At 38.6% G+C, this 72,089-nt stretch overlaps 1 protein-coding gene across 1 annotated transcript; it reads left to right on the top strand.

Annotated features, from left to right (window-relative positions):
* Positions 1-25,979: 25,979 nt before the first annotated feature.
* On the top strand, positions 25,980-45,191 carry LOC122056221 (GTPase activating protein 1-like). The gene is made up of 3 exons (XM_042618056.1): positions 25,980-26,354; positions 27,219-27,314; positions 44,740-45,191. Exons 1-3 carry the CDS (start codon positions 26,244-26,246, stop codon positions 45,028-45,030), a joined length of 498 nt encoding a protein of 165 aa, XP_042473990.1. The 5' UTR covers positions 25,980-26,243; the 3' UTR covers positions 45,031-45,191.
* Positions 45,192-72,089: the final 26,898 nt, after the last annotated feature.

Raw genomic sequence — 72,089 nt, 5'->3', positions numbered from 1 at the left:
GGAGTGTAACAACGCTATCAACTCAAAGTGATGAGTCCGGTCATCCTCTCGAGAGTTGGATAAGTCACGTCGAAGGTCGGATTTCTCCTATCGCATGTCTCGTCTCAAGTCAAAGACCTCCTATCATATATCCCGTCGCAAGTTAGAGACCTCCTGCCGCATACCCAGGTGAAAATCGGAGACCTCCTGGCGGAGACTCATCATAAATAACTCTAGTCAGGCAACTCGGTAACATAGAGTGCGAGGAGCGGGATGTGGTGCTCGAGCTGGAGGTGGTGCTGGGACAGGAGCAGCCTCGTCGAATAGTGTAACCATGAACTCATCCCGCCCTGCCTCCTTCCCTAGGCATCTAGCTCTACATTTGGGCCAGGTTGGTGCTGTGCCCCCCTCCGCCAAGACATGACGCCCTCATCATCGGTATGAATACCTCCTAAAGAAAAGTTCATAGATCCTACAATGTCAACTCAGTCAGGACTCTGACATCACCTCTGGTGACGTCAATATGAAAAGAGGCAATATATGTCGTCAAAATGTGGCAGTAGGGCATATGAACCCGTCCGTTGGTAGTGACTCTGGCTGAGTAGAGAATGACATGAAAAATGTGTAAACTGATATCTATATCTAACCTATGGCAAAAGGCATAAAGAAGAAAAGAGTGAAATGGACGCATCATCACGACGTCGCGAGTGGTCAACGAAAAAATGCAAGAGACTAAGACCCTATAGAGAACATAGTCCTGGACTTGAAGGGAGACGGACCTAAATAGGGTAACAGTTGATACTCGCTCACCCCCAAAGAAATACGAATAAATCATATCTAGTGTAATATGTGAGTAAGGATCACCAAATGGTGGATCCCTAAGGGGATAACACTGAAAGGTGCAAGCAGATGGTCGTAAACTTAAAAAGGTCCAGATGGTGACAATTGATACTCGCTCGCCCCCAAAGAAATACGAATAAATCATATCTAGTGTAATATACGAGTAAGGATCACCAAATGGTGGATCCCTAGGGGGATAACACTGAAAGGTGCAAGCAGATGGTCGTAAACTTAAAAAGGTCCGGATGGTGGTAGGGGATAGCATGATATCCATACCAGCTATCCTAGTAGTGTGTGTAAGGTCTGATGGATTGAAAGCGCTAGAGGGGGGGTGAATAGCGCTCGTGGCTATTTTAAAGATTTAAAACACAGAATAGAAACGCAGCGAAAAGTAAAATCAAACACACAGAGACGCAGGTGTTTTACTTCGTTCGGAGCCTATGGCGACTCCTACTCGAAGGCCCGCGGTCCTTGACCGCTTTCGGTGGGCAACAACTATATATCGGAAAGATTACAATTTGAATTACAATTAATGCAATAAGTAAACTAATACCGACAATAAAAGATCGAAGAGTCTGAGCTTCGGGTTGTCGACGTCGAGTAGTAGCACTTCAAGGTCGTCTCGTTGGTAGCACTTCACAAAAGAAAGCTTAGAATGTGTTGTTGTCTTTGGCTGCACCCTCGACCTTCTTTTTATATGACATTCCGGGCGCCTGGATCCCTTCCGGGCGCCTGGAGTGTGACGTGGCCAACCAACCAGGATGCTCCATTTGGCGAAGTCGCGGCAGGGATAAAGTTTGGTCCCGGGCACCCGGACCTGTTCCGGGCGCCCGGACCTCCGAGTGCCCGGATCCATCCCGGGCGCCCGGACCTCCTTTTTCTAGGAACCGCTTCTCCTGTAAAACAAGGTTAGTCCGAGCAATTGCATACCCTGCAAGACAATGTTAGAATCTGATAATTCATAAGTGAGAAAGAGTTGACAGTCTTCGGACTGTCCGAGTCTGACTTCGGATTTCTAATCGGAAACCCTAGGTCGACCCGACGCCTACTGTTCCCTCTACGGGGAACGCGTCCTCACCTACTCCCCTCAGGAGAGATTACCTGATGTCAGTCCGGTCTTCCAGACCGACTGGACTTTTCGCCTAGGGTTACCACCCCCTAGGACCTAGGGTTACCGCCCCCTAGGGTTTTTCTCTACCTAGGGTTACCACCCCCTAGGACCTAAGGTTACCGCCCCTTAGGGTTTTCCTCCACCCAGGGTTACCACCCCCTAGGACCTAAGGTTACCACCCCTTAGGGTTTTTCACCTGCCTAACCGCAGCTAGGACTTTCCTGAAACACTCATTCAAACATGTTAGATCACACACTAACTTAACTTTGAATCCTTTGCCATTATCAAAACTAAGGTTCGATCGTCGGATGCTTCCCGCACCAACAATCTCCCCCTTTTTGATAATGGCAACCGAAATTCAATGTTAAGTAAAAAATATGCAGTTATGTATAAGCACAAGAAACAAGATAAGCGTGATAGCAAGATAAACATCGCTCCCCCTTAATACAAGCTACCTTTTAAAATATTTTCTTTTAATTTCTCTACTCTTTCTTTGAATTGAATTTCTCTATTCTCCCCCTTTGCCATATATCAAAAATGAGCTAGTTTTGAAAAACTTAATTTTTCAAGACAGAATTCAGTAGAAAATATTTTAACTTAGGCAAGGAGCAAGTGAAAGGTAACACCTTAGAAAAATTTTCAAATAAAATTTTAACTTCAGAAATTTTTAGACAAAATTTTCAACTTCAAAAGTTTTCAAATAAAAATTTCAAACAAAATTTTCAGCTTGAGAAATTTTCTGGAGAAAAATATTCAGGTTTTTAAAGAAAATTTCCAAGGAAGATTTTCAACTTAAAAAAAAATTTCAAAAAAAAAAAATTTTAACTTGACGAATTTTTGAAAAGGTTTCAGCTTAAATAACTTTCTAACAAGAGAAAAAAAAATTTCAGAATAGAGGACACTTGAAAATTTGGAGAAAGTTTTGAAAAAGTTGCTTTGAAATGAATTTCAAGAATATTTAAGGCAAAGGAGAAGCGATAGCCTTTTTTTTTTTTTTTTTTTAATAGCTTACTATTTTTTTTTTTTGTAAGGTATCAGAGCCCTAAAGTCCAAGCATGAGTAAAGATTTGTTTTGTTCAGGTATCAGATCCCTTAAGTACAGACATGCTTAAACCTATTATTTCCTTCACCAACTGTCTAACCGTTTAGCTACTTGCTGATTGCCTAGAGGGCAACAGTGTTCACTTGGTTAGTCAAGTCAAGTCAATTGATTCAGTTAGATTTGACTAAGGCTGGAAGACTTGATTTGATTACTTTTAGTCACGTATTTAACGCCCAGACTCATATTGATGCACAGAAATAAGCATTCTCGAGTCCAGGCTAAACCCTATGCATCTCATACCGTTCTATATTTTACAAACACAATAAAGGTAAACCTAGGTGCTTGTGAGATGCTCTGGCTGAGTCCTGGGGGAACATGATTTCTAGGGGGAAATCCTAGGCTAAATCCAACTTTTGAAAGTCTAGTAAAGTGGGGATTTTGAAAAATCAATTTTGCCTAGAAGTTATAAAAATGAAACGAAACATTAAAAGGACTGAATTGAGAGTATCTATTAGATTAAGGTATAGTCAATCAAGTCAGAAGTAAAATAGTCTATTAGATTAAAAAGTCGACATAGATAAAAGAGTCATAATAGAGCTGCCACATGCTGTACTAGAGTTATAATAGAGCTACCACATGCTGTACTAGAGTCATAATAGAGCTACAGTCGGAGCTACTGAGATGATGAGGGAGGTGGTCCGGAACCCAACGACCGGAGTAGTGTCAGGAGCTCAGTGTGACGAGCCCGATCGTCCTCTCGTAGATCTCAGCGTAGGTCTGAGAGCTCCTGCCGTACGTCTCGTCGTAGGTCGGAGACCTCCTGTCGGACCTCTTGTCGAAGATCGGAGACCTCTCGCCGCATGGCCTGATGAAACTCGGAGCTCTTGTTCTGGAGACTCGACATAGCCCTCTCTAATCCGGAAACTCGATCAGCTAGAGTGCGGGGTGCTGGGTGTGGTGCTCGAGGTGGTGGTGGGGCAGGAGCAGCCTCCTCAGGAAATAGTGCCAACATGAACTCATCTTGCTCTGCCTCCCCCGCCTGCTGGTGTTGTGCCCCCCTACGCCAGGACATGGTACCCTCATCGTCTATATGGATATTTGCTAGGGAAAAGTTCCTAGCTCCTATGATGTCAAACTCGGTCATGTGGCGGATGTCACCTCCGGTGACATCAATGTGCAATGAGGACATGTAAGCTGTCAGAATGTGACAGTAAGGCATATGTACTCGTCTGCTGGTCACGTATCCAGATGCGTAAATAATAGTGGAAAAGATGTGTAGGCTGATGTCTATGTCTAACCTATGACACAGGGCATAGAGAAGAAAGGAGTGAAATGGACGCATTACGGCAATGTCGTGAGTGGTCAGCGGTAGAATACAAAGCACTAGAACCCTATAAAGGGCGTAGTCCTGAATTCTAAGGTTAACTGACCTAAACTGGGTCTCAGTGGGATCACGCTGGTCCTCAAAGAAATACCAATAGATCGTATCGAGGGTAATATGTGAGTAGGGATCTCCAAAAGGTAGCTCCATAGGAGGATAGCATAAAAAGGTGCAGGGAGACTCTCGTAACCCTAGAAACTCACGAATGGTAGTGGGAGATAATGTGATATCTGTGCCAGCTGCCCTAGTGGTATAGGAGAAGTCGTCTACTTTTACTAGGTTATGGTAAAATTCGGCACATAAACTTATGTTGATTGGGCTGGTGCACTCAACAAGGTTTCGTAACCTATAGTGGTTTATAGCCTCGGAGACCGGAATACAAGAGCGTAGAAAGAACGATCTATCAATACATTTGGTTCTAATGGCCATGTAATTTGTTGACATAAACTTAATCCTAAGTTCGTCGGTGGGAAACCTAGGGTCAATGCTAGGTGTAGAGGGCCCAGCACCAGATTTAGAACGCTTCCTAAATTTCAAACTAATATTACTCTAAGAAATAAACAAACATTATAAGAAATAAAGTTTAGGAGGGGATAGAAATTTTACCGAGGAGCCATTGTAAGAAATTTTAGAATTGACGACCTCGGTTGAGTCACGACTCCGTATCAACCGCGAAAAATTTTAATTTTGAAAGTCTTCGCAGGGAAGCTAAAAAGCTTTAAGGAAGACTTGAAGGTGCAAGGGTAGGGGGCGCCTCCTGCCCCCTATATATAAGGGAGTCCGGGCGCCCGTACCTGTTCCGGGCGCCCGGGGTCGTATGAGGCGGGGCGCCCGGGTTCTCTGCGAGCGCCCTGAGTCCAAATACCGGGGGCGCCCGCCCCCGGTTTTTGACCCTTGTTTGTTCGTCCCTCTTTTTTTTTTTAATGTTTTAATTAACTTAAAAATGTTTAAGTTAATTTGATTTTAAACATGTTTAATTGAGAATTATTTTATATTAATTCAATTTTGAAATTGTTTAAGTTAATTTGATTTGAAGATGTTTAAGTTAAGTAATTTGGAGGAATATTTAAATTTTAATTTGCTTAGTCATCTCACCCGATGTTTGTTTTCAATCAAGGGATCCTATTATTTTGTGAGATGAATTAGTTCAATTTATAGGGTTATGTTTAGCTTTATGTTAGATTCGGGTTTAGCTTTGGGTTCAACAAGTAAGCGTTCTTTGGATAAACTTCTGGGCTATGGTGAGTCACAAGGAGCTCATTAAAGTAACCATGCCTTCGAGGTTTCCCAAATAGTCCTACCCATTGAGCTTAATACTAAACCTTGGTCTAACTAGTTAGGATCCATTTAAGGGTAGCTTCGGTTAGTTCCACTTGGCCAAATGCACCAGGTCGAAGCCATATCTTCCTAGACATGCGATGCCCAAGTTTTCCCAACGTACTATCATCCAAAAACTTCACCAGTACTGTGCTTCAAGTTAAAATTTAACCCTTTTTAATCTATCCTTATTTACCCATTCAGGTAATCTACTCTTGTTTACCCATTTCGGGTAGATTAAATTCGGTTATCCTGTTGGGTAAATAGATTTCGGAGTTGCCAGCTATTCTGAACCCTCCTTTATTAATAATTAATTTCGAATTTTTGAATTTAAATTTTAAGTTTTAATTACGAATTTTGAATTTTAAGTTTTAATTACGAATTTTGAATTTAAATTTTAAATTTTAATTACGAATTTGAATTTTAAATTTTAATTACGAATTTTTAATTTGAATTTTAAATTTTAATTACGAATTTTTTATTTGAATTTTAAATTTTAATTAAGAATTTTGAATTTGAATTACGAATTTTTAATTTGAATTTTAAATTTTAATTACGAATTTTTAATTTGAATTTTAAATTTTAATTATGAATTTTTGAATTTTAAATTTTAATTACGAATTTTGAATTTGAATTTTAAATTTTAATTACGAATTTTTAATTTAAATTTTAAATTTTAATTACGAATTTTTAATTTGAATTACAAATTTTTAATTTGAACTTTAAATTTTAATTACGAATTTTGAATTTGAATTTTAAATTTTAATTACCAATTTTGAATTTGAATATTAATTACAAATTTTGAATTTGAATTTTAAATATTAATTTTAATTGTTTTTCTGCTAGCTCCCCCTGGATCATAGCCTCGATAAGGTTTATCGAGGTAATGTATTTGATCCTTAGGAATCCAGTAATGTCCAAGTCCTACCTGATTGATCAGATTGGACTTGGCAACCCAAGCTTGGACTGATTTACTATTTGGTTTGTTTATTAAGGATAGGTAAGATTTATATTTCTTTTTATATCCTAGTCCAGTTCTATTGTAGATTGCCCTTTGAGTTCCAAGAATCAAGTCAAGATTCTTGGATCCCAAGGAAAATCGCTCTAGGGTTGTTTTCAAATCCTTGACTTGACTTTTCAGATTGGAATTCTTTTCCTCAAGTTTTTGAACTTGAGTTAAGGTTCCAGTCTGAACTTGATCAGTTAAGGATTCGTTGTTAGGCGTTTCGTTAAGGAGTGTTACCTCCTTTAGAAGCGCTTTGATTCGAATCTTGGACTTAGCTACTTTATGCATTAAATAATTAATTAAACTGTATAAACGACTTTTACTTACAGAGGAGTTCGGCCCTTCGGAAACGGATGCGGATCCGTGGCTTCTCTCGGACTCGGCTTCCGATTCGTCCTCACTTCCGGATCCGTTGGTGTAGTCCCTGGCTGTCAAGGCGAGAAAGTTCGTCTGTTCCAGTTCTTCGTCGTCGGATTCCTCGGAAGAAGACTCGTCCCATGTTGCCTTCAATGTCTTCTTTCTTTTGGGTTTCTTTGAATCCTTTTGATTCGGGCAATTTGCCTTGATGTGACCCTTTTGATTGCACCCATAGCAGGTCACTTCGAATTTAACCTTCGAGCTTGGCTAGGCTTCTTTAGACTGGATGGCTTTTCTGAGATCTTTTTTGTTGAAGCTCTTCTTTTTGCAGAGCTTCTTTACTAAGTTGACTATTTCGGTTGTAAGTTCATCGTCGTCTTCTGAGTCTGGTTCTTCTTCTGACTCAGGTTCGGTTCTTCGCTTGATCTTTGACTCACGCGATCTCCCTGTTCCTGCAACCAAAGTCAATCCTTTCTCGGTCGGGCGTGCATTAGTCTGTTCGTGAAGTTCGAATTCTGCAAAGAGTTCATCTAATTTAATGGTAGATAAGTCCTTGGAGACCTTGTAGACATCTACCATGGATGCCCACAAGGTGTTCCTTGGAAAGGCGTTTAGAGAATACCTTATGATATCCCGGTTGTCTACCTTCTGTCCAATTGCATGAAGACCATTGAGCAGATCTTGAATCCGGGCATGGAGTTGGGCAGCTGTTTCACCTTCCTGCAATTTGATGTTAAATAATTTATTAAAAATTAAGTCTCTTTTACTTACTTTGGTGTCGGATGTCCCTTCGTGAAGTTCAATTAGCTTCTCCCATAGTTCTTTGGCACTGTTGAAGAGGCCGACGCGGTTGAGTTCTTCTTTTGATAGGCCACACTGGAGGTGCAGGTTGCCTTGGCATTAGCTTCCACTTTCTTGATCAAAGTTGCATCCCAGTCCTCGTACGGTAGTGGTTTGCCGGCACTGTCAGATGGCAGTTTGAATCCGGTTTTGACAATCATCCAGACTTCAAAGTGAGTTTGGAGATATGCCTCCATCCGACCCTTCCAGTACCCGAAGTCGTCTCCGGTAAATAGCGGAGGGCGGGCTGTACTGTAGCCTTCTTGAAGGGCCATTTCAGATTAACCTAAAAAAAACAACCAACAAAATGTCCCAGGACTTGGTCCTGACTTAGTAGTGTGGTAGAAAAAAAATGGATCACGAACTCGGGTGGTGTTGCACCAATTCCGAGAAAAACCGATTCGAGGGAAAAAGAATTAGAATATAGCTATGAGGCTAAATTCTAATCGACTCCGAAAATAAAAAAATACCACAAAAAAATATTTTGAATGGTGGTTGCACCGATTCAAAAATGACCCCGCTCTGATACCAATTGATGGATCGAAATCGCTAGAGGGGGGGTGAATAGCGCTCGTGGCTATTTTAACGATTTAAAACACAGAATAGAAACGCAGCGGAAAGTAAAATCAAACACACAGAGACGCAGGTGTTTTACTTCGTTCGGAGCCTATGGCGACTCCTACTCGAAGGCCCGCGGTCCTTGACCGCTTTCGGTGGGCAACAACTATATATCGGAAAGATTACAATTTGAATTACAATTAATGCAATAAGTAAACTAATACCGACAACAAAAGATCAAAGAGTCTGAGCTTCGGGTTGTCGACGTCGAGTAGTAGCACTTCAAGGTCGTCTCGTTGGCAGCACTTCACAAAAGAAAGCTTAGAATGTGTTGTTGTCTTTGGCTGCACCCTCGACCCTCTTTTTATATGACATTCCGGGCGCCTGGATCCCTTCCGGGCGCCTGGAATGTGACGTGGCCAACCAACCAGGATGCTCCACGTGGCGAAGTCGCGGCAGGGATAAAACTTGGTCCCGGGCGCCCGGACCTGTTCCGGGCGCCCGGACCTCCTTTTTCCAGGAACCGCTTCTCCTGCAAAAACAAGGTTAGTCCGAGCAATTGTATACCCTGCAAGACAATGTTAGAATCTGATAATTCATAAGTGAGAAAGAGTTGACAGTCTTCGGACTGTCCGAGTCTGACTTCGGATTTCCAACCGGAAACCCTAGGTCGACCCGACGCCTACTGTTCCCTCTACGGGGAACGCGTCCTCACCTACTCCCCTCAGGAGAGATTACCTGATGCCAGTCCGGTCCTCCAGACCGACTGGACTTTTCGCCTAGGGTTACCACTCCCTAGGACCTAGGGTTACCGCCCCCTAGGGTTTTTCTCTACCTAGGGTTACCACCCCTAGGACCTAAGGTTACCGCCCCTTAGGGTTTTCCTCCACCCAGGGTTACTGTTAGTTAGAGCCCTAGAGCCAATCATTTGATGATTGTATGGACTCATGTATATCATATTCTTGTATATTAATAAAGGCATTTGTTTGGTTATTATACTTATTTATATTAGTGCCAAATAGACTAAGTATAATAGCGTCCTTGAGTAGAAGGTTCATACCTATATCAATCGATTAGTTGAATCGATAGTGAGATGATATAGGGAACACTACTCTAAATCATTCCTAGTCGAGTATTAGCATTCAGGGACAATGTTAATACAATAAGACTAGCATGTAGGTCAGCTCGATGACTTGATCTCACAAGTCATGGATATAGAGATATCAAGCTGACACATGGGTATGCATTAGAGAATGTATATTGAATGACCCGCCATGAGAAAGTATCATGGATCGTTATATGAGTGTCATATACTTTCTCATGTGGCTATTAGTATGACTATTAGTCCTTAGACCTGAAGTCACTATGGATCCCTACATAAGGAGTTATGTACTTTAGTTTCGTCAAACGTCACCCGTAACTGGGTGGACTATAAAGGCGATTACTGGGTATGTAACGAATTATGCAGAGGGATGTGAGTGATGTAGATGGGATCTATCCCTCCCATATGACGGGAGCGACATCGCTATTCTTGATAGAGTGAGACCACTAAGCGCATGGCCATGCCCAAATGAGTCAACATTAGATGTTGAGCTCATTTGATCGAGTGAGTCTAACTTGGAGTTCAAGATTTAGATTGATTAGAGGATGACACGGTCTATGCCTCATATTGATCAATCTAGATGTCTAGGATAGAAGGACAATGTCACATTTTGTGAGGAGTCACAATTAGTAGTCACAAGGTGATGTTGGATCTCGACATTCTTGTAACTTGGGTAGTAATGATGTGTTGCTAGATACCGCTCATTACTTATGCTCCTAAATGGATTTAGGGCATTGCCAACGTTACAAGAACCTATAGGGTCACACACTTAGGACAAATAGATGGAGATTAGGTTCATATGATGAACCAAGAGGGTTAGATTTATTTGATAAATCAAATTGGATTAAGAGTAATCCTAATTGGGCTAACTTGAGTTCGACTCAAGTTGATTCATGTATTTAATAAGTCTAATTTAGATTATGACTTATTAAATCAATTTAATTTAATGAATTAGATTCATTATATTAAGTTGGCTCGAATCAAATGGTTGGATTAGATCAACCATGGTAGAGATTGAGTCAAGTTTGACTTGACTAGAGAAGGAAGACCAAAGGTCAATTTTGACTTGACCTTTTGCCACCTCATTGGTGAGTTGGCATTAGGTGGACCAATGATGATATTCCACATCATCATGGATGCCACCTCATGGAAGTTACAAAGTCATTTTCTTATTAACTTCACATTAATTGCATTTAATGGGGAGTTACACTAGAGAAGAAAAGTGGCCGGCCACTTTGTGAATGAGGGTGATTTGATTTTCATTCAATTCATTCACTTGTGTGCATCTTCTTCCTTCTCCCTCTCAAGCTCTCCCTCTCCCTCTCCCTCTCCTCCCTTGGCCGAACCACATAGGTGCTAGCACACCTTGGTTTTTGGTCATCTCCATCTAGTGTGTCCGTGTGGATACTTCTAGAGGACCGGCGCTTGACGGTCTTGAGATCCGGCATCATTTGGACGAGCAGGAACGCGAAGGGCATCGCATCAAAGGTATAAATGGTTTATCCTTATGTAGATCTACTGTAGATTAAAGTTTTCAAACTCGTACTCGTATTTTCGTTCGGTTTTACCTTGCACGAGATCCGTGGCTTGGGCGATTCGGGGTTTCCGCGACGCGAAAAACCCAACAGTGGTATCAGAGCCACGTGCAAGGCTTGTACGAGTTTGTTTTTATTTTTATGAAAAATAAAACCTTCTGTAATTTTCTGTAAAATTATGATTTTATAGTTTTTATGGGTAATTTTTCCGTAAAAGCGAAGCACAAGTGTCTCGGCACTTGTAGGCTTCGGCTACCGGAAAGATTTTCCCAAAACGGCTTCGTTTTGCCCCAAATCCGTTTGGGACAGCGGGCTCGGGTGCCATTAGATCGCAAAGGAGCAACTCACGATGGTTAGATCGTGGGTAGGGGTACTGCCCCTAACCCCGCAAGGGGATTTGCTCCGCGATTGCACCCGAAATCGCTAAAAACGAACCCGCCGGGAAGATTTTTCCGAAACGGCAATATCTCGGCCCAAATCGTTTTGGGACAGCGGGTTTAGGCGCTGTTGGATCGCAAAGGAACCCTCGCGATGGTTAGATCGCGGGTAGGGGCGATGCCCCTGGGCCCCGCAAGGGGATCCGTTCCGCGATTGCGCCCTAAACGGGACCGCCGGGAAATTTTATTCGTAAAAATTGTAAAAATTAATTTTAAAATTATAGAAAATATGAAAAATATATAATTTTGAATTATATATTAATTTGTGATAGTCATGGCCCAAAGCCCAATATGATTGGTTGTGTTGTAATTCATAATACGGCATGCGTGTCGTGATGTGTTTTCGCGTGTTGTATTTATTTTATTATTCGCGACCTGCGCGTCGTGCCTCGTCTTTTAATCTTGTTGTAAATTAGATTTAGACTCGAATGTAACTCGAGTTTCAAATTTTAATGTACAAATTGGAGCGGTGGAGGGTCCACACGAGACGGAGTTCCGAGGCGGGCACGAGCAACACAAGGTGGTCAAAGGGAGGAGCTTAGAGAAGCTGTTGACCCTAGGTTGACCATTCGATCTTCTCATTGGCTTGAGAAGATCGTAGTAGGGCCATGACTAAATCACAAATAGATTAATTAATTAATTATTATGTATCTGATGCATGTTTAATAGTTAATTAATTAATTAGTGCCTTAACGATTAGATTAGATCTAAGTCGTGCACATGATGCACCCTTGCGATTAGATTAGATCTAAGTCGTGCACAAGATGCATCCTTCTCGATTAGATTAGATCTAGATCGAACCAACTCTAAATGCCTAACCGTGTCGTGATACCTATCACTACCTCGATCACATGTATTGTTGAATCTGCCAAAGCAGAGCAATACATATTATCTTGGTAGGATACGGAGGGACAATCTTGGTCCCGCCTATCAACGCATGGGTGAATACGAACTCAATTAGATTGAGTATTCCTAGTTACTCGGTTGGATCGAGTCAACTATAGGCATTATTCCAACGGTTGGAAAAGATAGGTCAAAATCACATCTATATTATCTCTCGGGCCAAAGCTAACTCGAGTTTTAATATAAATGCTGATATTGATTCTATAAACAAGAGTTGCATAGAAATGTAATTGGTAATCGTTACCTACCGATCATACTAAGCCTTGGGCGTATTAGCCAAAGCTAACTCAAGGGTTAGTATGATGTGGATCTTGTCCCACAAGAATTATAGAATTCAGTGGGAGCATCATTTAATTAAAAGGCCTAATTAAATGATTTTTAAAGAATATGATATTTATTTCTGCAAATTTTTTTGTTGTAGATAACCATGACGTCAAACACGAATTCCTTCTCCCTGCGATCTGTCCTTGAGAAGGACAAGCTCAACGGAGCGAATTTCCTGGACTGGTACAGGAGCTTGAGAATAGTTCTCACCCAGGAGCGTAAGCTGGAGCAGCCCATTCCGGAGGCTCCTCCTGCCAATGCCCCGCGAGCCGACAAAGATGCTTACAAGAAGCATCAAGACGACGCATTAGATGTGTCCTGTCTAATGCTCACGACCATGAACTCAGAGCTTCAGAAGCAACATGAGTTGATGGGCGCTTTTGATATGGTTGAGCATCTTCGCCAACTATATCAGGGACAAGCGAGGCATGAGAGATTTGAGATCTCGAAGGCACTGTTTCAGTGCAAGATGTCAGACGGGTCTCCTGTAGGTCCTTATGTACTCAAGATGATTGGGTACATAGAGAACCTACAAAGACTGGGGTTCCCACTTGGCCAAGAGCTGGCCACTGACTTGATCTTGCAGTCCTTGCCGGATAGCTATAGTCAATTCGTTCTCAACTATAACATGAACGAGATTGACAAGCCACTGCCCGAGCTACTTAGTATGTTACGAACTGCTGAGATTATCCTTAAGAAGGTTAAGCCCATTCTGATGGTCCAGAAGCACAAGGGCAAGGGCAAGCTCAAAGGCAAAGGAAAGTCCCAAGCCAAGGGCAAAGGCAAGGCACTGAAGCCTAAAGGAGGGGTCGCCAAGGATGCTACCTGCTTCCACTGCGGTCAGACCGGGCACTGGAAGAGGAACTGCAAGGTATACTTGGAAGATCTTAAGAAGAAGCGAAGTGAGACTTCCACTTCAGGTATATATGTCATAGAAGTCAATCTATCTATTTCTACATCATGGGTATTAGATACTGGATGTGCTTCTCACATTTGTACTGATGTGCAGGCGCTGAGAAATAGCAGAGCATTGGCAAAGGGCGAGGTGGACCTACGAGTAGGCAATGGAGCACGGGTTGCTGCTGTTGCTGTAGGAACTTATCAGCTATCTCTGCCCTCTGGGCTTGTACTAGATTTAGATGATTGTTGTTATGTGCCTTCTCTTACTAAGAACATAGTTTCAGTTTCTTGTTTAGATAAGAAAGGATACTCTTTTATAATAAAAGACAAATGTTGTTCTGTTTATTTGAAAGATATGTTCTATTGTAGTGCACCACTAATAAACGGACTCTATATTCTAGATCTTGAGAGCCCTATCTATAACATTAGTACCAAGAGGTTCAAGTCAAATGACATGAACCAAACATACCTCTGGCACTGTCGCTTAGGTCATATAAATGACAAGCGCTTATCCCAGCTCCATAAGGATGGTTTGCTGGACTCATTTGATTTAGAATCATATGAGATATGCGAGTCATGCCTACGAGGCAAGATGACCAAGACCCCTTTAGTGGGCATAGCGAGAGAGCAGCGATTTGTTAGGACTCATACATAGTGATGTATGTGGCCCTTTCAATGTTGTCGCTAGAGGCGGTTATAGGTACTTCATCACATTTCCTGATGACAAGATTACTTATGTGTACTTGATGACACATCTGAATCCTTTGAAAAGTTCAAAGAATTCAAGAATGAAGTACGAACCGACTTGGCAAGAGTATTAAGGTACTTGATCAGATCGAGGTGGTGAATACTTAAGCCATGAGTTTCGTGACTACTTAGTCGAGTGTGGGATTTTATCTCAACTCACTCCTCCGAACACCACGGTGGAATGGTGTATCCGAAAGGAGGAATCGTACCTTATTAGATATGGTGCGATCTATGATGAGTCACACAGATCTTCCGACATATCTATGGGGATATGCTCTAGACACGGCAGCTTTCATACTCAACCGAGTTCCATCAAAGGCCGTGATAAAGACACCATATAGGATATGGACTGGGAGAGATGCCCAGGTGTCTTTCATGAGGATTTGGGGTTGTGAGGCTTACGTTCGACGTCAAGTCTCAGACAAGTTAGGACCCAAATCCGACAAGTGCTATTTCATAGGATATCCCAAGGAAACTAAGGGATATTACTTCTACATTCCCAGTCAGCACAAGGTAGTTGTGGCAAAGACTGGGGTCTTTCTAGAAAGGGATTTTGTTTCTAGAAAGACTAGTGGGAGCACGTTCGATCTTGAAGAAGTTCAAGATGCGAACAATAGCACTGATGCCTCGATGGAAATTGAACTGAAACCACAAGGTGTTGTGGATGATGTTGTTCCACAAGGAGTTGAGGAACAACAACCAGTTCAAGTAGACATACCTCTTCGCAGGTCTGATAGGGTACGTCGTCAGCCTGAGAGATACTCATTTCTCTTGTCTGACCATGATGACATTGTGCTCATAGAAGATGAGCCTACCACCTATCAAGAAGCTATGATGAGACCAGATTCTGAGAAATGGCTAGAAGCCATGAGATCCGAGATAGAATCCATATACACCAACCAAGTATGGACTTTGGTTGATCCACCTGAAGGGGTAAAACCCATTGGGAGCAAGTGGGTCTTTAAGAGAAAGACTGACATGGATGGACTTATCTATAAGGGTCGCTTGGTAGCTAAAGGTTTCAAGCAGATTCATGGTATTGACTATGATGAAACCTTTTCTCCAGTGGCGATGTTTAAGTCCATTCGGATCATGCTTGCTATTGCAGCCTACCATGACTATGAGATATGGCGATGGATGTCAAAACCGCGTTTCGAATGGAAACCTACTCGAGGATGTGTACATGACACAACCGAGGGTTTTGTAGATCCACAACTAGTAGAGTATGCAAGTGCATAGGTCCATTTATGGACTAAAGCAAGCTTCTCGGAGCTGGAATCTTCGATTCGATGATGCGATCAAACAGTTTGGTTTCATCAAGAACGAAGATAAGCCTTGTGTCTACAAGAAGGTTGTAGGGGACATAGTTGTCTTCCTCATACTGTATGTGGATGACATACTACTCATTGGGAAGGACATCCCTATGCTTCAGTCTGTCAAGACATGGCTAGGGAGTTGCTTCTCAATGAAGGACTTAGGTGAGGCATCTCACATTCTTGGGATACAGATCTATAGAGATAGATCTAAGAGATTGCTTGGCCTAAGTCAGAGTACATATATTGACAAGGTACTCCTTCGGTTTGCCATGTAGAACTCCAAGAAGGGATTTCTGCCGATGTCACATGGCGTGAGTCTTTCGAAGACTCAAGGTCCCTCTTCTAGAGAGGAGAGAGATCGCATGGATCAGATCCCTTATGCCTCAGCCATAGGATCGATCATGTACGCCATGCTATGTACTCGACCTGATGTCTCGTATGCTTTGAGCATGACGAGCAGATACCAGTCAGATCCAGGTGAAAGTCACTGGATAGCGGTCAAGAATATTCTTAAGTACTTACGAAGGACTAAAGAATATTTCTTGATATATGGAGGCAATGATGAGCTAACTGTAAAGGGTTACAGTGATGCCAGCTTTCAGACCGATCAGGATGATTACCGATCGCAGTCAGGGTTCGTATTTTACATTAATGGTGGTGCTGTCAGCTGGAAGAGTTCGAAGCAGGATACAGTAGCTGATTCTACAACAGAAGCCGAGTATATTGCTGCATCAGAGGCAGCAAAGGAGGCAGTTTGGATCCGCAAGTTCATCACTGAACTTGGTGTGGTTCCTAGCATCACTGACCCAGTTGAGCTCTATTATGACAACAATGGAGCTATAGCACAGGCGAAGGAACCTCGCTCACACCAGCGGACCAAGCACATACTACGGCGCTTCCATCTCATTCGAGAGATTATCGATAGAGGAGATGTGAAGATTTGCAGAGTACCTACAGAGGCTAACATCGCAGATCCCTTGACCAAGGCTTTGGCACAGAGGAAGCATGATGGTCACACTAGGTCTTTAGGCCTTAGAGCCTATACTGATTGGCACTAGTGCTAGTGGGAGATTGTTAGTTAGAGCCCTAGAGTCAATCATTTGATGATTGTATGGACTCATGTATATCATATTCTTGTATATTAATAAAGGCATTTGTTTGGTTATTATACTTATTTATATTAGTGCCAAATAGACTAAGTATAATAGCGTCCTTGAGTAGAAGGTTCATACCTATATCAATCGATTAGTTGAATCGATAGTGAGATGATATAGGGAACACTACTCTAAATCATTCCTAGTCGAGTATTAGCATTCAGGGACAATGTTAATACAATAAGACTAGCATGTAGGTCAGCTCGATGACTTGATCTCACAAGTCATGGATATAGAGATATCAAGCTGACACATGAGTATGCATTAGAGAATGTATATTGAATGACCCGCCATGAGAAAGTATCATGGATCGTTATATGAGTGTCATATACTTTCTCATGTGGCTATTAGTATGACTATTAGTCCTTAGACCTGAAGTCACCATGGATCCCTACATAAGGAGTTATGTACTTTAGTTTCGTCAAACGTCACCTAATCGGGTGGACTATAAAGGCGATTACTGGGTATGTAACGAATTATGCAGAGGGATGTGAGTGATGTAGATGGGATCTATCCCTCCCATATGACGGGAGCGACATCGCTATTCTTGATAGAGTGAGACCACTAAGCGCATGGCCATGCCCAAATGAGTCAACATTAGATGTTGAGCTCATTTGATCGAGTGAGTCTAACTTGGAGTTCAAGATTTAGATTGATTAGAGGATGACACGGTCTATGCCTCATATTGATCAATCTAGATGTCTAGGATAGAAGGACAATGTCACATTTTGTGAGGAGTCACAATTAGTAGTCACAAGGTGATGTTGGATCTCGACATTCTTGTAACTTGGGTAGTAATGATGTGTTGCTAGATACCGCTCATTACTTATGCTCCTAAATGGGTTTAGGGCATTGCCAACGTTACAAGAACCTATAGGGTCACACACTTAGGACAAATAGATGGAGATTAGGTTCATATGATGAACCAAGAGGATTAGATTTATTTGATAAATCAAATTGGATTAAGAGTAATCCTAATTGGGCTAACTTGAGTTCGACTCAAGTTGATTCATGTATTTAATAAGTCTAATTTAGATTATGACTTATTAAATCAATTTAATTTAATGAATTAGATTCATTATATTAAGTTGGCTCGAATCAAATGGTTGGATTAGATCAACCATGGTAGAGATTGAGTCAAGTTTGACTTGACTAGAGAAGGAAGACCAAAGGTCAATTTTGACTTGACCTTTTGCCACCTCATTGGTGAGTTGGCATTAGGTGGACCAATGATGATATTCCACATCATCATGGATGCCACCTCATGGAAGTTACAAAGTCATTTTCTTATTAACTTCACATTAATTGCATTTAATGGGGAGTTACACTAGAGAAGAAAAGTGGCCGGCCACTTTGTGAATGAGGGTGATTTGATTTTCATTCAATTCATTCACTTGTGTGCATCTTCTTCCTTCTCCCTCTCAAGCTCTCCCTCTCCCTCTCCCTCTCCTCCCTTGGCCGAACCACATAGGTGCTAGCACACCTTGGTTTTTGGTCATCTCCATCTAGTGTGTCCGTGTGGATACTTCTAGAGGACCGGCGCTTGACGGTCTTGAGATCCGGCATCATTTGGACGAGCAGGAACGCGAAGGGCATCGCATCAAAGGTATAAATGGTTTATCCTTATGTAGATCTACTGTAGATTAAAGTTTTCAAACTCGTACTCGTATTTTCGTTCGGTTTTACCTTGCACGAGATCCGTGGCTTGGGCGATTCGGGGTTTCCGCGACACGAAAAGTGGTTTTCGCGGCCCGAAAAACCCAACAGTTACCGCCCCCTAGGACCTAAGGTTACCACCCCTTAGGGTTTTTCACCTGCCTAACCGCAGCTAGGACTTTCCTGAAACACTCATTCAAACATGTTAGATCACACACTAACTTAACTTTGAATCTTTTGCCATTATCAAAACTAAGGTTCGATCATCGGATGCTTCCCGCACCAACAAGATCTTCTATTCTAACTAGGTTATTGTACAGTTCAGCACATAAATCTATGTTAGATGAACTAGTACAGTAAACTAGACGCTGCAAACTGTAGTAGTCAATGATCTCTATAGCTGGAATGCATGAACGCGCAAAAAACTATTTATCTAAACATCTAGTCCATATAGGCATGTAAATAGTAGAGTCAAACCTAATCTTAAGTTCCTCAGTAGGAAACCTAGGGTCAGTACTAGCAGTAGAGGGCATAGCACCAGGAGTAGAACATTTCCTACTTTACCAAAGAATACTAGACTAAGCATAGAATAGTACACAATAAAAAAATTAGAAGGAAAGAAAATTTACCGACACATTGTGATAATAAATATTAGGAATGAAGACCTCGGTTGTTCCATAACAACGTAATAACTAGAGGAGAAAGGAAAATTTTAAAATTTTCTCCCTTTTGTGTTAAAGCCCAGTGAGAGCTTATACAAAGGTGGAAGAGAGGAAGTGCAAGGCTTAAGGTTGCTCTGCCGCCTCTTTTATAGGGCGGTCTGGGCACCTAGAACAAGGTGGTTGTGCGGGGCGCTCGAAAGTGCTTCCGAGCGCCTGAAATACAATACCAGGGGCACTGGCCCCTGGTTTTAGGCATTTTTTTAATATTAATTTTAATTTAAGTTAATTTAATTTAGAAGTTAAATTTTAAGTTAATTTTTTTAAAGTTAATTAAAATAATTAAATAATTAAATTAATTTTTAAAATAATTTTAAAGTTAAAATAAAATTTAAAATAATTTTAAAGTTGAAATAAATTTTAAAACAATTTTTAAAGATAAAATAAATTTTAATGTAATTTTTTAAGTAAACAAATTTGAAAATATTTTTTTAAGTTAAAATAAATTTTAAAGTATTTTTTCTAAGTTAAAATAAATTTTAAAATATTTTTTCTAAGTTAAAATAAATTTTAAAGTAATTTTTAAGTTAAAATAAATTTTAAAGTAATTTTTCTAAGTTAAAATAAATTTTAAAGTAATTTTTCTAAGTTAAAATAAATTTTAAAATAATTTTTTAAATTAAAATAAAGTTTAAAGTACTTTTTCTAAGTTAAAATAAATTTTAAAGTAATTTTTCTAAGTTAAAATAAATTTTAAAATAATTTTTTAAGTTAAAATAAATTTTAAAGTAATTTTTTAAGTTGAAATAAATTTTAAAGTAATTTTCCTAAGTTAAAATAAATTTTAAAATATTTTTTTAATTAAAATAATTTCTTTAAGTTAAAATAAATTTTAATGTAATATTTCTAAGTTAAAATAAATTTTAAAATTAAAATAAATTTTCAAGTAATTTTTAAAGTCAAAATAAATTTTAAAATAATTTTTTAAAGTAAAAAAAAATTTTAAAGTAATTTTTCTAAGTTAAAATGAATTTTAAAATAATTTTTAAAGTTAAAATAAATTTTAAAATAATTTTTTAAAGTTAAAATAAATTTTAATGTAATTTTTCTTAGTTAAAATAAATTTTCAAAATAGATTTTCTAAGTGAAAATAAATTTTACCATAATTTTTTAAGTTAAAATAAATTTTAAAGTAAAATTTCTAAGTTAAAATAAATTTTAAAGTAATTATTATAAGTTAAAATAAATTTTAAAATAATTTTTTAAATGAAAATAATTTTTAAAGTTAAAATAATTTTTAAAGTAATTTTTCTAAATTAAAATACATTTTTAATATATTTTTTTAATAAAATTTTAAGTTAAAATAATTTTAAAGAAAATTTGAAGTTAAAATAATTTTTAAAGTTAATTTTAAAATTAAACTTTGAATATAATATAATATAATATAATTTGATTTAATTTAATTTAAAGTTCTTAGTCATCTCACTCGTTTTATGTTTTCAATCAGTGAGACCTATAATTTTTTTAGATAAAGTTAAGTTTAATTTTTTAGGATTTGGTTTAACTTTGTGTTAGATTCAGGTTTAGCTTTGAGCTCAACAAACAGACATTCTTTGGATAAATTTCTGGGCTATGGTGAATCACCAGGATATTATTAGAGTAACCATGCTTTCGAGGTTTTCCAAATAGTCCTATCCACTGAACTTAATACAAAACCTTGGTCTAACTAGTTAGGATCCGTAAGGGGTAGCTTCAGTTAGTTCCACTTAGTCAAATGCACCAGGTCGAAATCATATCTTCCTAGACATGCATAGACTGAGATTCCCTAACCTACTATCATCCAAAACTTCACCAGTACCGTAGGTCAGGTTAAACTTAGTCCCTTTTTAAGTTAATCCTAATTACCCTGTCGAGTAGGTTATTTTTGGAGGTGCCAACTAACTTGGAGTCTCCCCCTGAATTATTGATCTAGATTTAGGTTTTAGTTTTGGGTTTATGTCATTACTTTTATAATTATAATATACTTGATTATAATCTTGATTTAAGTTGGTTTTATGGTTATTTTTATTATTTGATTTTAGTTTAGTTGATTTAGGTTTATATTTTAGCTTTTGATTTAAGTTATTTGATTTTACATAATATATTTTATTTTTAGGTATATAATATTGATTGATTCCTACTTGCATAGTTAGACACACTTTCGGAACCTAAACTTTGGTTTGCTTTTTATTTTGCATTATTAGTGATATAAATGATTTATTTGAGTTTGATTTGTATCCAAGTCCAGATTTATTATATACAACTTGATTATTTAAGATAAGATTTAAATTTTTAGATCTAGTTGTAAAGTTTTCTAATAGCCTTTTTAGTCTATTAATTTCATCTTTTAGTGTTGAATTTTCTTCTTCAAGTGTTAAAACTTGATTTGGATTAGATTTTTCAATTTGTTCCTTGAGATGTTGGTTTACCTCAAGGAGCAATTTATTTTGATTTTCTTGTTCGGTTAATTTTCTATTTAAACAAGAAATAACTTTAAAAAACTTTCTGCTTAAATAAAAATTTATCTCATCGGAACCTTAGGAAATGAGTATGGACTTATGGCTCAATTCGGGTTCGAGCTCGTCTTCCGATTCGTCCTCCAATTCTGATTCACGGTCCATTAGCGCGAGGTAGCTTCGATTTTTCTGCTCTTCGACTTTAAATTCCTCTGAAGATGAATTGCCCCATGTTGCTTTGAGTGTCTTCTTTTTGGTTGTCTTTAACTTGTCGTTCTTTAATTTTGGACACTCGTTCTTATAGTGGACCTTCTTATTGCACCTAAAGCAGGTCACATTTATTGATTCGTCGGTGGAGTTGATATTCTACAGGTCTTTTCTGCTGAAGTTCTTCTTAGGTATATAGTATTGATTGATTCCTACTTGCATAGTTAGACACACTTTCGGAACCTAAACTTTGGTTTGCTTTTTATTTTGCATTATTAGTGATATAAATGATTTATTTGAGTTTGATTTGTATCCAAGTCCAGATTTATTATATACAACTTGATTATTTAAGATAAGATTTAAATTTTTAGATCTAGTTGTAAAGTTTTCTAATAGCCTTTTTAGTCTATTAATTTCATCTTTTAGTGTTGAATTTTCTTCTTCAAGTGTTAAAACTTGATTTGGATTAGATTTTTCAATTTGTTCCTTGAGGTGTTGGGTTACCTCAAGGAGTAATTTATTTTGATTTTCTTGTTCGGTTAATTTTCTATTTAAACAAGAAATAACTTTAAAAAACTTTCTTCTTAAATAAAAATTTACCTCATCGGAACCTTAGGAAATGAGTATGGACTTATGGCTCAATTCGGGTTCGGGCCCGTCTTCCGATTCGTCCTCCGATTCTGATTCACGGCCCATCAGCGCGAGGTAGCTTCGATTTTTCTGCTCTTCGACTTTCGATTCCTCTGAAGATGAATTGCCCCATGTTGCTTTGAGTGCCTTCTTTTTGGTTGTCTTTAACTTGTCGTTCTTCAATTTTGGGCACTTGTTCTTATAGTGGACCTTCTTGTTGCACCTAAAGCAGGTCACATTTCTTGATTCGTTGGTGGAGTTGATCTTCTACAGGTCTTTTCTGCTGAAGTTCTTCTTTCTCCTAGTGAACATCTTTCTTACCAAGTTTACCAGATACTCTTCATCTTTTGAATCTTGGTTAGACTCATCTTCAGGTTCAAGCTTGGTTTTTTTCTTTTCCTTGGATGAACCTACAAAAAGAGCAACACCTTTCTCGGTTCTGGCGTTAGTTTGCTCGTGTAACTCAAGTTCACAAAACAACTTATCTAACTTTAACTTTGAAAGATTCTTCAAATTTTGTAAGCATCCACGATAGATGCCCACAATGCATTTTAAGGAAACGCGTTTAGGGCCTACCTTATTAGATCGCGATTCTCCATTTGGTGGCCGATGGTATAAAGTCCGTTGAGGATGTCTTTGATCCTCGCGTGGAGTTGACTCGCGGATTCTCCTTCCTACATCTTAATATTAAATAACTTATTTAAGAAATGGTCTCATTTGGTTACCTTAGAGTCGCTCGTTCCTTCGTGCAGTTTGATGATCTTGCCCCACAATTCTTTTGCATTTTGGTGTGGGTTCACTCGGTTCAATTCTTCATTCGTTAGCCCGCATTGTAATGTGTTGAGGGATTTGAAGTATGTCTGGGCTTTCTTTTTCATGTCTAGATTCCACTGTTCCGAGTTCAATGGATTTCTTGAGTTGTCGACAGGTTCCTTGTAGCCTCTGGTGATGCTAAACCACTGGTCAAAATTGGTCTTCAGATAGACCTCCATTCGCTTCTTCCAGTAGGGGAAGTCGTTGTAGGGGATCGGTGGCCGGCTAGAAGGGGGGTTGGATAGCTAGGTCACCCCTAAGTTCGGTTTCTTATCTATAAAAGATTAGTGCATAGCAGAAATACAAAAACTAAAACAAAGAATGCAAACTAAACCCTTCTATTTTGTTAATTTTTGAAAATCATTACCACTGTGTTTCTGATTTTTGAAATTCAGCAACATCGAAAATTAGCAACATCATTTTTCACTGTATTACTGATTTTCAGCAACACTATGTTGCTAATTTTTGGAAATTAGTAATATTATGAAGTATAAAATCCAAATTACTTTTTATGATGTTGTTAATTTTTAAAAATCAACAACGTAGTATAAAGTGGTTCAAATTTTTTTTTGGATGAGCCGTAAATGAGAGATAGGTTCAAAATTTTTTCAAATAAACAATAAAAAGGAAGAAAGAGGTTTGTAATTTTCTTGGATGATTTTTTTTATTGCATGAATACATGCAAAAGAGAGAAAAGAGGAGAGAGATTACATGTAATTTTTGTCAGGTGAAGAGTAAAAAGGAGATTATGTTATTTAGACAGTTCTAAAACCACATATGTGATTAGGGAAAATGCATATTTACCAATATTGTTTGATAAATCACCTTTTAATATATATATCTTTGATCTCCTAAAAAATGCTACTCGGTAATGTTGGCTTGATTATGTGACCGAGCTTGATTTGAGTATATTGTAGTCACATCCGACTTAAGTTCAATAAGTCAAATCTAAGACTTAGCTCGGATCAAACTACTAGTAAATTCGGATGTGATAAGACGGTTGTAGTTACAACGACAGTGGATTTTTGGGAATTCTAACCACCCTTTATTACTGTGACACAATTAGCGTTGTTAAACTGGTCAAATTCATGATGAGGTGGATTGACTCATCAAAAATCATTCATATGGTGAGGCAGGATGAGCTAACTCGGCTCATCATCCTAGCGGATTGAGAAATCCCCAATTCAATCCAAGGCGAGTTAGGAAATTCCCATCCCAACTCCTAACAGATTGTGGATTAAGTAGTCAGCCATTCATAAGGTGTGTGGTATAATAAAACTGTATTTTATTATAAAAATATTATACCACACACCTTATGTCGCATACCTCATGTGTATCTAATGTAGTTTTATTGTTTGATTCTTTTTAGACTTCATATTATACCTTAACCTCTAAACCTTAAAGCCAAAACACTAAATGACTAAATCCCAAATTTAAAAAATAAAAACAATGTTGCGCATCACGCAGTCGCACACAGGCACGCACTGCACGATGCACAACGTAACATTCTTCATGTGTGTGGCGTCCGGATCACTTCTGGGTGCTCCGCATACACTCAAGAATCCACGCGGGATGCCTAGTGTGGGTGCCTAGTAGATCGAAGCCATATATAATTTGGATTGTGGATTAGGTGGATTAAGTCTCTAAGCTCATTGAATTTTCCAATTTAGTTTTAAAACTTAGAAGTTTTTTTCAACCCGCGGACCAACACAAGTCTATGATAGACTTATCCAATTCTTTTTAAAATGGGATGATAAAATCTCAATCAAATTCACTTAAATTATTTGACAGAATAAATCAATTCGACGAGTCCAATTTAATTTGACAACTCTAAACGAATATCTAGAGGTACATTCAACATTAATGTTTTCACTTCGTTATCTCCCCTTTCAAACTCTTTTTTAGAAATTAACTTGGACATTAGTGGATTTTCCCTTTCAATCCTTTCAATCGTTGTTATTGAAGACATTCATCGGAATCCTTGGGTTGCTCAGTCCACCGACAAGTACTAAGGCTCCGTTTGGTATGCATGATAGGATATGATTATATTTTCAAAAAGTTTTTAATCAAGCGTTTGGTAGAATTGATTAGGAGTAAGATTATGGGTGCTTAGGTGTAGGATTCATAATCCCTTGGCCTCAAGAGAGATTATTTATCCTACCTTTAATCCTATATTAATCAACCCAATCTTATCCTACCATGCATACCAAACGGAGCCTAAGGCCAATACCAGTAGGGATCCTCTGGTCCGCAATTTGCGGACCAGAGGATGGTCCACTGTATGAGAACTATTGATTTGAATAATTGCGGATCAGAGGATGGTCCACTGTATGAGAACTATTGATTTGAATAATTACGGACCAGAGGATGGTCTACTGTATGAGAACTATTGATTTAAATGGAGTCCACCTTTAAATTGATAGGGTCCATTCAAATTAAGAATCTACAATAATAAATCATCCCCTGATCCGTAAATTACGGATCAAAGGATCCGTCCTCGGCCAATACACGTAAGATCCCAATTTGAAAGGAAGCAATCCGATAGAACCCGACGCACATCCAATGTACCGATAATAATTTTAATTAATTAAACTTTATTTATTCTAATAATAATTTAAGTCGACGGAATTATAAGCTCTGACTTTTTGCCACTTAAATACAAGTCATTGTTCTTTGATATTCGATTGTATTCATCCTAAACGTGCACACCCTATCAGAATTCAGAACAATCACCGGTGAAATTGAGTCAACGCCGGGAGACCATTTCTCAAGCATCAAACTTTTCACAGCTACGGTTAAGGTAAATTAGGTTGTTTAGGTCGATCGGCTGTGCGATGATTGCGTAGACACAACGCCGTGGTTTGGTGGGTATTTGGCTCCGTCAATTTCTTGGCTTTCTATTTTCAATCCAAGGAAGAAGGGGCGGGGGAAGAAATGGAGCATGTGTTGGGGATTCTTCGGATTCGTGTCATTCGAGGGGTGAACCTCGCCTATCGCGACACCAGGGGCAGCGATCCCTACGTCGTCATTCGCATGGGCACGCAGGTAGTCTCCTCTTCTTGCGACGCCCTTGTTGGTTTTCTTCTTCTTAAAAATCGTAATTTGGGGAAGAAATAGAGAGGCCGTTTGATCATGTGGCGGATGAGAAATAGAGATGTGTTGCATGTCTGTGAACTCCTTATGTTTCCTTTTTGGACAATGACACGATAATTTATCTTATGATGGTATTTTCTGAATTGTATATCGAATGGAACCTTGTCCATAACTTATTACGATCTTAAACATATGATTAACCTGTTAAGGGTCCTTTTACCCTTTCTTAGTGATGTTGGACGAGGATAATTTCAATAGGTTAAGAATCTTTTCAGAGCACAATACCTTTCGTTTCAATATTGTAGTTCTTCAGGTTTCATTACAAGTTTTTACATGCATTTAAGAACTATAGTTCCAAGTTAATATATTACAATGGTATGCCAATATTTTCCTCTGTCTAAATGATTTACAATTAATTTGTTTAGGATGAAAAATTCGGTGGCAACTTTCTTGTTTGTGGTCGTGAGGCTACTGATTTGCTGAAATGATATGATAGATGGTACTTCTAAGTGGATAGTTAGATGAAAGGTATCTGGTGCTGGATAGTCATATCATGCCTTAAGTTTAACAAGTTGATTTCGTTGTACATCTTCTAGCGCATAGTAATCTTCTGGTGATATTGAAAACACCTATTCAATGGTTTGATTATGGTGCCTAACTAGAGTCTGCAGATATAGATTTCATCAATTATCAGCATTCATGTTCTGGATTGTGACACCTTTCGAGACCGCTCCATTTTAATATTACATTGATGGCAGAGTTTGCTATTTTGTTTTGTTTTATCCTTTTATCCTTTGTATTTCTCTGACGAGGTAGAAAGTGAAGACTGGTGTTAAAAGAAGGAATGTCAATCCCGAGTGGAATGAAGAGCTAAGCCTTTCTATTATGGATCCTACTCAACCGTTAAAACTTGTAAGTCTCTTCCTCCTTAATCAAATGCTACAAATAATCCTATCATAACTAGATTTAACTTGTTACCTTTTGTAAACTAGGAAAAGTAGAAAACCTACTCTTTTTTTGGTAGATCTGACAAGCTTGACCTGCATACGTCAAGTAATAGATTCTTATACAATGGCCAATTGACTTAGCTGGATAGTTGGAATATGTTTATCATCAATGATTTCAAATCTTAGATAAGTAATGTCCATCACTATTCTGTACATTGAATATCCATGAACAAGTTAAATTCTATTGATGCCCATTAGGATATCTCTATTCTGTGAATTGAATATCCTTGAACAAGTTAAATTCTACTGATACCCAAGAAGGCTAAATAGGACTTCTTGTCCCCAAGAAAGAGTAGAGTGACTAATGTTTAAGATTCTTGCGATTCATTATATTTACTAGCATTTTTTGTATTATTATCTCCTGGTAAGTTTTCTTGTACTTTGTCATACTTGTTTACAATTTTTTTCTTTTAATCATCTCTCCGATCAATTTTCATTATTACATCATTGTAGTGCCTGATGAGGTTAAGTTTCCCACACTGCATTTCTTTGACTGACATACCAGATGCATGTATTAGATGGCATATATCCGCGAATGACTATAAAGATTACTTTCTTTACCATTAAGTCGTAGAAGTTAATCACATCCTGAAATGCTTCAGAAGGAAGATAGCTTTGTTCTTAATATCCTCAGGAACCCATTCTCAGTATTCCTCAGGTTTCTAGCTGATTTATTGAATGTATCTACTACCTTTAAATCAACATAGTTATTATCACTTATTAAAGGGCTCCATTTAGATAGACGCGGAAGGTGGAGGCTTGGCTTTAAATGCAGGCATTAGGCCTTTCTCGCCTCTTGGGTTGGGTCGAACATGATCAGGAGTTATGACCCTTGAAGAGGATTGAAGTTAAGGTGTGCAAGTTTAAGCAACCAATTCTGCAGAGGGGTTTGAGAGAGCTTCTCAAAGCAGTTAACTTACTATACTTACGCTGGGCGACATCTGAGTAGGACCAATTTTTCTTCCTCCTATTTGTATCAGAATCTAAGGGCCAAACTAGGACACTTACACACCTTAGTTACCGTAGATTCACTGGGGGCATAAAAAGGATAAGGAAAAGGTAAGGCTGAAGTGTGATTCTGAGATTTATGGATCATTCTGCCAAGGAAAGTAGGGAACCGAATGTTCTCGTAGGCAATTGAGTAAAGGGTTTGTTGAGAATACAATCAAAGTTAAACATTAGAAAGACATGAAAACTATCATAAGTTTAAAAGGATGAAGATATTTTCATTGGTATTGAGGCCTTTTGGATAAAATTCAAAAACAAAATTATGAGGACTTAGGCCCAAGGTGGATAATATTATACCATTAGGGAGATATGTGAATTATTTTGGTTCCAACAAATGGTATCAGAATCATGGTCCAGACTGGATGCCATATGGGGTAGCCTTGAACGAAGTTAAGGGGAGGCGTAGAGCAGGTCAAGAGTGATCGGATGCTTACGGGGAGGCCTGAAACAGGTCAAGAGTGACCTGATACTGGTGGGGAGTGTTGAAGCAATCTAGGTGTCATAGGTTTTGATATTTGGGCAAAGGTTTAAGTTAGATTTATTGTTGTATGATATACATTGTGAGTGTGCAGGATACAGGTATAATAAAGAAAGTCCAAGTGTAATCTTGGCAGAGGAGAAAAGTCCAAGGATGAGTTTTGGCAGTGTAAGTCCAAGTTTGTAGTCTTGGCAACGTAAGTCCAAGTGTGACTTGGCAATGAATGAAGTCCCGGAGGTGAGGAGCCTCTTGGCAAATGATGACCCGACAATAAGGACAAGGCCGAAAGAAGCTCCAGAAGGCAAGATGTGAAGGATGGGGAGACATCCGAGGGACACGAGGCTGATGAAGGAAGCTAGAAGGCTAGGTCTAGGTTGGTCGGGCGAGGACGAGTGCTGAGTGATTGTACTCGGGGCAAAATCCTATGGTTTTAGGATTTACTGTAGCAACACTGTACCAGTCGACTGGTTACTGTAGCAATCGACTGGTACACTGTGCCAGTCGACTGGTAGTCGACCGTTGGGTAACGGTTGGCTTCACTTAAAGGACCAGTCGACTGGTGCATACACCACTCGACTGGTAGCGGGAAAACAGTTTAGTGTTTTCCTCTCGAGCTCTATTTAATAGAGCTCGGGGTGCTTGGGCATGATTAACGAAATAGAGGTGGTTAACCCCTATTAGTAGTCTTCCAAAGCCTCTATGCTCTTCTTGTAATCTAATAGTGTTTGGATCAAGGTTATGGTGAGGTTTCTCCACCGAGAAGGAGGTTTGAGGTAGCCTGAGGTTTCCGAGGAGTCATCCACCGATGGATTTGGATCGTCCACCTTACGGACAGCCGTGGAGTAGGAGTAAGTAAACTCCAAACTACATTACATAAACGTGTTAGAGGTTTGATTGTCTTGGTTATTACCTCTAGATTTAGCATTCTATTTGTTAAATTTGTTTTTGTATTTCCGATGTGCACTAACATTATAGGAAGCGAACGATTTGGGTAGGACGCTATTCACCCCCCCTCTAGCGAACGTCAAGGTCCCAACAGGGAGGACCGAAGAAGGTTAAGAGTGACTGAATGTGGATACTTGTTGGAGGCTTGGGAGTAGCCGGATGCTTGTGAGGAGGCCCGAAGTAGGTGAAAATTGACCTGATGCTTGTGAGAGACTCAGAGAAAGTCAAGAGTGATCAGATGCTTGCGGGGAGGTTTTGAGCAGGTAAAGAGTTACCGAAAGTGGATACTTGCAGGTCAAGAGTGACCAGATGCTTGCGGGGCCATTAACAGGTCAAGAGTAATTGGATGCTTGTGGGTAGGTTTGGAGTAGGTCAAAAGTGATCGGATACTTGTGGGGAGGCCCGAAGCAGGTGAAAATTGACCTGATGATTGTGAGAGACTCGGAGCAAGTCAAGAGTGATTGAATGCTTGCAGGGAGACTTAGAGTAGGTAAAGAGTGACCAAAAGTGGATACTTGCAGGTCAAGAGTGACCGGATGCTTGCGGGACCATTAACAGGTCAAGAGTAATTGGATGTTTGTGAGTAGGCTTGGAGTAGGTCAAGAGCGATCGGATACTTACGGGGAAGCTCATAGCATGTCAAGATGATTGGATGCTTACAGGTAGGCCTGCAGTGAATAATAATATACCATTGTGGAGATATGTGAATTCCTTTAGTCCCAACAGAGTTTTCTTCCACTTTTTACAAAATCCCCTAAGCATTTAAATTTTGATGGCAACAAATGCTCCTGCGGATGTTTCTATGTGCCCACTTCCATCAACCTTTATAAATAACCACATATTAGTAAAGGATGGTCATAGTAAAATCCATATAGAGTCAATATTTTCAAATAGCAGTTGGAATTATTTTCCTCATGTTATGACAAATACAACCTGCCAAGCACCATTCAAGAAATACCCTTTTCAATATTAGTTGCACTTTTTATATATATATATAACGAAGAACCTGACTGCTTGCTTCTATTGTTTGTGTTTGGAAGAGGGATGGATGTTTTCTTCTTCACCGATTATTATTGTTAGGACAAGTACGAGCTAGAGAGGGTGGATAGCTTGTTTCTCTTCTTTTAACTTGATTTACAGCGGAAACTTGAAGCGAAGACTCCATAATGCTAACTCCTTCGATTTTACTAGATGTCTACCTCCTTGAGGTGACTAATCCAAGGGTCAATTTCTCAAACTCACAGCTCCACTATGAATGACTCATTCTCAGAAACTTTCTGGATGTAGAGAAGCCTCGCACAAGCTCAAGCACTAGAATACAACAAGAAATGCAAAACACAAAAGTAAATACAATCGAAAACGATTTTACAATGAATAACCTTGCTTGCTTGATCTCTTGTTGCTAGGAAATGTCTCTTGGTAGCTGGAAATGCAATAGCACTTTTCTCCCTAACTCACAAGAACTAGCGTTAGCTTTATGTGCTTCATACCATCGCAAAAACCCCTTTTCTAGGGCTGACTTACTCTTCTTAATCAATTGGCCTTACCTACAATCGATTGCCACGATAGATCAATTTCTCAAAACCGGTAGAAGGACTCTTTTTTGCATGTCTAATCGATTGGTGAGTCATACCAATCGATTACCGACTTCTAATCGATTTAGTCCGAAGCTTTTGTTCGTGAGAAAAAAAACTACCTAATTGATTGCCATATCAATTCTCGCACATTCTCTCGTGAAAAAGGCCCCAATCGACATAATTGATTGGTGAATCCTTAATCAATTGCCTCAATCAATTCAGAACCTTTCTTTCGTGAGAGACACATTGCCCAATTGATTACCTTAATCGATTGACATTGACGGAATCAATTACCCAATTGATTCTAGCACCTTCTATGCTCTCACGAAAATGCTCTTGATCGATTATCCTAATTGATTTCTTTGGGCCAATCGATTGCCCTAATCAATTGCCCAACCTTAACATTCGAAATTCGAGTTTAGGGTTCCTTTGCTCAACATCTGGTCATCTGTGACCTATTGAGACTTCTCATTGGCTAACATGCAATCAACCTTGACCTGACAGGATTTCTTCACTAAGTGTCCGGTCCTCCTTGACCTACTTGGATTTTCCTCTAGTTAGGACTAGTCACTCGGTAGACTAGTCACTCTTGCCTAACTTCTAGCTAGGACTTCTCTTATATAAACTCTAGTTAGGACTAGTCACTCGGTATACTTCTTACCCTTGCCTAACCTCCCGTAAGGACTTCCCATTGACTAACTTCCAAAGACTTTGCACTTATCTAATCTCAATTAGGACTAGTCACTCGGTAGACTTCTCATCTTAATGTAATCTCTAGTTAGAACTTCTTGTTGCATAATCTATACTTAGGACTTTATGTTGTCTAACCTCGAGTTAAAGTTTTTTCTTGCTTGATCTTAGTTAGGACTTTCCCTTACCTAACCTCAGTTAGGACTTTCCATTGCCTAACCTTTAGTTAGGGTTTTCCCTTGCTTAATCTCGGTTAAGACTTTCCCTTACCTAATCTTAGTTTGGATTTTTTGTTGGCTAACCTCCAGTTAGGGCTTTCCTAGTCAAGTATTCAGTCCTCCCTTAACCCACTTGACTTCTCTCTCATATATTGTCAAATATTGAAACTCAAGCTCAGACCAATTCGAATTTAGTCAAATTGGTCAACCTTCACTCGAGGATGATTACACCAACAATTTCTCTCATTTTGATATTTGACAATTTGATTAAGTTAGACTAATCCATATTAGCCCAACTTCCTTTTTCATCTCATGTCAAAGCATAAATAAGAGTTTTCTAACTTAAATCCTACATTTTCTTCATTTGATACACTTCAAAAATCTTCTCCCAAGATGCATTACTCTTATCACAATAAAGATTCCAACCTTCCATTGTTTTTAATGCTCAACCTTGAGCATTCAATCATCAACTATCAAAATTTCTCCTTCCATACTCAAATCATGTCTTTAAGGTGGTCCTCGTTAAGCCATGCTCCATCTTCTATCATTGCACTAATAATGATTTGGAGTTCCAAAACCTTTAGAAAATCATAAAATTAAAGTTATGAGGTTAAAAAATTCAACCTTGAATTTAAATCTCCTCCTTAACTCCAAATTAGTCTCCTTTAACCATTACTTTCTCATTTTCATTAGAAAATTACCTTTAAATATTTATCAAAGTATTTCATAGGATTAGAAATAGTTAAATTGACTAAACGTGGCTTAATGGACTGAAATCAGATCATTTCAGCCAAACACAGCCTATCAATTGATTGACTTCAATTACCAATTAATTCTAGTCAGTGTTCATTGATTGACATAAGCTGCCAATCAATTACTGCACATACCAATCGATTGGCTACTGTTACCAATTAATTGGGAATTTTGATTTCCGAATTTAAATTCGGATCAAATTTTAGAAATTCATAAATAATTATATGATATTCAAAAAATCCCGAAATATCACATAGACATTACTTATGTCATATACAATCAGAGAAAAATAGTTTTCTATGAAAATATATCTAATTTTCAAAGAATGATACAAAATTGAAAACTATTAAAAACTTAAATGTTGCATTCTAACTTTGTATCTAACTAATCATACAAATAGACTTCACCAAGCTTTTCCAAAATCATTTTGAAATGATTTTCAAAAATAATTTTCAATCATGATCTATGGGCTAAATGCACATTATTTGCACATTAGCTTTCCCCATGATTGGACTTCACATAATCTATGTATTTTGATGAAATCAAAACTCAAATAGATATACTAAATCAACATTTTGAGATTTATTTATCCTCCTAACATCTTACTTGTAACTAATATATCTCAATATACATATAAGTCAACTCTATGGTTCCTATGAGATGTAACAAGTTGTTTTTTGTAAACTAAGAGATCATCCTACCTAAGATGTTAATTTATGTCATTGTTCTTAATTTCAAGAAATTAGGAATTTATGCATATAAATGAATATGAAATATATAAAATGAGCATTTTTTAAAAGAAAAATTATTATAGTTTAATGATGCATGTGTGACATGACATGTAACATTTTTCATAACAATATGAATATAAAATATGATGTCATGGTATGTGATAGGACATATAAAATATGACAATTTTGGCACAAAGAACATACCTAGATTTGCTACCTATGTTTCAATAACTAATCACTATGCAAAAAGAGACCTAAGTTACCCTCATCTCCTTAGAAAATCTCAACTTGACATTTATTTGAATTTCATCCTATTTGTGTCAATTTGATAAAAGCTTAATACTTTAAAATTTTTAATTAACACTCTTTTACTGATCAAGAGTAAAAATCAACTTCTCATTTTCAAGATGTGATAATACCTTAAAAATTTCCTAAAGTGTCAACTTCACTATGATTGGTTTAACTATCATTCTAATTAGAGTTAACACATTCTAAACTCATTTAGTGTGTAGAGAACATACTTTTAGGAACTCAAAACCTATTGGTGCTCCTTGGATGTTCTAGGTACTCACTAGGAATAACTTCTTTAGAAACTTTCCTAGGCTTCTTAGAAGCCTTATTCACACTAGTCTCGTTAAAGTAACTCTAGGGATAGCCTCTCTTATAACCTTTGATTTGACTTCTAGACCTTGGGCTAGTTCTATAGCTATATGAAACTCTATGATATGATGACACATTCTCCATGGCTCTAGATTTGTATCTCAAACCTTTCTTACCCTTAGATGGTTCTTGCCTATCTAAGCCTAGGTTTTTCTTCTCAGACCCCTTGACTTCATTTGCCATTTTTTCAAGGGTCCTTTCCAATTTCTCAAGTATTGATCTCAAAACTTGATTTTCTATCCTTAAATTCTCAAATTTAGATTTTCTATAATTATCTTTATTTCTAGGCATATATTTAATTTTTTTAGAATTGTTGCCTAAATATTTTCTACCTTCTTATCCTTGGATAATGTAGTTCTAGCATGATATGACTTGTAATTTTCTTTAAAGGTATCATACCTTCTATTTTCAGGATAACAAGTGATAAAATAATAAAATTTATTTCTAGCATGTTTGTTTTCATGGTATAAAGAAATACCATTAACTAATAGTACCTTGGATGGGGTCTTGGAATCTCCTCTTGATTTGAGCGTCCTCCTTTGTTCTTAATCAGAATTTCCTCCTTGGACATTGATTTTGATAATGATTCTTTTGATTGTAAGAGAAGCACACAATGTGCTCTTTGCCTTTACATATTGCAGGGCCGACATCTATTGACTTCTCCTTCATCTTGGGTGCTACTTTATATTGGTGCAGCAGGATCGACAAGAGGGGAGTGGTGACTTGTCTGCAAAAGAAAAACTACCCTCCTCGTACTTTCAACTCAAAAATTAGTAACAATAAAATAAAAAATAACAGAAAAGAAGGAAAATGAACTCATCAATTGACTTGGTTACAACCAGGAAGGTTGTTAATCCAAGGCGGTTGAACAGCGCACTAAAAGTCTCCTTCTCTGAAGGCGGAGAAGCCTTTTACACACTTAGAGAGCTCAAGAGCTGCTAGGAATTGATTACAGAGTTGAATGATTAATTCCTAGGTCCAAGGGCCTTTATATAGCTCCTGAAAACTCTATCTCGAGTCTTGAGGGCACCTCCAAAGGGGTTGAGGGCGCCTCCAGCTAAGACATGGATAAAACTTTATCCAGATTCGAAACAGTCAGATTGATCACGTTGAAGGCGCCTCCAAGGGCATTGAGGGCGCCTCCCAGGTTGTTAAGGGTGCCCTCAATGCCATTGAGGGCGCCTTCATCAGCTTAATGTTGGAGGCACCTCCAACGACTGTTGAGGGCGCCTTCGGCTATTTTTCTAGCTTCTTTCTTCTTCTTTTCAGCTTCCGAAGTTCCAATTACTTGGGTGATTGCAGTCAATCGAAATAGGGCTCACCCAAATCCAATTTTCAACCTTCTCCTCGAGCATGTTTCCGTCCCGGCTTCTCGTCCCTCGAACGTCGTGCACGTTCTTCTCGTCCACCGGAGTACTCTTCCGCAGCTCTTTCGTCTTTCGGACGCACCGAGCCCATCGGCTCCCTTCCCGTGCCGTCCTTCTCGCTAGTTGCGTCTTCCACTCGACTTCCTGCGCTCCTAAGGTCCTGCACATTTAGACACAGGGATCAAAACCAAACAGGATCTAACCTAACTTGGTTGATCACATCAAAATAATCACGGGGTCCAACAATCTCCTCCTTTTTGATGTGCATCAACCCAAGTTCAAGTTAGGGAAAAAACAGACAAAAAGTAATTTAAAGAAATTACTAAACTAACATTTTAAGCATAAAGTTTGCAATTACTAAGTATAGAATGAATTTATCTATCAAAATTCAGAATAAAAAAAATTTTTTAACTCCCCCTGAACTTGTACTAACTCTCCCCCTTTGATCACATCAAAAAATAGGGGGCAAATTTCCAAGTTAATGAAGTAAATAAATTGTCTAAGTTAAAATAAACTTTTAACACTATTTTTAAGTTAAAAAAATTCAAATAATTGACAAGAATTTTAAAAACATTAACCGATATTTTATGCTTTATCAGATTATCAATTAAATATTTAATTCGATAATCGGCTTCCAGGCTGTGGCGAGGCACTAGGCCTTTTTGGTTATTGGATCATCAACCACTTCTAGACAAAGCCTTTTAAGAAATTTCAATATTTAATTTCTTCTGAAAGCCTTGATTAACAGAAGTTTTACTCTAGATATGATTTTGGAACCCAATAGAGGTTCCTTCCTACTGAGTTAGTTAAAAACTTAGGGGGTATATATCATTTAAGTATTTTTCTAAGTTGACCTTGGTGATGTTTGATATATCAATTTGATTTACTATAAATTCTAACTTTTGATTTTTGAAATTTATTTAAGCTATCATTTTTCAATTTTTCAATTTCCAATTTTAACTTTTCATTTTTCGAGTTCAAATTATCTAACAGTATTTTTAAATCAGCAATTTCTTTTTCTAATTTGACTAAGTCTTTAGTAAGTACTTTGATAAAGCGAAAAGACTGTTTAGAGGTTAGCGCACGTACCTAACTTACCTCTATTTCTGATGATCCCCCTTCATCGTAGTTTTCTTCTTCTGACGATCCTCCTCCTTCATTTATGCCCATCTCTGAATTGGTTTCTTCTTCTGATTGATGGTTGGCCATTAGCGTTAGTCCCGAGAAGGCTTCGACTTCCGATTCGGAGGATGACGATTCATCCCATGTAGCCTTCAGACTCTTGCGTTTAGAGGACGTCGGTCTTCGAGACTTCTCCTTATTCCTTTTCTTTAATTTTGGGCAGTCATCCTTGATGTGACCTTCCTCGTTGCAGTTGTAACATCGGACCGTCCTTTTGTCGCGTTGATGTTTTCTCGTCTGCGGTCTAAATTTATTAGTTTTGATAAACTTATTTAACTTTTTTACCAATAGCGCCGCTTCAGTTTCATCGATTGACACTTCGAAGTCGGGATCATCCATCTCAGCTTGTAGGGCAACATTGAGGTTTGACTTCTATATTTGTTTCGGTTCTGCAATTCGAGACTCGTGAATTTCGAAAGTAGAAAATAAGTTTTCTAGCGTACTTACCTCAAAGTTCTTAGAGATGTAGTAAGCATCTACTAAGGACGTCCACTCTAGAGTTCTTGGGAAAGCGTTAAGCGCATACCGGATAGAATCTCGGTTCGTTACTGATTCTTCGAGATTGGTCAGTTGAGTTATCAACTCCTTAATTCTCTCTTGGAGTTGCGCCACCTTTTCGCCATTGTTCATCCAGAGATTTGTCAGCTGAGTCCGGAGGATGTCGCGTCTTGCTAACTTCGCTTCTGAGGTGCCTTCGTGGAGTTCCAGGAATTTTTCCCAGAGGTCTTTGGCGGAGTCGTAGCTTCCGATCCGACTTACCTCTTGGGGCGGCAGGACGCTGAGCAGATGGAATTCTGCCTTTCCGTTAGCCACGAAATCAGCTTGCTCCTTCTTCGTCCACTGGAATTCTTCCTTATCTTTTGGGACTGAAAAACCATATTTCATAGTTAATAAAATGTCAAAATCCATTTTGAATAATACCTCCATTCGGCGCTTCGATGTCGCGAAGTCTCCGTCGAATTTCGGGGGATGAATACTTGTTTCGGCCATCGTCTTGATCTTTGTTGCTTCAGACGGCGGTCAGTCCTTCTGAGGCGGTCTGACTCTGATATCACTTGTTGGTACAGCGGGACCGACAAGAGGGGAGGGGTGAATTGCTTGCAAAAGAAGAACTACCCTCCTCGTACTTTTAACTCAAAAATTAGTAATAATAAAATAAAAAAGAACAGAAAAGAAGGAAAAGGAATTCAGCAATTGACTTGGTTACAACCAAGAAGGTTGTTAATCCAAGATAGTTGAACGGCGCACTAAAAGTCTCCTTCTCTGAAGGCGGAGAAGTCTTTTACACACTTAAAGAGCTCAAGAGTTGCTAGGAATTTATTACAGAGTTGAATGATTAATTCCTAGGTCCAGGGGTCTTTATATAGTTCCTGGAAACTCTATCTCGAGTCTTGAGGGCGCCTCCAAAGGGGTTGAGGGCGCCTCCAGCCAAGGCATGGATAAAACTTTATCCAGATTCGAAACAGTCACGTTGATCACGTTGAAGGCGCCTCCAAGAGCATTGAGGGCGCCTTCAAGGTTGTTGAGGGCGCCCTCAATGTCATTGAGGGCACCCTCAATGTCATTGAGGGCGCCTTCATCAGCTTGATGTTGGAGGCGCCTCCAACGACTGTTGAGGGTGCCTCCAGCTATTTTTCCAGTTTCTTTCTTTTTCTTTTCAGCTTTCGAAGTTCCGATTACTTGGGTGATTGCGGCCAACCGAAATAGGGCTCATCCGAATCCAATTTCCATCCTTCTCCTCGAGCAGGTTTCCGTCCCGGCTTCTCGTCCCTTGAATGTCGCACACATTCTTCTCGTCCACCGGAGTACTCTTCCGCAGCTCTTTCGTCCTTCGGACGCACCGAGCCCATCGGCTCCCTTCCCGTGCCGTTCTTCTCGCTAGCTGCGTCTTCCGCTCGACTTCCTATGCTCCTAAGCTCCTGTACACTTAGACATAGGGATCAAAACTAAACAGGACCTAACCTAACTTGGTTGATCACATCAAAACAACCACGGGGTCCAACACTTTAGTGTTCTTTTTTATTAATCTTAGACATTTGCTTTTATAGTGTCCATTCTCTGTATAATCAAATCATATAATATGATTTTTATTTTTACAAATTGAAATAGTTATATCTTCATGATTTGTGCTCGTAGAGGTGGCACATTCTTCTTCATTTAATCCAAAGGTAAAGACATCCTCTTGGTCCGGTGTTAATGGTCGTCAAGTAATAAAATATCGATCCCACAGATACTGTTGATTAAGCACTAGTTAACTTCACACAATAAATTATCTAGACAATCGAAAGGTGGCTCACAAATGCTAGAAGAGAGATTTAAGAGAGGGAGAGAAGGTTGAGAGAAAGAGAGAGAAGAATTGATCTTGAGAGGGGTTGAGCTTAGGAGGATGTGAGAAATGGTTTGGGAGATGATTCTAGGATTTCGGTTTCACTATGATGCTAGTTAATGTCCCTATGCATTATTCATCTCCTTACCTCCATCCTTATGCACATGTAGGAAGTTATATTCATTACCGGCTCTTCTCCGTGAAGGTCAAGCCGGAATGCTATATTGATCCATATCCTATGCTACTAAATAGGAATTATTCCTATGAAGTCTTATAATGGGATACTCTTGTAACTAGAGTCCCTTGGTCATAAATCACAATAACACACTAACACTCAATAACATAGAAATAGAAATAACAATTATGTCAAATTTCCTACTTCCTTGTGAAAAATTGTTCTCTCTTTCAAGGCAATGCCCTAGATGTCTGGAAACGGCATACCCTTGTCACTGGGCCCCTCGGTCATACGATCTAGGGCATTTCCTCTATGGGGTGAGCAATCAATACACATCTACATGTTTACACCATTCACATATTTCATGAAACACATAGAAGACACAACATACATAAAACATGATATAAACACTTCATTTAATAAGAAAATGTTCAAATACATAGTTCATACATCACATCATAGTTATTTCCTACATTCTAAATTAAGAGAATCTATTCCATTGCAAGAAAGATACAATCAAGAGATAATAAAAATAGCATCTACAACTTAAAACATTGATTGAGAGAGAAGAGAGTGTTTATCGGTGTGTCACTGATTTTCTAGGTTGAACTTCTTGCTCCGGAGGTGAATGGATCATCGGAGATGATGAAGATGGCCTCTCTAGGGTTTCCTCTAAAGGGGAGAACCCTTTCCCAAGGAGAGGGACGAAGTCCCAAACCCAAGATGAGTAAAGAATGAGTTTTGACCCTTTTATACCTCCTCCAAACTACTCAGGAAAACCAGGATTAAAGGGCCCTGGTAAACTAAGTTTTTCACCGCTTAAATCTAGTTTTCTCATAATTCACCCTGAACTAAAGTTGTAGACCTTGAAATTATCTACAATCTGATATTTTGATCAAGCCCTGCTCCAATCAAGCCGAAAGTTATGATGGTTCAAAGTTTAGTCTGCAGTCTGGGCGAAGGTCCCGATGAAGCCACAGTTTAGAGGAACGGTCGTGCCTTTTAGCACGGCTAGACCCTACTTTGTCTTTGTTGAACCTAAAGCAAAGTTGTAGATCTTGAAGTTAGCTACATTTTGGTATAAAGAACAACCTGTAATTTCAATTGAGCGCAAAGTTATGGCCGTTAAAAAATAAGTCTATAGTCTACCCAGATTCAACACAACCTTGTTTTTACTTGGCATGACCCGTGCCACAGCCGTGTGAGGTCCACACGGCCAAGGTCTGCCTGGTCTTTGGTCCGACGGCACAACCGTGTGAATTCACACGGCCATAGTTGGCTCTAGCTCTGAAAAATCCACACGGCCGTGTGGATCCACACGGTCGAGGTCTGCTCCTTCTCTGTTTTGTTGACATGGTCGTGTGAAATCCACACGGTCGGGTCTTGCTTCGTCTCTACCTTGTGACACGGTCGTGTGCAATCAACACAACTGGTGTCTTCTCCTCTAGCATGTCGTGTGGATTCTACACGGTCGGTCCCTTTTTCTTCGTTTGTTCTCTGAGTCATCTACAAGCACCGTTTTCGCTCCAAATCGCATCATGTCAATGAAAACAAGCAAAAGATATATCTCCGAACAAAAGGAGTAGAAACATGCCATTTTAATGAAATAGGGTGCAATAAACATAGATTATGCTCTTGAAATACAAGTGGATGTGCGTCAAAACATACAGAAAAGTGCATATAATATACGTGCATCAGCCTCTCTCCCTCAATCTTGAGGTGGATGCTTCTTCAATTTACTCCTCGGATGTTGAATGTCTCTTAACCTCCGAATCCTCGTGTACTTGAAATAAAGAGTTTTCCTCTTTGTCTTTTTTGTTACATTGCATTGTGGATGAATCCTCATGGAGACCGACCAACTTACTCCATAACTCTGAATTCACCTATCTTACACAAAATTTTATTAGGTACCAAATTAACTAGAATTGGTTACCTTGTCATTTATCTTCGATTTTCGAATTTGCTCCTCGGTTCATTTCTTTTTCTTAAGAATTTTCCTTTATTATCTATTGGGGCTTTAAATTCTTTTATGAGAGCAAACAATTGTTTTATGTTCATCATGAAAAAATTCTCGACCCTTGATTTCCAAAGATCGAATCCTCCCAATTCGATAGGTGGAGGTGTCTGGATGTCATATCCGAATCTATCTCTAAGATTCATTTTCTAACTTTAGCTCCCTGGATGATTTGTCCTTGGACTTGTTGAAATTAATGCTCAAGTTTTCGACTTCTTTTCTTCCTCTAGCTCTTTGTTTTTTTCCGGTGATTAGTCCAAAGAAGAGTGATCTCACTCTGATACTACTTGTTAGGACACATATGAGCTAGAGGGGGCATGAATAGCTCGCTTCGCTTCTTCTAACTTAATTTGCAGCAGAAACTTAAAGCGAAGACTTCACAATGCTAAATCTTTCTATGTTACTTCGTATCCACCACCTTAAGGTGGTTAATACAAGGGTCCACTCCTCACACTCATTGAATAATTCATTCTCAGAAACTCTCCGAAGGCAAAGAAGCCTCGTACAAGCTTAAGCATAAGAATACATCAAGAAATGCAAAATACAATAGTAAATACAATCGAAAAGATTTTACAACGAATAACTTTGCTTATTTGATATCTTGTTGTTAGGAAATACCTCTTGGTAGTTGGAAATGTAGAAGCACTTTTCTCCCCAACTCGCAAGAACTGGTATTAGCTTTCTGTGCTTCAAACCTTTGCAAAAATCCCTTTTCTAGAACTGACTTATGCTTTCTAATCGATTGGCCTTACCCTAATCAATTGGCACGTCAGATCGATCATTTAAAACCTACACAACGACTCTTTTACACATGTTTAATCAATTGGTGAGTCATACCAATGATTACTAACTTCTAATCGATTAAGTCAATCGATTCCGAAGTTTTTATTTGCGAGAGAGAAAGCTGTCTAATCGATTACCTCAATCGATTCAGAACTTTTCTATTCGCGAGAGACACCCTAATTGATTGGCATTGCCGGAATCGATTGTCCAATCGACTCCGGCACCTTCTGTGCTCTCGTGAAAATGCTCTAAATTGATTACTTTAATCAACTGCCTTAAGCCAATCGATTGCCCTAACCAATTGCCCAACCCTAACACCCAGAATCTGAGTTTAGAGTTCCTTTGCACTAACATCTGGTTATTCATGACTTGTTGGGACTTCTCATTGCCTAACATCCTATCAACCTTGACCTGTTAGGGCTTTTTCACTAAGTGTCCGATCTTTCTTGACCTATTTGGATTTTCCCTTGCTAACCTTCCCATTGGTTTTTCCTTGCCTAACTCTTAGTTAGGACTAGTCATCCCATAGACTTCTCATCCTTGCCTAACCTTGAGTTAGGACTTCTCTTCCCTACTCTTCAGTTAGGACTAATCATTCGGTAGACTTCTCACCCTTGCTTAACCTCCAATTAGGACTTCCCGTTGCTTAACATTTCTCATGCCTAACCTCAGTTAGGACTAATCACTCGATAGACTTCTCACCTGCCTAACCTTCCATTAGGACTTCCTGTTTCCTATCCTCCAATTATAACTTTCGTTGCCTAACTTCCCGTTAGGATTTTCTCTTGCCTAACCTCAGTTAGGACATTCCCTTGCCTAATATCAGTTAGGACTTTTCCTTGCCTAACCTCAATTAGGACCAGTGTTCTAAATGACGGTTGAGGCAGTTGCCTAGGCTAGAGGCGGATCTCAACCGCACCGCCTTGTGAAAGGCGATGGTTTAGGCGGCATTAAAGTGTTTCTGCTTTGGACTTGGGTGACGCGTCTGAGAACACGCGGGACTTATTGTTGGGCCAGGCGATTGGTCTGGACTCGTTGTCGGTCCAGGTGACGGGTCCAAATTCATTGCAAGGTTCAGGCGACATGTCCAGACATGTTGCATCTGATGACGTGTCCGATGTCTAAACACCGATGCCAATCAACGAATAGAATAAATTTTTTTTTTGAACTTAGGATTTTATCGAAACTTTAGATTAATAATTTTAATCATGATTGAGATAATTTAAATATACTTAATTAAAATACAATAAAATTATTCTATTAATTTAATATATATATATTTAAAAAATATTATTATTTATTTTTTTTAAAAACACGTAGATGAAGTTTTTTATTTTTAGTTAATATATTTTATAATAATTTTTTGATATTTTATTTAAATTTTTATCCTTTAGTTAATATATTATTTAATTATGTATAAAAATAGTAAAAAAAAATTCTACCGCTTAAGTAGTAGGGGGTCACTGATTGCATCGCCATTGCCTACTGCCATTTATAACATTGGTTAGGACTTTCAGTTGTCTAACCTCCAGTTAGGACTTTCCTAGTCAAGTATTCAGTCCTTCCTTATTTTACTTGACTTCTCGTTCACATATCGTCAAATATCAAAACTTAAGCTAGGACCAAATTGATCAACCTTGACTCTAGAACGATTGCACAATTATTACGTGGTCTTTAATTTTTTTTCAACCGTCCATTTATTATTATATGTTTTGTTAATGAAATTATTTTTATAACATCAATTTTATTATTTTTTATACGAATACTATTTTTTTATTTTATTTTTCATAAATGCTTGAAAATCTACGGCCGACCCTATGTTGCTGTCGTAAACGAACTGTAATACTGGATTGAGTGATGAGTAGTACTTTCTTATACGAAGATGTCTCCTGTTCCCAACAGTTTCAGGTGTTCTTCTTTACCTTCCCCTGCATTTCACTTCTCACTTTTCGCATCCTTCAACCTCCGTTCTTTTTCTAAAATTGTTGTATCCATAACAATCGATGCAACATACTAGCATAGGATTTAAATAGTTTATATCTCAGTAGTGCTTCCTTTGGTATTCCCCTTAGACCCAAATTAATAGTGACCAACTCATCATCTAAGTTAATACTAGCATAACTCATTGTGTAAGACTAAATTGAAGGCTTCATCTAAGTTAATACTAGCATAACTCATTGTGTAAGACTAAATTGAAGGCATCCTGTCAAGATCGAAACTTTAAAGAATCAACATCAATTGCCGACATATGAAGCCCAATGGTGGCTCAACAATCACACATGTAGTCTTTCCCAAGGTTTCACCAATCCCTTGGATGAGGTTCATTCAATTCTTCTTGTGCCTTGTATATATATTAGAAACTTCACATGTTCTTTCTATTCTTCTTAAGTTTATCGTGCACTAATATAATGTAATATGGTCAGGAAGTGTACGACAAGGACAGATTTACTCGAGACGATCAAATGGGCAATGCCGAGTTCGATATCCGTCCACTGTTGGAGGTGTTCGAGATGAAACTGGAGGGCATTCCGGACGACACCATAATCTCAACCATCAAACCGAGCAGCCAAAACTGCCTGGTCGAGGAGAGCCATATCAGGTGGCAGGGTGAGAAGGTGGTGCAAGATGTGATCCTCAGGCTCAGAAACGTGGAGTGTGGTGAAATTGAACTGCAATTGACATGGATCAAAAACCTAAATAGTCGAAGCCATTAAGCTTTCTCTAGCAACTCATTGTAGATCTTCTATGTTCTTCTTCCTGTTTGAATTTAAAAAAGAGAGTTTAAACTCTGTTCCAAATTATCTTGTATAATTAAGATTGTCACTGTTCCAAAATTTTAGTTAAATTTGAACAGAGTCAGAAGATTTAGGGGATATTTTTGCCTTTTTTTTGGGATCATTTATTTAATTTCAAGGACCATCGTCGACCTCGACAAGTTGGAACATTAATTAACCTTTATTTAATTGCATCATATTATTGTTTATATTCATTATATTTACATAACTTGTCAAATACGTAATTGATTAATCTGGAGCGTTGAAGCAGCACTACAAAAAACAATAATTTTCTAAACGGTTTTTAACCCCTATAGCAACAGTTTACATTAGCTGCTAAATCTATTGTACTGGTTAAATAATCATTACGAATATTGGCGACGCTAAAGTCAACCGGAGCAATTAGTGGTTCATGATTTAGAATGGATTCTGATAAATATTTATAGAAGTGGTTAATAATTGATTTAAATGGATACTTTTTAAAGACGGTCATGATCGATTTTATAGATTATTATGGATCAATTTGAGAAATGATGTTTAGGAGCGGTTAGTAACCGGTTTAGAAAGATGACTTTTAGACATCTTATAATTTATTATGTAACATTTTTTATTTATAAGGATGACTTTTAGAAGCTGCTGTAAATCTATTCCAAAAATTGGCCTTTAGAATTGGTTATTGTTAGGATTTTTGGTGGCCAAAGAGGGAGGTGAATATCTTTGTAAAGACAAACGAAAAACCTTCCTCGAACTTTTATAACTTTAATAAAATTAACATTTGTATAAAATATATAAGACTGATTAAAAAGGAAGAGACACAATGGATTATTTAGTTATAACCGGGGAGGTTGTTAATCCAAAGAAGTGGAAAACACATTAATTTCTCCTTCAGGCAGAGAAGTCTATTTACAACAGTTGAAGTATTAAAAATATGAAGCTAGACAAAAGAAATCGTTTACAAGTATTCTATCTAGGCTTCTGGGACTAGGGTTGTATTTATAGCCTTGGTCGGGGTGCCTGGAAGGGTTCTAGGCGCCTTGAGGGGAATAAAACTTTATCTCCGTCTCAAGGGATCACGTTTGACGATTCGGATAAAAATCCTGGTCCAGGTGCCCAGACCAAGAAAGTCAACATCTTGTTGACTTTCGATCCTAGTCTTCCGCTCTGATTTCGCTCGCCTTGGTCCGGGTCTTCCGCTCCGGCTCCGCTCGCTTGGGTGATCTTGACCATCCAGAATAGGGCTCACCCAAACCCAACTTCCGGCATTCGAGCAAGCTTTCAGTCCGGTTTCTCGTCCCTTGGAAACGTCGCGCGCCTTCTTCTCATCCACCCGCGTACTCTTCTGCAGTACCTAGTCCCTCAGACACACCGAGCCCATCGGCTCTCTTCCGTGCCATCCTTCTAGCTAGCTACATTTGTCACTCGATTTCCTATTCTCCTAAGTTCCTGCACACTTAGACATAGGGGTTAAAAATCAACAGGACCTAACTTGACTTGATTGATTACATCAAAACTATCTTAGGGTACTAACAATCTCCCCCTTTTTGATGTGATGAAAGTCAAGTTAAGTTAAGGTAAACCATAAACAAATAGCAGTTATAATTTTTGTAAAAAAATTGTAAGTGCAAAAATTAAGTCAAAAAAAAAAATTATTATACTACCTTTCCCCTAGACTTAATCTTTACTACTTTCCCTTTCGATCATATTAAAAATGTGGTACTTTTTTAAAATGACTTTCAAAAATTTTAAGTCTAAGAGAGAAAAAACTACTTTAATTAAAAAATATTTGCAAGGGTTGAACATAAAAATTTCACAAAAGTTATATTTTTGGCAAAATTTTAAAACATTTGCATTTTGATGAAAAACAAATTCTAATGGAAAAGATTGTTTAGATTAACGTTTCACAAAAAATAACTTAAGCAAATTTTAATGATCAGATTTATTTTTCTAACAAAAATTTAAAGCATTAGTTAAATGCTTCACAAAGTCAATTAAACATTCAATTCAGTAATTGACTTCCAGGATGTGGCGAGGCACTAGGCAAATAGCATGTCAACAATAGGATGAAGCGAGTGCCAGCGATGGGAAATAGAGAGTGAGGAATCGACGACGTGTATGTGTTTGTAACCAAGTTGGCTGCAAGGAAATAGAGACCTGGAAGCGATGACAGTAGTGACAACACTTCGTCTAGAAGAATAATCGTAAGGAAATAGCGGGAGTGGAAGTAAGGTGAGGAGAGGGAGATAATAGTGGGAATGTGAAATTTTGGATGAAGTGTGAAGCAGGGAAGTAAATATAAGGGGTTTTTATAAATATTAATGTTATTATTTAATTGATTTTAATTAATTTTTTATAAATATAAAAAAATTAATATTATATATTATAAATTTTAATATTAATTAAGGACATTGTTTTTTAAATAAAAAAGTAATAATAAAAAGAAAAATGATATGCTCAAGGAAAAAAACTCTAGGAAAAGCTCAAGGATAGACACATAAAGTGATGGGGCTCATAAAAAATGAAATGGTGGGTCATGACTTTATGTGTCTATCCTTAATCTTTTCCTTGAGTTTTTTTCCTTGAACATATCATTGCTCTAATAAAAATTAGGGGTGACAATTTTTGATGTTTGAATCCAGCAAGTGCTCAAAATTACAAGTTATTTTCTATGTTTCCATCAAAATTATCTACCTCATTCTCAATCCTTAATATATGTGGACAAAGGTATCTATGAAATCAGTGCTCATTTCAGCTTGGGCATTCTTCCTGTTAGCTGCCCTAGTTCGTCAGAAATATAGTAATGCTTCCAATAGCATCTAGGAAGCTTCTAAGATTGAATTCATCCTTGCAATTTTATGAATTCAATAAGAGTTCATATTTAGAAATCGTGCCAAAGAACTCCATGATTTAGGCTGGTTTTGATTCCTATTTTTTAAGTATCAGAATCTGGATTCCAAGGTAAATTCAGCTTAGATCAAGAAGAGTTCATCTTGGACAAAGGTATCATTTAGCACTGACATGGATGAAGCTTCAATCTAAACCATTGCTAGTCAGAAACAACTTAGAGAACTTGCACTAAACAGGGTTACAAATTGAGCAACTATATTCCTTTTCTTATTCTGTTTTTTTTTTGTATAAGTCTATCTTGCAGCTGGAACTTGTTTCCAAAACCTTTTGAGACCTGCAGCTGGCACTTCACATATGGGTAAAGAACCAATTAAGATTGGAGTAACTCAACAGCAACATTTTGAAAACATAATTCTCAATTCCTAGAATTAGAAATCAGATTTCAGGTTTAGAAATCAGATTCATGAGTGAAACTCTTTGATTTGTATCTTGAGTGGTTCAACAATTGGATTGGTGTAGAGAATGACAATCTTCCTTACTTCTTGACCAAGCACATGTTTCCATTCATATTTTTTTTATGATCAATAACTTGCAACTAGCACTTGCCACACAACCTAAAAGAGCTAACTCATGAAGTATAGATTCATGTTCTTTTTTTTTTTAAGTAACAATTCCCTTTTGCCATCTTGAATTGCACTCACAATATATTAGTAGAGAATCCAATCAAGAAAATGTAACTTAATAGTTCTTTATTTTCCTGTTGATAGAATTTCAGAATTCTAAAGATAGTTTCAACATAATGAAAGAAAACACAAAAATTAATAAAAAATTTCATCATCTGTTTCATTGTTCATAGCCGAAAGAACATCAACTATTGAGTCCTCTACATCAGTTCTAATTAATTCAATATCTACTCTATTTACATCACCTAATATTGACTCCATATTAGAAAAATTATTATGAATAAAATGCATTGTATCCATATCATCTTCATTGCCTATGTTGTATGTATCTCTTGGTGTGTGACGAATGACACAATAGCAATCCTCCTCCTTTGGATCACGAACATAATAAACCATTTGAGCTTACATAGACAAAATAAAAGGTTCGTATTCCTCACATTCTCCTATATGTATCAAGCGTGAAAAATTCAACATTGAAAATCCAAATGGACCAATTTTAAAACCTGTAGTAGTGTTAACCCAATCTCATAAAAAAAGAACAATTCATCCATGACTACCATAATCAAGTGAGATGACATCAGTTAGTCATTCATAATAGATTGACTCATGATCATCATTATCATTAATCGCTTGCACTATAACCCTGCTATTCTGCACTTTTTTATTTTTTATTTAGATTCCACCGTGTGAAATGTAAAACCATTTATGTTGAACCCATGATAACTAAATGCTACTGGATTTGGACCACACGAAAGCACCCTAAGATCTAGGTCATCGATTCGTTCATTTACTCGATCAACCTGTAAGGTACACATATAATTTTTAAAGGTAAAAAATTAACAAGTCTATTTATTAAAAATTTGTAATATAAAATAAATTACATATATTACTTACTTGTCTTGCAAATCATTCTAAAGATTGCATTCTAACCATGTCATCCAACTGAGAATTACTTGGGCGATGGTCATATCTATGTCTTCTCTTAAGTTTATTTTTTATTTCACTGTTCAAGGTCAACACTAATATATAATTAGAAAAAATTATTGATCATAAAAGAATAAAATATTATGCAAAAAATTAAAAAAAATAATAATACTTACTCACAATATGGTTGCAACACTATACAATTAGAGAGAATATATCTCTAAGCTTGAGTTAGAGTTTTTTCATCCAAGGTAACTACTTGAAGCCCTTTTGTTGGTCACCCTACATTTGGAAACATCGGGAGTGTAGGAAATTCATTATTTGGTGTCTCTTTATGTTGTGGTCCGTGATTCTTTAATGAGTTGTTACCATCTATATAACAAGAACAAAACACAACACATTCATTTGCTAAATATGCCTCTACAATGTTATCCTCTAATCATGCTTTATTTCTAACAAAATTTTTAAATTTCCCCATATATCTTTCTATTGGGTACACCTACCAATAATGTACAGGTACAACAATTCTTGCTTCATATGCTAAATGTATCACCAAATGAACCATTATTTTGAAAAAAGATGGTGGAAATATTCTCTCTAATTGACATAAAACTAAAATAACCCCTTCTTCACCTTTCTGTAATTCTTCTTCTTGTAGGGTCTTTGCACACACTGTTCTAAAATATTCACACAAAATAATAAGTGGAGTAGTTACCTTTTTCTAACAACACGCAACGAAGAACAATTGGAAGGAATTGTTCCATCATGATATGACAATCATGGCTTTTCAAACCCATCATCCTACAACGTCTAACATCCACACACTTTGAGATATCAGATGACATACCATCAGGAACACGAATATCTTTTAATATAGAATAAAATATCTTTTTTTTTTCATCTTTACACATAGAGTAACATGCAGGTGGCAAATACTCTCTACCATTTGATTGTGCACAGGCCATAATTGTTTCATAATACCTAAAGTCATTAAATCTCTACATGTTGCATAATTATCTTTGCTCTTATTGGAATCATTTAAAAGTGTTCCAATAATGTTGTCGCAAACATTTTTTTCAATACACATAGAGTTCAAATTATGTCAGATCAAATTAAATTCCCAGTATGGAAGGCTAAAAATTATGCTTTGTTTTCTCCACATTTGTTCAATTGATTCTATTTTTATTCTTACATTTAGTTTTGATGCATTACTATTACCAAAAATTACATTTTTGTTTAAGGTCATTCGTAGAACATCATATCCAGACAATGGCGCCAAACATAGTTTGCAAAATCACGATCCGGATCGTAGGGTCGTACGATTCTACGATCCGGAAATCCAAAATCGATCCAGGATCGTGCAGAATTAAGTTTTGCAGTAGGATCGCAGCAGGATCAGTAGGATCGGAACAGAATCGGTAGAATCGGAGTAGGATCGGAGCAGAATCGGAGCAGGATCGGTGGAAGCTTTGAGAGGTCATAACTTTTGACTCAGATTGAACCACGGAGCCTATAATATATCAAATCAAAGCTCGTTCAGAGATCTTTAATAAATTTCAAAATTTATCCTTAACCACCCTATTTCAAACCCAAAAAATATTATTTAAATCCTTTTCAGATGTCTAGAAGATTTTATCTTTTTATTATTATTTTTTTCATCTTATTAGGGTTTTAAATTATTTAAACATATGTTTAACTATTTTTGAGTTAGTTTTTTATCAATAATATTCTGTCATTTCTTTCCCCAAAATAATGAGTTTTTGGATGTCTATTATCTAGTATTATGTGGCATCAACCAGTTTTTATAAGATTATTTCCGGCGTTCATATTTGAATCAAATGATTCAATAGCTTCAGTTATATACGTTAGGTGCTTTGTTGGCCGTAAATTGAATTATCTTATAAATCAAGGAAATATTTATGAAATTGAATGTGTTATTATTATTGTATTAATAGAAATTTTATATTTTTTTATTTTATGATATGAAAATATAAATATTATTATTATAAGAGAATGATAGTTGAATTACAAGTTAATTTAAATTTGTACATGTAGTAATGTAATTTGAGATGTTGAGTGTAAATGATTGCATATATATATACAAAATTAGTTATTTATTTATATGTAAATGAGTTTTTAGGTATTTTTTCTAATTATTAATTATGTATGATATGATTTTAAGGGCTTTTGGTAGGATCGTACGATTCTACGATCCGATCCTGACCCTAAATCGATTCTGCGTAGGATCGCGATTCTACAAACTATGGCGCCAAATATAATCTAACTCAATTGCTATAATTTGCCATAACTTGACATTGTTTGAATTTCTGAATCTGGTGGTGGAAAACGATGATGCCCTCTGAATGACCATTTTTTGTCATGTTTTAGGTACACTGCATCTGTATTATTAGCACAAGTTGGATATGCATTCTTGGCATATGTATTCCATCTAGACAAACAACCCAAACTAGGAAAATCATTGACTGTCCAAAGTAATGCAGCCCGCATTTGAAATATATATATTTTTTTGTCACAAGCATCAAATGTGGCAATCCCATTTTCCCATAAATCTTTTAATTGAGTCAATAGGAGACACAAATATATATCAATATCATTTTCAAGTGCTTTTGGACCTAGAATAAGGGTGGACAAAATAATAGAATGAGGCTTCATGCATTCCCAAGGTGGCAAATTGTAAGACATCAGGACAATAGGCCAAGTACTATGTAAAGTGCTTTGATTTTTAAATGGATTAAACCCATCCACGGCAAGTCCCAAGCGTACATTTCTAGGATCAGACGCAAATTCACAATGATGTTCATCAAATTCCTTCCATGCTTGAGAATCAGCTAGATGCCTTAGACTTCCATCTGAAACACATTTTTTTGAAATGCCACTGCATATTTTTAGACGTCTTGGATGACATGAATAACTATTGTAATCTTGGTTTCAAAGGAAAATAGAAAAAGACTTTGGCTAGAATTTTAACCTCGAGACATTTTTTTCCACCTTTATATGATCTCCTTGATGATTTCTATAAAATTTTCCATCTTGGAAGGTTTCACACTTTGTAAGGCTATTCATTCTCACTCCAAAAAAAAAAAAAAATCATACAATCATTTAGACAAGCGTGTTTTTTTTCGTAATGAAGTCCTAAACTAGAAATTAATTTCTTTGCTTCATAAAAAGGCTTAGGCACTTGAGCTTCAGATGGAAGTATTCGACAAAGGAAGTCCAACAGTATTGTAAATGACTTATCACTCTATTTTTCATTCACTTTTAATTGAAATAATTCAACAAGGAATGACAATTTAGAAAACTCTGTGCATCCAATATATAGCTGTTGTTTCCCTTCCTCTATTAGTTGATAGAAATCTTTTGTTGGTGCAACCTTAGGTCAAGGTTGACCTGGTTGACCCGACTCGAGGTGACTTGACTCGAGTTGTATTTTGATGTTTGACTTGGGAAGATTGTCGGTGCAACCTTAGGTCAAGGTTGACCTAGTTGAGTTGCATGTTGATGTTTGACACTCGTGAGAGAGTTCTATTCTTGATGTGAGACAAGAATAGATGGTTGAGAGATTATTGGTTCAACCCTAGGTCAAGGATTGACCTGGTTGACCTGAAAAGTCCAAGTATGGAGACTTGGCACTGGGAAAGTCCAAGCAGGGAGCTTGGCACGCGAAAAGTCCAAGTATGGAGACTTGGCACTGGAAAAGTCCAAGCAGGGAGCTTGGCACGGGAAAAGTCCAAGCAGGGAGCTTGGCAAGGGAAAGTCCTGGGAGTGATGTTAGGCAGTGTGGAAAGTCCTGGTGAGTGAAGCCAGGCAGTGGGAAAGTCCTAACTGGGATGTTAGGCAGTTGGAAAGTCCTGGTAAGTGAAGCCAGGCAGTGAGAAAGTCCTAACTGGGATGTTAGGCAGTGTGAAAACCCTAGTGAGTGAAGCTAGGTGAAAGTTCTGGTGAGTGAAGCCGGGCAAGGGAAAATCCAGATGGATCAAGGGTGATCGGACATCTGGTGATGGGAAGTCCAAGTAGGTCATAGGAGTGACCGGATACTTGGCACGAAGAGGAAAGTCCAAGTGGGTCAAAGGGATTGACCGGACACTTGGTGGGGAGTCTTAGCAGGTCAAGGGAGTGACCGGATGCTAAGCATGATGTACCAATAGGTCAAGGTTGACCGGATATTGGTTTGAAAGGTTTGGGACTTGGTTTGGGCAAAAACCAATCTCTGGATCGGTCTGTAGACCGATCCGGACACGCTTTATTCTAATCGATCGGTGACCGATCGGATAACAAGCAAGCAGCGATTACGTGAGCTTCTGATCGGTGCGGGACCGATCGGCATAAGCTGATCGGTCTCCACGACCGTCGGAGACACCGAGAGAGGTGGGATCGGTCCGTGGACCGATCGGTATGCAGACCGATCAGGAAACAAACAGAAAGTTGGGCACTTTCGTGAAGCAATCTGATCGGTCTAGGGACCGATCGACCCTGATCGGTCCCGACCGATCGGAAGGTTCTGGACCGATCGGTGGAGCCTAATCGGTCCACGATTCGACCGCTGAGTCACAACGGGTCGCTCCGTCTTCTCCGTGGCTTCGTCTTCGCTGTGCAGGTTCGCAGTTATAAAAGGAGATCAAGGCTTTGGTGCAACGTCTTCTTCTTCCTTCTTCTCTCTTCTTGGTGTTGCTAAGCTGCTGTTGAGCTCTCGTGAGCTTCCCCGACTGGAACAGCTGCTGCTGTTAGGGTTTTTGAAGCTGCTGCTTCATCCGGACTCCAGTCAACGAGAAAGCAAGATTGGTAGAGTGCTTGTGTATTCTTATTGTATTTCTTGCTTATTCTTTGTACTTGTACTCCTGTTTGTTGTTGCAAACAAGTGTGGCGAGGTTTCTCCACCCAGAAGGAGTTTTTATTAGCCGGTTTTCCGGGGACTCATCCACCGACGGATTGATTGGGTTCGTCCACCTTACGGACACGCCGAGGAGTAGGAGCATCATCTCCGAACCTCGTACATCGCTGTGTTAAGGTTTGATATTCTTCCTTTCGTTTCTAGTTTATTTTTCCGCTGCGCTAACGAATTGTAGGAAGAAACGAGCGAATTGGGGCGGCTATTCACACCCCCCCCTCTCTAGCCGAGTACGAAGAGATCCTAACAAGTGGTATCAGAGCAAGGTCGCTCTTCGCCGGATTAACACCCGAGGGAGCACAAGCTAGAGATGGATCAACTCGGAGAAGACATCACCATTCCACCCTTCTACGATCGCGACGACTTCGCGTATTGGAAGGTAAGGATGAAGTATTTCCTTATGACTAACATTGAAAATTGGACTTGTGTACAATTAGGTTTCACTCTTCCGATGGATAAAGAAGGAAAATCTCTTGAGAAGAAGAAGTGGACGAAGGAGCAAATCCACCAATCCACAATCAACGACGAGGTAATGAAAATATTTGAATTCTCATTACCTAACGATATATTGTGTAGGATAGATGGATACAACAATGCCAAGGAGTTGTGGAACAACTTGGCTAAGTTCCATGAGGGGAACTCCACTTCAAGCCATGAAGAGGAGTCAAGTGAGCCAAGTAGCTCACATCATGGAGAAGAGGAATTAGAAGTTGAGGGCTACTCAACATCTAAGGAAGAAGAGGAGGAGAGTTCTTCTTCAAGAATGGAGCAAGAGGAAGAAGCTTCTATCTCCGGAAAGGATGAAGAAGAAAGCATACATCCCACCTCAACCCTAGGTAACTCAAGCATTTCAATTTCAAATAAATTACACATAATGTGCTTTGAGTGTAGGGAGTATGGACATTACAAGAGTAAATGTCCAAAGAGGGTTAGAAAGACTCCACCGGCACCAAAGGTCAAGGAAGCCGGAGTCCCAACACGCAAGGGCAAGGAGCACGTGGTGTGCTTCCAATGCAAGCGAAGGGGACATTATCGGAGCCAATGTCCGAGAGGGAGGCAATCTCACAAGGACAAGAGATCGAGCACATGTATAGGGGGAGCTAGGGCAAACCCTAAGGTAATCTCTAAGGCACATTCTTGCAATTCTAGTAGGATGCATGCTAGTAGCCTTATTGCTATTGTCAAGAATGATAAGCATGTTAATTATGGAAATCGATACACATGCTTAGGTGCCAAACATGTGAGCCTAGATAAGGATAACACTAGGAAAGCCAACCCTAGAATTAACTCATCTAAGGCTAAGGAAAATCTAGGTAGAAATCCTAAATCAACTAGACACATGCCTAGGAACACCTCAAGAAAGAATGACAAATCAAAACTTGAGGTATTAGAAAAGGAGAATCAAGTCTTGAGGTCAAGGCTTGATACCCTAGAAAAGGCCCTTAAAAATTTAGAGAAGTCAACTCTAGGGCCTAAGGGTCAAAAGTCCCAGGACAAGAAAGATTTGGGTCACAAATCTAAGTCCCAAGTGGTCAAGCCCACTTACCACAATGTTCCATTCGATTATGGAACAAAACCTAGGGCTAGGAAGACCATTACCAAGGTTACAAGGGGAGTCACCCCTATAGTTGACCTTGATGAGACCCAAATGACCAAGGCTTCAAAGCCTAAGAGGGTCATTAGGAGGGTTGCTAGGGAAGTCATCCCTAGTGAATATTTAGTGAACCCAATGAGCTCACATAGATATTGGGTTCCTAGGAGCATCTTCTCTATCCCATAGATGGGTTAGAGAGTGTCAACTCCAATTAGAAGGGTAGTTAACCCAACTTTGAGAAAATTGACACTCAAGGAGCATTTTCAAGGTTTTGATAACCTTTGAAAATGAAAAAGAATTATTATTTACTCTTTGAAGAGTAAATTGTGCCATATTTGAAAAATATCAATTTTAATCTTATTTGGCACAATTTAAGAAAACCTAGAGAAATACCATAATTGGGATTTTGGTTTTCTCTTAGGGATATATGGGCAATCTAGGGTTAGATTTTAAGTTAGCTAAGGCTAAGGATACTTAGATAGGGAATTTAGGTATTTTATTTGTGCTAACTTGCCATGATTGGTTGCCATATGCCATGCCATGACATCATATTTAGTTTATTATCATTTGAAATGTCATGATAATGCTTAGGCGAGTTTATATGTCATGCTTTATTTAAGTTTTCAAACTTTATGCCATGACATCATGACATTGGCACATATTTTTACTCATGATATCATTATATGCCATGTCATCATCTCTTGCATTATAATCAATGAAATTGATTTAAGGACAAACATATAATTTGATATTGAGATCAAATTGTTATTTAGAAAATGCATGAGAACTTAGCCTAAGTTGACCTTAACCCATATCTCACATCAAATTGACTTGAATGTGGTTTGATACACCTTAGATGTGTGTGAGATATTAGGATCATGAGTTAGGATCAAGGTGCATTGTCCTTGTACCTAGATGACCCTAATTCAAGAAATTAAGGATCATAGGGAAAGCTTGTGTACAAGTCATGTACATCTAGCCCTAAGATTATGGTCCTAAATTCAAATGGTTTCAAAAGTATTTTAAAATTGATTTGAAAAACCTTGATGAAGCTTTCCTAGTGATAGCATTCATCATTGAACATTGTGATACAAAGTTGAGTTAAACTTGAACGATTTCAAAGTTTTTGAACTTTGTATCAAGATTGAAAAATGGAAGTTATTTTCATAGAAAACTATTTTTCCATGATAGTATATGTTATGAGGAATGTATCCTCAAAATTTCACAATTTTTGAATTTTCTGTAATTTTCTTGAGTTTCCGAATCTTGGGAGAAATCTAGTTCTGGTGAGTTTGGATCGGTCCGGGGACCGATCTAGGAAGATCTGATCGGTCTGCGGACCGATCCAGAGTATGTGGATCGGTCTCAGACCGATCTAGTGAGTTCGAGTACGAGTGCGATCGGTGAAGGGCGATCGGTCCGGGGACCGATCGGGCGTCTAATTCGATTGTTCATTGTTGTCTGAAATTTCAGTTATGGAAATGGTGTTTTTTTGGATTTCTAAAGGTTTGGAACTCACAAAGACATTGTTGGTGCAATGGTCAAGGGGGAGTTAACCTTTAGGGGGAGTTTTACCTAATTGTCAAGGGGGAGTTGACTTTTAGGGGGAGTTTTTACTCCTTAAGACTTTTGAGGATTAGTGATATGGGATTATCACTAAGTTGATTGTTGAGTTTAGTATCAAGGGGGAAATTAAGAGTTTCAATGAAAGGTATGAGACTTTCATTAGGAAGAAACTCTTGACCTTGATATCCTCCTTTTTCTTTTTGATGTGTGTCAAAAAGGGGAGAGTGTTCATTGGAGAGTTATTGGAAAACCCAAGTTAGGTTATCGGGTTAACCTAAGCTAGGGGAAGAATGTCAAGGAATGTTCGAGGAAGAACATTGAAATTCTTTTTGATGTGTGTCAAAAAGGGGGAGAATTATTGGAGAACCCAAGTTAGGTTATCGGGTTAACCTAAGGGGAGAATGTCCAGAGAATGTTCAAGGAAAGAACATTGGACATTGGAAGATGGTTGGAAAACCTAAGTTAGGTTATCAGGTTAACCTAACTTGATTATGGGTTTTGTCAAACATCAAAAAGGGGGAGATTGTTGGTGCAACCTTAGGTCAAGGTTGACCTGGTTGACCCGACTCGAGGTGACTTGACTCGAGTTGTATTTTGATGTTTGACTTGGGAAGATTGTCGGTGCAACCTTAGGTCAGGGTTGACCTAGTTGAGTTGCATGTTGATGTTTGACACTCGTGAGAGAGTTCTATTCTTGATGTGAGACAAGAATAGATGGTCGGGAGATTATTGGTGCAACCCTAGGTCAAGGATTGACGTGGTTGACCTGAAAAGTCCAAGTATGGAGACTTGGCAGGGAAAGTCAAGCAGGGAGCTTGGCACGCGAAAAGTCCAAGTATGGAGACTTGGCTTGGAAAGTCCAAGCGGGGAGCTTGGCACGGGAAAAGTCAAGCAGGAGCTTGGCAGTGGGAAAGTCCTAAACTGGGATGTTAGGCGGTGTGGAAAGTCCTGGAGTGAAGCCAGCGGTGGGAAAGTCCTAACGGGATGTTAGGCGGTTGGAAAGTCCGGTGAGTGAAGCCAGGCGGAGAAAGTCCTAACTGGGATGTTAGGCGGTGTGAAAACCCTAGTGAGTGAAGCTAGGTGAAAGTCACAGTGAGTGAAGCCGGGCAAGGGAAAATCCAGATGGATCAAGGGTGATCGGACATCGGTGATGGGAAGTCCAAGTAGGTCATAGGAGTGACCGGATACTTGCAGCAAGAGGAAAGTCAAGTGGGTCAAAGGATTGACCGGACACTTGGTGGGGAGTCTTAGCAGGTCAAGGGTGGCCGGATGCTAAGCATGATGTACCAATAGGTCAAGGTTGACCGGATATTGGTTTGAAAGGTTTGGGACTTGGTTTGGGCAAAACCAAGCTCGGATCGGTCTGCAGACCGATCCAGTGATCTTGTGTATCTAATCGATCGGTGACCGATCGAGATAACGGTAGGAAAATGTTTAATTCTCGGTCGTGGGGACCGATCAAGATGAAGCCTGATCGGTCTCCATGACCGATCGAGACTCACCGAGAGGTGGGATCGGTCGTGGACCGATCCGGTGTGGATCGGTCCACAGACCGATCAGGAAACGAACAGAAAGTTGGGCACTTTCTGTGAAGCAATCTGATCGGTCTAGGGACCGATCAACCCAGGGCCTGATCGGTCCCCAGACTGATCAGAAGGGTTCTGGACCGATCAGGGTGGAGCCTGATCGGTCCACGATTCGACCGTTGAGTCACAACGGGTCGCTCCGTCTTCTCCGCTGGCTTCTGTCTTCGCTGTGCAGGTTCGCAGGTTATAAAAGGAGATCAAGGCTTTGGTGCAACGTCTTCTTCTTCCTTCTTTCTTCTCTTCTACTGAAGATTTGTGGGCTGCGATAAGAGCTCTGTTGAGTTCCTCCCGAAAGCTTCGCGTGAGCTTCCCCGACTGGAACAGCTGCTGCTGTTAGGGTTTTTGAAGCTGCTGCTTCATTCGGACTCCAGTCGACGAGAAAGCAAGATTGGTAGAGTGCTTGTGTATTCTTATTGTATTTCTTGCTTATTCTTTGTACTTGTACTCCTGTTTGTTGTTGCAAACAAGTGTGGCGAGGTTTCTCCACCCAGAAGGAGTTTTTATTAGCCGGTTTTCCGGGGACTCATCCACCGACGGATTGATTGGGTTCGTCCACCTTACGGACACGCCGAGGAGTAGGAGCATCATCTCCGAACCTCGTACATCGCTGTGTTAAGGTTTGATATTCTTCCTTTCGTTTCTAGTTTATTTTTCCGCTGCGCTAACGAATTGTAGGAAGAAACGAGCAAATTGGGGCGGCTATTCACACCCCCCCTCTCTAGCCGAGTACGAAGAGATCCTAACATCTTTCACATTAGACTCCATTGGTGTATGACTTATTGATGCTCCAATGTAATTTTCATTCCTTGTCGATCCTTCATGCATTTCAAATGCATCATGCAACATTTCTTGTACCATGAGTTGATGGTTAGTTACTTCAGAAACTTGTTGCACCAAATCATGAAGTTCTTTATTATCATGATCTTGTATAATTAGTTTTTCTCCATGAAAATTTCAAATGTGATAATCTTGTAAGATACCATTTATCATCAGATGTTTGTGTATTATCTTATGATCATGACTCAATGAGTTTATACATTAAAAACAAGGACATGATCTCATGACTTCTTGAGTTGCATGACCAAATTCATAACGAACGTAAAAAATATGGGATTCCCACCCGATACTCAAGACTGTTATGTGGCTCAATCATCCATTGCTTCTGCATGATTTGATCCTGTTCAATAATTTACAAAAGTTAACACATTGAAACAACATTAATCAAAATTAAAGAAACTTCATAGAACAAACATAAAATACAATTCCTAAATATAAAATTTTAAATATATAAATAGAAGAATTTCAAAAAAAAATCATATATGTTAATGGTCTTATGAGAAATCCATGATATTATTCAACTTAGAGAACAAAAGGGCAGTCCGGTGCACGAAGTTCCCACCATGCGGGGTCTCGGGGAAGGATTCATTGTACGCAGCCTTACCCTACTTTTTGCAAGAGGATGTTTTCAGGATTCGAACCCGTGATGAATCATTGACACATTGTAAGCAAACTACAACAATAAACTTGGAAAACAAGATGAATAACTTGTAGAAAAAGGCAAATTAAGGGATTCATTGAAAAAAATTTACAAATCTACCGGCCAACACAACCCTAATCGATTATAATTTTATCACCATTAGCATTTAAAAACATTGTCACCATGTGAAAACTAAATAAAGAAATTACCTTGAGAAATAAAATCAAAGGTCATTTATGATGTGAATGTCGAAGGATGATGTTAGGGTGCAATTAATCTGATGGGTCGCTAGAATCGAGAGGATCGTTGGAATAGGGTCGATAGAAAAGAGAATGTCATTAGAACAAAGAAGGTATGAAAACTTAGTCTTCATGATCTACCATTACTAAATCTTCTCCTTCTCGGATATCTTTTGGAGGTAGAGAAGTCTCTTACAAATTGTTTCTTATAATAAATACAACAAACATACAAATGCAAATACAAATGAAAACACAAATAACTTTACAAATGAAATATTGCTTTAGATGCTTTCCTTTTACTTAAAAATGTCTTTTGTTGGTATGAAAATGTAGTAGCACTTCATTTTCAAAACTCCAAGAACCAACGTCAAAAATCTCCTCGAAATCCTTGTTTTATAGCCTTTAGGTCAGAACTAATTTTCCTCTATCAATCGATTGATCTTACCTTTCAGTTGATTGATCCACTATTGATTCAAATGTTGTTTTGACATGTCAGCTCAAAAGCTCTATCCATCTCAGCATCAGTCAACTGTGGAATTCTATCAATTGACTTATATCAATAATGTTAAGACACTTGAGAGCTAGAGGAGGGGAGGGGGATGAATAGCTTCTTTCGTTTCATTGATGATCTGTTGCAGCGAAAACTTAAAGCAATGCTAACTTGGTAGATTTTACTTGCTCTCCACCTCCTTGAGGTGACTAATCCAAGGATTCACTCTCTTCACTCACATATGTACTATAAAACCTCTTTCCTAGAGGTGGATAAGCCTCGTACAAGCTCAAATATAAGAAATGTAGCCTTGATTACACAAAAAATAAAAAATGATTATAACAATAAACCTTGCATTGCTTGCTCTTTTCTTGCTTAGAATAAGCTTTTGATGTTTGGAAAGTGCAACAACACTTCTCTTCCAAATCCTTGAGAACTTGCATGGATAGTGATTTCAAGCTGTGCCTTCAAACCTTCACAAAAACCCTTTCCTAGGGTTTACTCGACGCTACCAATCGATCTAGCTTTTCACTAATCGATTGTCACGTCAGCATTCAACCGTTCACCTATAGAATGACTCTTTTTCAAATCCTGAATCAATTAGTAAGTCATACCAATTGATTTGGAAAGACATTAATTGATTACCCAATTGATTTCTAACCTTTCTGTTTGACGAAAAATAGCTCTCAATAGATCACGTGATTGATTGGCTTTGGCCTAGATTGATTACCCAATGGATATAAAACCCTTCTATGTCATGAGGAAAAAAACTCCCAATCAGTGACTGGACTAATCGATTCGAGACTACCCTAATCGATTAGGCACTTTGCCTAATCAATTTAGAACTCCTTTATTTAATCAAGAGAAAGGTTGGAATTGATTAGCCAATCTATTAGCCACAATCCAATTGATGAGTCGATCGATTTGGCCCTTTTTATGTTCTCACAAGAACCTTCCTAATCGATTACTTTAGTCAATTAGCTTAGGACCAATCAATTACCCTAATCGATTGCCTAACCCTAACTTGCTTAATCCAAATTTAGAGTTCCCTTGCCCAACATCCAGTCAACTGTGACCTGTTAGGACTTCCCCACTAAGTGTACAGTCAACCCTTGACTCACTTGGATTTTTCATCTCGTGCCAAGTGTCTGGTCAACTTTTGACTCACTTGGACTTTCTTTTTGTCAACTTTCTATTAGACTTTTGATCACCAAATGTCATCCTCCTTAATCTACTTAGGTTTTCCTTTTGCCTAAAACCTTAGTTAGGGCTAGTCACTCAGTAGACTTCACTTTTGCCAAATATTTAGCTCCCATCTAATCTACCTTGGGCTTAACTTAGTTCCCAACTAGGTTTGTCTAGTCCCACAAGGACTTCTCTTATGCCAAATGTTTAGCTCCCAACTAACCTACCTTAGACTTAACCTAGTTCCCAACTAGATTTACCTAGTCCACTGAGACTTCACTTTTATCTAACTTTCAGTTAGGACTTTGCAGTCAAGTCTTCGGGCAACCTTGACCTACTTGACTTCTCATTCACACATATTGTGCAAATATCGAAACTCAAGCTCGAGCTAACTCAAACATAGTCAACCTGGTTAACTTTGACCCGAGGAACATTGAATCAACAAATTAGTTGAATCTCATAGTCGAATTGACTTGGTTCTGTTCAACTCTGATCGACATCAGTTGAGTTGATTACTTAAATCGATAAGCCTCTGTTAAATTTCTGATTGACATCAGTTAACTGATATTAATCATCATGTTAGAATTCCTAGTGGTATTTTGATATGTTGTAAAATAAGTTTAAGTTAGGTTTTGTGGTATTTTAATATGTGTCTAAGTATATAGGGACTTAGGGGAACATACATGTACCTGATGGATAAGGAGCATTAGAGATGATAAACCTTGGTAGAAGACACAAGTAAACGAGAAGGATGACATGGGAAAGGAGCTGATGAGTTTGATGCATCCGAGGTGTGAAAAGCTATAGAAGTGTACTTCGGCAAAACGAGAATGATGCATAGGAGCTAGTTAGAAGGGCTCGGTGTATATGAGGGATGAGAAACCGAAAGGAAAACTACGCAAAGTGATCGAGACAAAGTTTGGACAACCATATGTTCAGACAATTGAAGAAGGTGAAGTCTGCACATGGTCAAGTCTAAGATCGACAATGTCCAAGTGATCGAAGAACCTCTGAGTGATTGGTAGCAAACTATTGACTCATCTAGGAATGTTGTCGAAACATATCAGAGAGGCCACATCAGTAAGTCTCCATGCGACTGGAGAGCCTCCGGTTAATCGAAAAGGGTTGAGTTATCCAGAGTTGTTATTAAGCCATTGTCGAAGTGGATAAAAGGTTGAGTAGACATCAATATTGTCTAGGAGATCATAAAGGATTCTGTCAATCGGAGATGCCACATCAACACAATGTTTAGATTGAGTTAAATGCTATATATAGGACTAAAATTTGAAGAACAAATATAACACACTCTTGAATTACTTCTGTTTTGGTTCTTTTGTTTACCTTGTGTTAAAAGGCCGTAAGTGCACAGCTACATCATCAATAATAAAAGATATCAAACTCATAAGAATTTGGTACAAGCACTAGAGACTTAGCATAGTGAATTAACTAAACAATCGAAAGTTATGAATTTATGCACAATAAGTCAAGAAAGAAGTAAAGAGGAGAGAGAGATAGGAAGGAGAGTTGGTTGAGGAAGTTTGGTCTAGTGAAGAATTCTAAGAGTCTGTTTCATTATGATGCTAATTAATGTACTATGAATTACACATCACCCATCCTTTATCCTTATATTCATGTAGGAAGTCTAACTCATCCCCTCGGAATGGTCTAGTGGTTAGCGCATGAGGTGATGCCACCATGAGGTTTGGGGTTTGAATCTCGACTATGCTGAGGAAAATGCCTCCCTCATGCGTTAGTGACTATTTCAAAGGCTAATAGTCACCCATGATTTACCTCCTCCATGTTGGCCATAGGAAGGGTGGCGTGGGTGCTGGGGCTAGCGTAGTCGCCTTTTGCCACCATATAGAGAGTATAACTCAATACTGACACAACCCCGCGATGGTCTTGTCGAGTGTTATCTTTAATAGTATCAAATGCCACTAAGTAGAAGGAGTAACCTAGCAAGTCCAGTTAAAGTGATACCCTTGTCACTAGGTAATGTGCGTAGATCATATACATTTTTATGCATACTTTAACACATATTTACTTGTATTTCATAAGTATAATCTATGTTTATTGCATCCTATTTCATTATAATATCATACTTTTATTATATTCTATTTGGAGATCTGCTCTTTTCTTGGTTTGATTAATAGAACATGATTTGGAGTGAAAATTGAGCAAAAGACGCACATTGGAGCAACTAGAGAAGATCAAGCTCAGGACGTGTGGAACCACACTACCGTGTGGTCTTGCCCGTGGCAAAGCAATCTTCGGTCGTGTGAACTCACACGGTCATGCCACACATTAAAGAGAAGAAGACCACGGTCGTGTGAATCCATACGATAGTGTATACTTTCTAGAGCAGAAGCAGACCATGGCCGTGTGAAGTCACATGACCGCGTGGCCTCACCAAAGAAGAAGCAAGGCACAGCTGTGTGATCACACATGGTCATGTCACCCATCCAGCAAGCAAGAAGAGCACGACTGTGTGATCTCGCATGACCATGCAACTCTTCCAAGAGAAAGCAGGATATGGCCGTGTAAAACCACACGACCGTGTCACCCAGACCGAGACCAAGAAGGCTCCTACCATGTGGATACCACACGACCATGGCATGTGCTATGTTAGTCCTATGCCCTACCCTATTTAAAAGTTTTTTCTCCCCTTTTTAGGGGATCTTTGGCTTGAGGTCCATCCCCATTCCTTGGGAAAGGGTTCTCCCCCTTGGGGGAACATAGATCTTCCATCTCTACCGATCCGTCCACCTTTAGAGTAAGGATTGCATCTAAAGAAGATCAACGCTGCATGGATAAGCCTTCTCTTCTCTTTATGTTTTAAGTTGTAGATTGCTTTATTTCTTATCTTTTTATTGTAATCTCTTACTATGGAGTGAATTCTCTAGATCTTCTTAAAGTGTATACTAAAAGCCTAGCTTTTTGTAAACATTTATTTTGAAATAAAGAATCACATTGGTCAAATGTCTACATTTATATGCTAAGTGTAGTTGTTCAATTAATTTATATTGTAGATAACATGGCGTGTGGTGTCACACACAGAAAATCATGTTATCAGTTCTTTATAAATTATAAATAGTAGCTCACGACTAAGATGGATAGGAACAAATCATTGGAATAGTCGTAGTGTAATTTGGTATTAGTTTATCTTGACTATAAAATTACACCAGTACACTCAGAGTGTATTGAGTAGGACCATTTAAGGTAAATTCTTCTTATACTGACTGAATAAAAGAACAAGACCTTTGTTATTATGAGAGTGTGTGCTCTTAATCATGATATAATAACAAGCACATATACTTAATATTCATTTCTTTAATTTATCAAAGGGTGCGATTTAGTTCGATAAATCAATAGGCCCGATAAGTTGGGAAATGATATTATTTATATGGTGTGTTGTTGATTATAAAATAAAACTGTGTCCTAGTAATCTAGGTCGATGATGTCCCCAAGAGAAACTCATAAGGATTGTCATGTAAACCCTGCAGGTGGACTTAGTTCGACATGACAATAAGGTTGAGTGGTACTACTCTTGGAGATAGATATTAATTAAGTGAGTTGTCAGTAACTCATTTAATTAGTGGAAATTCGATATCTTAAATACAGGGAGATTAACACACTCATGATAAGAAGGAGCCCATATTGTAATATGGGATTGATGCGGTAGTTCAATAATAACTCTTTAGTGGTATGAGTTATTATTGATGAACTCGAATTGGGTCTTCGGGGCGAACACGGGAAGCTCAAGTTCATCGGGAGACCAAAACTAATTCCTCCTCTCGGTCCCTGTCGTAGCCTCTTATTTATAAAGTCTTTTACCCACCTAAACCCACCTTCTTACCCACCTTAAGGTGGCCGACCAAGCCTAGCTTGGAGCCGAAGCTAGGGCCGACCAAACCAAGGTTAGATGGGTCAAGTAAGGTGGTCGGCCCTAGCTTGAACCCATGCTTAGGTGGCCGGCCACAATAAAATAAAAAGGAATTTATTTTTTAAAATCTTTTCTTATGTGGAAGCTATGATTTAAAAGAGAGTTTAAAAATTAAATCTTTACTTTTATAGTTTCTACAAAAGATTAAGAGAAAGGTTTGATATCTTTCCTTATTTGTAGTTAAAAGGAAGATTTTAATTTTGGAGAAAACTTTTCTTTTTATAATCATCCACATGTTTTAATAGAGAGATTTTAATTTATAAAAGTTTCCTTTTATAACCAACCATGAAGGAAATTTTTAAAGAGAAATTTTTGTTTTAAAAATTTTTGGAAACAAATTAGAAAGTTTTAATTTTGTGTTTAAAACTTTCCTTATTTGGAGGGATTATAGGGGTCGGCCACAAGAGGTGTTAAGAGGAAAATTTAATTAACTTTTCCTTATTAGCCATTGGCAAGGAAAATAAGGAAGTTTTAATTATGTTTAAAACTTTCCTTATTTGCCAAGACCAAGGAATATAAAAGAGAGGGTAGAGGTGTCTCACCTCACAACACATCATCTAGTATTCCTCTATTCTCTTCCTTGGTGGTGCTCGACCCTCTCATCCTTCATCTTCTCCTATTCTTCTTCCTTGGTGGTCGGCGACATCTCATCTCAAGGAGCTTGGTGGTGGCCGGATCTTGCTAGAGGAAGAAGGAGAGATAGGAAGCTTTGTTTCTTAGCATCCCTTGGAGCTTGGTTGGTGGCCGAAGTTCTTCATCTCAAGGAGGTTGTTGTTGGCCGAAACTTGCAAGGAGAAGAAAGAATCTTGGGTGGATTCTTGTCTTGGTAGATTGTCGCCCACACGACATCTGAGATAAGAAGAGGAATACGATAGAAGATCGTGAGGTCTATAAGCTATAAAAGGTATAACTAGTTATTAGTCTTCGCATCATAACTAGTTCATCCTTTTGTTTAGATCTTGAAATACCAAACACAAGAGGCTAGTGATTCTAGGTTTCGGATTTATTATTCGATTTGTGTTTCTTTTGTTTTTTCGATCTTGTGATTCGATTGTTCTTATTGGTTAAACCTAGAGTTACTATAAGGAGATTAAATATTGAATTTCGTTGAAAGACTTTGTCTAGGAACTGGTGGATGATCCCATACCCAAGAAGGCCTAGTGCCTCGCCATGTTTAACCTGGAAGCCAATCTCTTAAATAAATATTTTATCGAATTTATAACATGGGTGGATTTGGATCAATAATGATAAGTATCGTTTGCGATCCAAGTCTAAACCTTTAAGAATAGATAAGTTGAATTTGGAATTAATAATGTTAAGTTCTGTTTGCGATTCCAAATTTAATTTCTAAAGAACACAATAGGTTGTTAGGAAAGGTTTAGGACTTGTACAAAATTTTTATACAGGGGAACCTGTACGATATTCCGAGTAGCAACCAACAATTGGTATCAGAGCTAGGGTTTGCCTCTGTGTGTTTGGTTTTTAGTTTAATTATGCACATGTCATACATATTTTAGGCAGGATAATAGTAGGATATGCTAACTCTATGGTTGCAGGCTCCAACTATTATGCCTTAATGTGATTGTGTGTGATTGGACCCTTGGACATGTCAAGGGCATTTTATGTGTGTGAATGATTGTATTTATTAAATACACCAGGAGCTGTATTAGCCCTAGGATTTTACATTTTGTTTGATCTAGACTTCATGTACATTCCCTTGTGGAATATAGGATCGATATATGTAAAATTCTATTTTTGTCGCGGATCGTATCCTTGCAAGGCGTGGTACTATTGGAGGACCAGAGGCACAACAGAAAAGGAAGATCGATGGACTCGACGACATGAACCCTAGGGCTGGCAGCACACGGAGGACAATGATGGAAAAAGTCATAATAGTTGGAAAATTAATTTTCATATTTATTGCTTTTATTTGCTGTGATGTGTGTGTGCATGTGATGTGTGCTTGCATAGTTAAAATTCCTCACCTTAAATAACTAAGTGGGAGAGGGATTTTAAATAAATTTCACGATCTCCATTATTGGTTTGAAAGTGATGCAAACAAGCTGCGTGTTGGCTCTGAGTGTCTCCCTCCTCAACGAATGAGTTTGTTTATAGATCACTAGTTCAAACTTCCTTTTATGGATGATTATAGGAAATTATTTAGGAGCGTGTGACCTTCTCCGACTGAAGTGGCACAATCCTATTTAATGGACAAAGTATCAAGTAATAGTATACACTTAGACATATTTAATAGTATCCTCCCCAACGGAGTCACTGCTATTATTTGTGTGACCAAAGGAATACCAACTATTAATTTTATTTGTCATAAAGTTAGGATGACAAGAGTAAAATTAATGGGTAAAACCTCGTCTTATAAATGTTTGAATTTGTATAAGTCCACACTAACGTGACATACAAAATTCACGGTGTGTAGAGGTGTTGGTAAATTTAAATAGTATTGTTTGAGGAATCAATATTATTCTGAATTTAGAGTCTTGACCAAAACTTATTTTATGATTCTTAAGATGACTTTCAACCCACTAGCTATTATACTGAAAGAGAACAAACTTATTAGTCCCAATTACATAGATTGGAAAAGAAACCTGGACATTATTCTTACTGCTGAAGGCTATAAGTTTGTACTGTTAGAGGTCTGCCCTAATGTGCCTAATAGTGATTCTAGTGAAGAGGAGATTGAGTATCATAAGAAATGGGTAAAGGCAGATGAGATGGTGCGATGTTACATTGTAACGACCCAGCCCCTCGGCCCTTTGGGCGGCCCAACTGGCGACCCCTTGATGGTCCCTTGGGCGGCCCAACTGGCAGCCTAACTGGCAACCCCTTATGTCGTCGACCGACGAAAATCCACTGGCCAGGGGTGGGAAGACCTAGTGAGTAACGGCACACGTCCGAGGGTCTTCGGTCGACGACATAAGGGGTCGTCAGTCGGGCCGCCAGTTGGGTCGCCCAAGGGACCGCCAGTTGGGCCGCCCAAGGGGCTGGGTCGTTACAATAAAAAGGCGCCAACCATAACACGTTATCAAATAAATTGGTATCAGATAAATCTCGAAATCCGTAACACGATATACGAACAAGTATCGCCGACCATGCTCTGATACCAAATAAATTGTCACGCCCCGGGGGAGTCCATGTCCGAAGAAATTTCGGTAGCATCTCCCCTGTACGGCTGACAATCTGAACCATTTCTACAGACATAATATACACACAACCACGTAGTTTATATGCAACCTACTCGGCTGATACAATAAAAACACAACCACGCAGTTATATGTAAATCTAACAGCCCACTCGACTATACCAAAACCAAACACAGCGAAAATACAATGGACAACAAATACAAACTAAAAAAGAAGACTGCTAGCCGGCTAGGCTTACACCACACAACAAAACAACACTCCAGAAACAAAACTGGAACATAAAGCTAAATACACATATCTCATATACCAAAATAGAAATAAACAAAAGCGGAGACAAGTCTTCTGATGAGACGTGGGGACCGGCAGGCAGTATACTTCAAGCAACTCCATAAACAACCAGGTACCTGAAAAAGATAGTATCCACGGGGGTGAGTTCAACAACTCAGCAGATACCTAGTTGACATGTATAGTAAACTATAACAAATAGTAATAACTATGGAGTACAGTCTCCTAGACAAAAGCTGGAAATGCACAATAGAAAAGGGCTGAAGAGAACTGTACTCACCAGGGCCTCCTATCAGAATAGTCAGGTTGTCAGACCGAGAGTATCATAAATCCTGTATGCATGTCAAACATATGCATCCATCCAAATGTAGCATATAAGTGCAACAAACACAATCAGTAAATACATCAATGCATATGATGCCAATGACATGGTCACCCCTGACGCCAGTCAGCCATCTCACACACGATGGTGAGACTGAGTGGGTAGGGTTGTGACAACCGTGCACTCTGCCATCACTGCTCCTGATGAGTGACCGAGTGGACGGGATGCTGTCGGAGTACACCTATCCTCCTACCCCAAATCATAAGTGGGGGAGCACAATGCTCTCATCTCCTGGTACACGATGACGGGGAGGAATCTCTACCGGCTACCACGCTGCGTCGCACTACCCATGAGCGGACCAACGGAGCCTAACAAAGTCCAACCGTCTGCCGGCTACCACTCTGCTACACTAAACCAGCAGAGCCTAACAGAGCAGAACTGTCTGCCGGCTACCACGTTGAGTCACCGGACCAGCGGAGCCTAACAGCAGAACTGCCACACACCTGCCTGATATAACACTAACCCATGAGTGGTGGCGTGTGCAGATCTATGTAACTGGCGATGTGCTCAACAACAATGGAGCAGACTATCGCACAACATGCAATCATGCGAGATGATGTATGACACTAAGCATGGCAAAAATCCTGAACAGCATAGCAATATCCATATATATATAAAATGTGTAGCATAGGACAATGAACCCAATCAAAGGTACACAGATCCGATCAGGTATAAAGACCTAGATCCTGAACATAATAAACATATGATTGTGTCACTACCCCTATAAGCATGTATAATCAGGTAGGTACTAACATGAAGTGCATAATAAGTAAACAAAACAAGCATGTAACAGGTATCGGGTAGTGACCAACCGAAGCAAAGACGAACATAATCATTACTAAAGGTTATAACCTACTAAACATATCAACATGACATTATCAAAGATAAGTCAAGGTACCCGCCTCAAATAGCAGGTCCAATCCAGTCAAATCCAACGTCGAGATGCTCGTCTCGCATCAAAGTCCTGTGTCACTAATATACATACTTATTTTATTTAGCTAAATTTCTCATAAATAGCTAAATAAAATCTCTAACCCTAAATTAGGGAAAAAACCCTAATCAACACATAAACAGCTAATTACTCAATCAAACTCATACCTAATTCAACCCAATTAAATATCTTACCTCAATCTCACAGTCCCTAATAATGATCCACTGCTAGGGATGTCGTCGCTGGAATAGGATTAACTGCTGGAACCCAATAAATAACCTGCACTTCACTGTCCGTATCAAAATGAAACTCAAGAAATCATTTTCAATTCGGTAACCAAATTTCCAAAATAAACTGAGCACCTTACCTTCTTTTCACCAAACTACTACTGTGATCCACAGCCAGATGGTTGCTGCCAGAATCAAGAGCAACCCCACAGCAAACCTCCCTCTGAATTCCTCTCCCAAAATTCGGCTAGGGCACAGAACTCGCTGTCCTTGAATCTGTGTCTCCTATGTGGAGGAGGCAAGACACGATAGGTGTGACCACAGTGAGGGAGAAGGTGTGGAGGCAGTAGCGTGAGGGAAGAAAAATTCACCACTGAATGGCTAGTCGACCGACGCTAGTGCACAAGGTCGGCGGCGCTGTTCGGGTCCAGAGACGGCGGCGGCGTTGGCAGGGCACAGTGGTGGCAGCTGGCGCTAGGGCAGAAGGGAAGGTCGACACCAGTAGATGTCGGCGGTACTTGAGTGCCGACGAGAAGACGTCGGCGGTGAGCGGCGCATAGTGGCGTCGAGATCGCGGTG

The sequence above is a fragment of the Zingiber officinale genome, chromosome 3B (assembly GCF_018446385.1).
Source record: "Zingiber officinale cultivar Zhangliang chromosome 3B, Zo_v1.1, whole genome shotgun sequence".
Classification (NCBI taxonomy): domain Eukaryota; kingdom Viridiplantae; phylum Streptophyta; class Magnoliopsida; order Zingiberales; family Zingiberaceae; genus Zingiber; species Zingiber officinale.
Note: the sequence above shows the minus strand (reverse complement) of the source record. Positions and strands in the feature narration are given on the sequence as shown.

Bases quoted from the DNA above. Each gene is read 5' to 3' on its own strand.
- LOC122056221 (XM_042618056.1), top strand. From the start codon at position 26,244: ATGGAGCATGTGTTGGGGATTCTTCGGATTCGTGTCATTCGAGGGGTG. The intron at 26,355-27,218 runs GTAGTCTCCTCT...CTGACGAGGTAG, and splicing joins TCATTCGCATGGGCACGCAG to AAAGTGAAGACTGGTGTTAA. The intron at 27,315-44,739 runs GTAAGTCTCTTC...TAATATGGTCAG, and splicing joins CTACTCAACCGTTAAAACTT to GAAGTGTACGACAAGGACAG.